The 72089-nt window shown below is 40.1% G+C and overlaps 1 long non-coding RNA gene across 1 annotated transcript; it reads left to right on the top strand.

Annotated features, from left to right (window-relative positions):
• The first annotated feature begins 40696 nt into the window (after nt 1–40696).
• Gm51784 lies at nt 40697–63906 on the top strand. Its single transcript, XR_003948952.1, has 3 exons — nt 40697–41032; nt 59176–59279; nt 62946–63906. It is a non-coding gene; the product is annotated as a predicted gene, 51784 (long non-coding RNA).
• The last annotated feature ends 8183 nt before the right edge of the window (nt 63907–72089 follow it).

The following is a 72089-nucleotide window of genomic DNA, read 5'->3' as shown; positions in this document are numbered from 1 at the left end:
AGCTTTTCTGACTTATTTTCGCCCTACCAAATGTCAATGTCTCAAATAGGTCAGACACTCTCCACCGTCTACCTTGCTGCCAGGCAACAGCCCATATATAAACTCTTTGCTTCTCTTATTGGTTCACACCCAAAATTACCAGCTCAGTAGTTTCTCTCTTCTGAGTGACTGCCACGAAGAAGTAATAACTATTACTAATTATTAAAATTAATACTAATAATAGCCAATGATATCTGAATATTTTCATACATTTTAAAGCTAGCTTTTATTTTAAAAATCAATAATGCTTATGGCAAGAAAAACCTGAAATGCTACAAAAGAAGATGAATTGTATTTTATATATGTATGTTTGTGTGTTTATGTGTTTGTATGTTTGTGTGTGTATGTGTGCTCTCTCTCTATATATATATGTATAGATATACATATACATATATATGTTTGTGTGTGTGTGTGTATGTGTGTATGTATATATGCACCTCAATCTCCAATTCTAAAATTTCAAGCTAAGATTAGTATAGCTTCCCTAATCTAGTTTGTGCATTTAAAAGCATATAACCCGTGTATTTTAAACATATTTAGAACCATTCCATAGAAACTCTCTTTCTCTCTGACTTTTTCTTTTAATGATGCATGTGAATGAGTTTGCATATTGAAATATACAGATTTATGTCTGCTTCTTAGCAGCTTCCCTGTCATCCCTCTGTGCAGAAGCACTGCAGTTGAGGAAGGTGGACATTTAGGCTATTTCCAATTTTAGCTGCCCTGACAGATGATTTTTAACATCCCAAGAGTAAAGAATCTTTTCGGTAAATGTTCTTACATGGACACTCTTTAGCTAAGGTAGGGAGAAAGTAATTCCTCTTATTAAAGCTCATGATTAGATATGGTGTAGCTCAGTGGCCTGACACTAGATTTAACACGTACAAGATTCTGGGTTTGTCCCCAACACTAAAAAACAAAACAAAAAGAAAATCTTCCCTAAATATAGAGATGCTGGTGGACTATAGGAAAATGTTTGGGGAAATCTCTGGGATCTGGAAAACTTATAATTATAATTGCTGGAATAATTTTTTGGCAGGTATTTCCTTGAGTTTTAAATAAAATTTACAAGAAAAAACTGCTAAGGGAAATTTTGAGAAACTGCATCAAGCCATTTTAAATTATTCATTTGTTCATTCATTTATTTATTCATCTTATATCCCAATCATTGCCCCTGTTCCTTGTACACCCTCATACAGTCCCTATATCTATCCTCCCCACTCCTCTTCTCCTCTAAGAGGATGCTCCCCACTCCCCAGGGAATCATCCTACCTTGGTACATCATGGCTCTTTAGAGTTAGGTATATCCTCTCCCATTGAGGCCAGACAAAACAACCCAGGTAGGGGAACAGATTCCACAGACAGGCAACAGCATTAGGGACAGCCCCAACTTCAGTTTCTGAAGGACCCACATGAAGACTGAGCTGCACATCTGCTACATATGCAACTAGGGCCTCCATCAAGCCTGTGTACGCTCTTTGGTTGATGGGCTCAATCTCTGAGAGCCCCCAAGGGTCCAGGTTAGTTGACTTCTGTTGGTGAATCAAGCCATTTTAAAAAATGATTTCAGTGATGAATTGAGTAATGTCATTGAACAACACTAACAGATGCAATTGAATGACATCATTTAATGATGCCATTGAATGATGTCAAGTGATGATGTTGGGTGATTATTCTTTATATGTTATTGCTAGTTAGTATCATTGAGCCATTAAGTAATGTCATTGACTGATGTTTAGTATTGGTATAGTATGGTCCTGAAGTGGTTTCATTGAGTGACTGAATTGAGTGACAGTGTTGAGTATTTTCAATAGCAATGCTATTGACCAAATACATTTAGTGATGATATTGGGTGATATTATGAGTGTTGAGTGATGCCATTAAGTACTGCCACCGAGTCTTATCCTTGATGATGTTGGGTGATGCCATTGTGCTGTATCTTGAATTGTATCACTGAATGACATTCTGGAAACCTGCACTGAGTGATGTCATTGAGTGATGACATTTAGGGAAGATGCTGGGTTATACCACTGATGCTGTTGAGTGACTTAACTTGCCAGTGACACTGTTGAGTGCTCTCATCAAGTGATGATGTTTAGTAGTGCCTTTGGGTGACAATGTTGAATTGCTCCATTGAGTGATATTGTTGAGTGATGATTAAAAATGATGATGATGAGTGGTATCATTGCAGACATTGGGTGGCACTCTGTAGTGATGCCACTCAGTGATGATGTGGAGTAATGATATTGAGTGATAGATTGAGTGATGGTGTTGAGTGATGATGCCATTGAGTAATTTTGTTGACTGATTGTTTTGAATGAGGATATTACTTAGGTTTTTTGAGTTAAATTATTCATTAGACAGTTTGGGTCATTACATGTGAGTCTCTCATCCCCATTTCTTAGTATTCTAGTCTCTGGCATGCACATAGAAGACATAATTCTCATATTATTTTTTATCTTTGGATATTATAAACAGAAGAAAAATTAATGTGGAAATGAAAAGACAAAATATAAATTAGACTTTATGTGTATGTATCAAATAGTTAGATGAGTCTTAGGTGTGGTTATGAGACTCAGGAATGAGATGATAGGTGAAGCAGAAGAAGGAGCAGCTATGATGTAATCGATGCATAAATGAGTGAAAGAATGCCAGGATGAGTGGGTGAGAGCCAAAGGCCAAGGGCATATGACCCCGGGGCCAACTGACCACTGTTTTTTTTGAATTTAGAGAAAAAAAATCATATACATTTGGCTTATTTTTAAGCCCAAATGACTATCCTCAAGCAGGGTTGAATATGCTGAAGGTCAAAGAGTAAAGGGACTTTTATCCTGTATTCCAAGGTTTTATAATTATATAATTATTATATATAATATATATTATATTTTCATTTCTTTCCTTTCCTATTTTTTGTTCATTTGTTTTGTTTTGTTTTGTTTTGTTTTGTTTTGAGAGGGTTTTGCTATGTAGCTCAGACTGACCTCCAACTTGAGACCCTCCTGCTTCAGACCCCTGAGTTTGACAGACTACGTGTCACTTCATTCTGCAGATTCAGAATTGTAAGAAAGACAGAGAACCATAATTAAATGGGATAAATGACAGGTATACCATTGTCTCACTTAATCATTATAAATATTGCTATTTTGCTATATTTTGACATATTTCAGAAAAGCTGAATATAACTTCTTATTGGTCACAAGCATGTGTCACAGTAATCTCTCTGGAAGACATACCTTACAGATGGTCACATGAGTCCTGTCCATTCAATTGTATTGGAAAATTCGCCTTGAAGATGTTTTTTAAATAGGTCCTTGAAAAATGCTTTGAAAAATCTATTATAGATAGATATCTAGAGCTGGTTCAGGCAAGAGGTTGCCATCTGTATAGTTTGAAATGGACATTTTATTAATGAGGAGGCCTAAAGTCAATGTGTCTAGAAAATTCAAGCTTTAATATTTACAGGTAGATGGTTAGCTTCAGAGAAGTTTCTGGGTTATAGGACTCTGAGCCTTACAGAAGAATTAATTAAATTCATCCTTGCACTTGGGAATGGCTGAAAATCAACAGATAAACAATCTAGAGGACTCAGGCCAGTCATAGGTCACTTGGGTGAACCCAGAAATATAGTTGCCAGAGGGGCAGCGAGAATGGAGCATCAGAGGTGGGAATCAGAGTGATCAGAACTCAGGGTCAAGGAGAGAGCAGAGGGGAGGCTAAGTGCACAGCTGCTGCACCTGGCCTGGGCTCTTAATCTCTGTAAAGCCTGCATGTGATGTGGAGGAGGAGTATGGAAACAGAATCCCTATGCTTATGGAGGATCATAAAGAAACTGCAGAAATAAGAGCTCAAGAGAACCAGGTCATGTGCTTTTCAGTAGCTGCAAAGCAAAGTCCTTTTTACTGGGTGATAGTGGTGGTGTGGGGGGGCACAGCAATTTCTTGACTTGCTTGGATTTAAAACCAAAATCAATTTGTATTAGATTAGCTGTATGTCAATGTGGGCCAGGCTTTCAGGCTCCACCAGTTTTAGGTAAATTGAATTGGCAATTCAGTATCCTTTTCAGGTCTAAGGGTCAGGCAGTTGACTCCAGGAAAAACAAGAAAAAAACACAAATAAAAATACACATACCAGACAAGCAGGAAATGAGGCAGAGGGCCATGACTTCAGTGGGGCAGACAGATGGCTCTTTCAGATGGAGTCTCCCAAAGGTTGTCTAATCTGGCTATCAACTTTCCCAAAGGACAGATTCAAAAGGATCCATACTGCTAGGAAGCTAAAGATTCTGGCTGCCCTCTGATGCTACTGCTTAGATGCCCCAAGCACTTTCCTTCCAGGGAGCCCTGTGACCGGGGTTACCTCATGTGAGCATCATCACACATGTGGCAGGTGCTTATCGCTATGGACAGTAGGGAAGCACACATTACATATGAGTGTGTGTGTGTTTGTCCTGAAAATGTTTTATTTGATTTGAGATAATTTAACCTTGACTACTAAATATTCCCTAACTAGAATCTACTCTTAGAAGATTGCTGTACCAGTCCCAGCTCTAGGGAAAACCAATTCAGCTAATTGGAGGCCTCTGAGTAGACTCTTTACTGATCTTGTAATTCAGCCTTCTTCTCCTCTCTTTCATACCATCCCAAGTGTATGCAGGCCAGGAATATAGCTCCTATGAATCTGCAGGCTTCTCCCTACTGCTGCTCAGATGAGCCCAGCACCCTTACACAGGAGAATCTCTGTCACTGTCATGAATTATTATTTCTCATGACCCACTGGGTGCCTGGCACATCAGAGAAGAAACGATTGACTTAACTGTCAACAGCCACCCTGAAAACAGCCAAGTAATTTTGATGTTCTTCAAACATATTATAATTAAAAAATTACATGCTGGGAGAGAAATTATAAGCGTTTAATCAGAAGATAGGGTCAAGCTGATGCAATTAGGGAGGGAAACTCAGTAGCTTTCATCAACAGAGCGGCTTTCATTGCTATCCTAGTGAAAGCAGGATTGAAGCTAAGATGTTTCCCGCCTGTTCCTTTTTGAAGCATTGCATCTAGACCAGTGGTTCTTAACCTTCCTAATGCTGTGACCCTTTAATATGATTCTTCATGTTGTGGTGACCCACAACCATAAAATTATTTTCATTGCTACTTCATAACTGTAATTTTGCTTCTGTTATGAATCATAATGTAAATATCTGATATTTGGATACTTTTAGGCAACCTGTGAGAAAGTGTTATTCAACTCCCTAAGAGGTCATGACCCACAGGTTGAAATCTGCTGATCTAGACTGGATAGAGTGGTGCCTAACCTTGGTGACATGCTCAGGGAGGTCACCCTCCTATCTCAGTATACAGCTTGCTTCTCAATGCAGATCCAACTTGTGGCAACTTTGGACACAAGTATGTTTAAACACCATTTAGCCCCAGTGACAAAATTACTAACCCAAGGTAAGAGAGTGCTCCTGGGGGGAGACTACACTGGTTTTCCAGGAAAAAAATGTCTGTTGGGAAATGACCATACTGCTGAGAATGTCAAACCATTCAGTGAGTTGGGAAGCCCCCAGTCTTAGACAGTAGAGACTCTGGTGGAAAACAAAAGAAAACAAGTGAGACTTGTCATGTCTCCAACAGAATCTAGACCTAGCCACCCAGTGACTGGGTACTTTACAAGTAACCAGAAAGATGTATGTGTTGTTTTCTCTCTGGCTGATACCAACATCCTGTTCTATGTATGTGAGTATATGTGTTAGGCGTATGTATGTATGTATGTATGTATGTATGTATGTGTATCTATGTGTGTGTATATATATATAGGTGTGTGTGTGTGTGTGTGTATGTGTATGTATGTTGTATGTATGTGTATATGTGAGTGTATGTGATATAATAGTTATCTGTGTATATGTATATGAATATATAGGAAGTTATATATGCAAGTATATATGTGTGATTTGTATGTGTAGATGATATGTCAGTATATGTACTATGTGAGTGATGTGGGATGTGCTATTTGAGGTGTGTGTTGTGTGTATGACATATATGTGCATAATATATGTAACATGTGTGTTGTGTGATATGTGTGAGTCTATGTGATGTATATGTATAATATGTTTTATGTATAAGATATGTGACTGATATATTATGTGATATGTATGTATGTGATGTGAGGATGTGTGTTGTGTGTATCTGTGTGTGTTGTATAAAAACGTGGTATGTATTTAGATTTATTTGGGTATAATGTATGTGGCATGTATGTGTATTGCATATATGTGTGTAGTATGTGTGAGTTGCATGTTTGATGTGTACTTGCATGTGCTAATATTATATGTTGTGTGTTGTGTATACATATGGTATTCATGTAGCATATGGGATATATTTGTGATATGCATGTGTATGTGTTGTATACACAATGTGGTATTCATGTGGTGTGTGTGTGTGTGTGTGTGTGTGTGTGTGTGTGTGTGTGTGTGTGTTTCATTGCTATCACTTGAGATGACTGGGACCTGGTCAGTCACAGCACAGGTTACATTATGGGAATAGATGGCAGGTAGGAGGTTTTGAGTTCTAAAGAATTGCTATTCTTTTGGGAGAGGGAGACACATTTTCTTCACAGTGTATCTGCTGGCAAACTGTCTATATTTTTGTAAATAACCACTCTTCTTTCTTTCCCTCCCCCTCCCTTCCTTCCTTTCTTCCTTCTGCTATTTCACAATAAGTGATAGAGAGTAGCAGCCCTTTGGGATCAGTCCTGACCACACATTTATTATATTTCATTATTATACTGTTTTGTGTGGACTTTGTAGCCATCTGAGATAGTTAGAGGTACTGTCACAAATTCTTTCCAATTCTATAGGTGGAATATAGGTGTCATTTATTACTGTTTAATGAATGGGAGGCAAAGGATTTGAGCAGTAAACGACCTGTCCAATCTAGGAAGTGCTCACCTATAAACCAAGTTTCCATAATGATTCTATTCTACACAACCCTATTACCATCAAAGGAAATGATGCTTTGAAAGCCCCTTAGAGGTCTAAGTTCCTGCAAAGACTAAAGAATGTAGGAATGTTCAGGGTTCAAACCAATCACATAAATTCCTGGTTTCACTGAGTATGCCATTCTCCTTAGCATATGCTAAGGAGAGCATAGCATATCCATAGTAAACACAACCTTACCTAAAAATTCAGATTAAAACACAATAAAATGGAAAATAGTTCTGGGCCAAAGGCATACAGTAAGCATAGCAAGAGAGCAACTGCAGCTGTCCTCCTTTTAACAGAAAGAAAGTGCTGTACACCAACCAGGGAAGAGAGGCAGGAGGACAGACAGATGCCCAAGGTGGGGGTGGACCCTCAACAAAGCTCCAGATCCACACAACTGATATTAAATATGACAGTCTGAGTGACAATGAGCTGAAACTGCTGACAGCTGAGGACAGAAGATGGAACCAGAAGGTCACATCACCTAGTATTACATTCAACAGCAGAGGAAGGCACAGCCCAGCAGCCAGCCTCAGGGGTTACAGAGGGATTGTTTCTCTCTCTCTCTCTCTCTTTCTCTCTCTCTCTCTCTCTCTCTCTCTCTCTCTCTCTCTCTCTCTCTCTCTCTCTCTCTCCTCTCTCCTCTCTCCTCTCTGTGTATGTGTGTTTATGCACATGTGCAGGAAAAAGAGAAAGAAAGAGAGATCGCTATACAAGTAACTATCCTTCAAGTCTCTCATCTATTTAATGACCTACTACTGAGCACTTGGGTAAGTACTGTGAATACATGGATGAAAGGCAGGGAGGGGTCTTTGCTCTCCAAAAACTCATTCTTAGTGAAGGAGACTCAGAAGTGAGAAAATGATCTTTCCATAGACATATGCTGCACAATAGACAAAGTCAGATGAAGAAAATCAGACAAGGGTGAAGATAGAAAAGGAGCTGGAGACAAGAGCAGTTCTTGGAAACTCCATACCAGGTCTGCAGTATCAAGGGGCCTGATTAACTAAAGCCGTTACAGGGGTGCACATAGGGAGTACTCTTGAACTCAGGGTGCTCTCATCTTCAGTGGGAACTTCTTCTACACTGGTAACTTGTCCCTACCACTTGCCAGTGAGAATTTTCCCAAGTGTCCTTCCTAGACATACTTATTGGCTGTAACAGCTGATAAGGGTTTTGGGACCTCTGATCTGCCACCCTGAGCCAAGCGTTCAGCTACTGAAAGAAAATAAAACTTGGGACCTGTGATTCATGTAATTTATGTCAAATAGCCCAAAGAGTTGTTTGTGAGCTTTGAAACCTGGGGCTGAGAACATAGTAGAACAGGCTAGGACATGTCCGGGCAGGCCCATCATTAAGACATTCATGAGACTGCTTGGCCATACCAGCCCCTCCCTATCTCCTGCCCTTCTGACCTAAGTTAAATGTTAACAGTCTGTTGATGTTTAAATGGACCAATCATGTGAAACCACACCAATTCCTCCCCCAGCCCCAGCCCCTTTTCTATAAAAACTCCTAGCTTACAAGCCTCATGGTCGAAACCACTGTCTCCTGCGTGAGAAACATTTCCACCCAGAGCTCTGCCATTAAACTACCTTGTGTTTTTACATTAAGGTGTTCTGTTCTGTTCGTGATTCTTGGGTCCACGCCAAATTGGGAATTGAGTGGGGGTTTCCCCACTAGTTTTTTTTTCACTACACCACTACCCTTCATTCTCTCATGACACCTCTTTTGGTGTCAAGGGAGAGAGGAGAACCCTGTGTTTATTTATGCTCTAGGCCACTCCCAGTTTAAAACTATATTTTCTGCTCATTTGTGCTTGACCTTTGGTGAGTATGCACTGTATTTGTTTCATTGTATGAATAGTAGTCTGGTTCTAGCTCTTTGTGAACAGCATTTACGGTCACTTTACCTTTGAAATGAAGGCTTTATTTAGGTTTCTAATTATCTTATTCTCTTGTTTTTTTTTTTTTTTCTCAAAACAAATATTTTCCAAGTTTAGATAACACTAAACATGTATGATTTACCAATAAAGATGTGCTAAGGAGCAGCGTTCATCTTTTCTTCGTTTTGAGGGACAAGTGTTACAGTAAATCTTCCAAACATGCCCTGGCAATGAGAACACAACACAGTTAATATGATTAGATTCTGTGTGCCTACTGTCTTCCACAGCTTATGAGACCCCGTAGAACTTGCAGTTTCTCCAGGCCATATGCTTCTGCTCTGCTTTTCTCCTTCTTCCTCTTCATCTCTTCCTCACCTTCTGCTTCACCTTACCTTTATCTGCCCAATCATCAGCTCTCCTTTATTTTACAAATTAATGTGGGAAGCAGGTTTACAGGAAATCAGCTGAGTGCTGACTCATTCCTTGTTCACCACCCCTCACTGGAGAACAGGTTTAACATCAAATATAGTTAGTCCCAGGGCTACCCACAACAGATGAGTATGATTTCTCCTAGGTTCTTGACTAGCTCTTGTTCCCAGGCATGTGTTTTGCCACACTCTATGCAACAGCCTGGAAGGAATTTACAGCAAAGACCTATCATTCCTGTGTGCTGGACTACTTTGAAATGTTGATTAGATATAGCCAGACTAAAAGTATAAATCATTTGAAACCGTGCAAAGCCATGAGATCTGTTGAACATTGGCTGCTCAAAAACAAACAAACAAACAAACAAACAAACACACCAAACAAACCAAAAGTCAAAAACCACATTTTCTCAATCAGAATGTTCTGTGGTAGATTTAGAAGCAAATTTCTAAATTTTTAAAGTTGACATATCTCCATAGTACTTTTAAATGAAGGTATTTGTGTTCTACTTGTTAAAAAATCAGGAAAAACTAAAGATTCTTTTAACAAAAAGCTCTCTTCCATTGTGGTATTCCTTCAATCAATTCTTGATTTCCCCTTAAACTTTTTCCAGATGTAACCAGTCCCCTGTGGCTGTTCATGGAGGAGCCAGCTTCCCACAGCTCCCTGAATCCATGAGCAAATAATGAAACAGAAGGGCCAGTAAAACTGCAGTGGCAGGTACAGATGTTGATTATAGAAATAAATGTTTTTACATTATGACAATGTTTAACTAATGGGCTTGAAGATACAACTAAGGAAGCAGACACAATAAGCCACTGGTTGCTAAAGAGAGAAAAAAGGTGGATGTGAAATGGAGGATTAACCAGACAGTCTAAAGTCATGTGAGAGAAATTTCAGAAGAAAAAAGAATGGTGCTGCAATAATCAAAGAGAAATATCAAGACATGAAGAGAAATGTGAGCCTATAGGTGAGGAAGAGACAGCACTCAGAGGAGTAAAATAAGAACCCATATTCAGGTACTTTGTGAATGAGTCTTAGAATAGCAGTGGAAGCTCTTAAAACCAGCAAGAAAAGAAAAATCAGATCAATAATGGACTGCTGAAGAGCAACCAGGACATGATACTGTGTCAGCAGCAGAAGCTGCCAAGAGAAAATAAAAGAGTATTTTCAAAATGCTAATCACTTATCTGACAGAATATTGCACATGTGTGGTAAAACACTGCCAAACTGAGGGGACGGCCTTTACCTGACAAAGATGAAAGAGGCGTCAATGTTGTGCTCCCTTCGGGATCTAGGATTCTTAGACAATTACTGTTCCAGCAGCCCTAACCTGTGTAGTGGAAAGAGAAAAGAAAATGTTTATGAGAAATTTGGAAGAAAGGGGGCCCACTGTCATATAGAAATAAGGCAATTGTTTATCACAGCAACAGAAAAGAAAAGTAGAATGCAAAGGAAAAATAATAAAATTAAATGTCACAGGAGATGAGCCATTATTAAACAGCCACACTGGGTGCAGGTGACACTGAGAGAAACAGTGACACAAGACATGTGAAGGAGCAGGGGCAACCCATAAAACAGCCCAGAGGGAGGACTCAGCAAAAGTGATTCCACTTATGAAAGATATGAATAGACACAGCTAGTGACTATGCCTCATAAGAACACATAAAAATCAAGTAGCTCACATCAAAAATCAAAGTGGTTGTGAATATACTGTTAACAATGCTATGTTGTGATGTGGATATGAGAAGGTCCTCAAAAACACAAGTGTTTTTGTGTTTTGTCACCAAAGCGACAGCCCTTGTTTGGAGAGTGGTCTTCAGGGGGTGATGGAATCATTTAGGGTCTTGACCCCATGACTAACATTGTACAGATTGAGTAGGTAATATTTAGAAACATTTATACATACAAATATACACATATTATATATATAGGTATATGTACTATAACTGCATATTGTGTGTATGTACATTTTACATATATATATATATATATATATATATATACATTTTATACATACGAATATTACATATATTGTATATATGTAATAACACTTAATGAAAGAAAGAGAACCGTGAATTGGAAAGAGAGCATGGAGGGGTAATGTGGAAGGGTTTGGAGGGGGCAACATGAAGGGAGAAATGATATAATTGTATTATAATCTAAAAAATAAAATTACAAAAATTAATATTATTACGTAAGGTTTTCTACTTCTAATTAAGAAAGAGTAAAAATGCTTAAGTTTATCTTCCTCCACAGAAGACAAACAAAAGTTCTTAACAATGTTCAAAACAGTAAACAACAAGTAATAAAGAATACCAACTTTAGAGAGATGGGAAGCTGTGAGCTTGGGCTCTTTTCTTGGGAGTTTCTAAGACTGCAGGAAAGAAGAGTCTAAAAGTCTGGCAGAGCAACAAGTCAGAAGAGAACAGGGTACCTATAGTAGTCCATGGGATAGACCAACAATGCAGAGGAAACTAACCAGAGAGATCTGGAATTCTGTAGTGATCCAAAGTCTGGCAGACATTGTTAAAATGTTCCCCCAAGAAATTAAAGGAAGAAAGAAAGGAATGAGGCAAAGTAAAGATATCAGAATTGAGGGGAAATGAGGGGCTCTCATGGCACAAGATCATGAGTGGATCCCAGATATGGACGGTTGGAGTTTGATTTTGAGTTTGATTGTGACTTTCCCATGATATTTTTCCCTCTTGAAGGAAGAAAATAATTTAGTGGAGCCCACAGTTAAGAGACTTTTAATTGTAAAAAGACGTTGGATATTTTAAAGGGATTGAAATTTTAATATGTGAGAATTTGCAAAGACTGTGGGACATTTAAAGTTATTTAGATCTTGGGGATGAATAAGAAAGTAAGGGTTGAGACTTAATAGCGATGTGTTTGTGTGTCAAGTTTACAAGGGGTCAATTGCACTGGCTGGTTTTGTGTGTCAACTTGACACAGGTTGGAGTTATTACAGAGAAAGAAGCCTCCCTTGAGGAAATGCCTCCATGAGATCCAGCTGTAAAGCATTTTCTCAATTAGTGATCAAGAGAGGGCCCATTGTGGCTGGTGCCATTCCTGGGCTGGTAGTCTTGGGTTCTATAAGAAAGCAAGCTGACGGTGTCTTTTGCCTTGCAGAAGCTTTGCAATTTTATGAGGTCCCATTTGTCAATTCTCGATCTTACAGCACAAGCCATTGCTGTTCTATTCAGGAATTTATCCCCTGTACCCATATCTTCGAGGCTTTTCCCTACTTTCTCCTCTATAAGTTTCAGTGTCTCTGGTTTTATGTGGAATTCCTTAATCCACTTAGATTTGACCTTAGTACAAAGAGATAGGAATGGATCAATTCGCATTCTTCTACATGATAACCACCAGTTGTGCCAGCACCATTTGTTGAAAAAGCTGTCATTTTTTTCCCTGGATGATTTTAGCTCCCTTGTCAAAGATCAAGTGACCATAGGTGTGTGGGTTCATTTCTGGGTCTTTAATTCTATTCCATTGGTCTACTTGTCTGTCACTATACCAGTACCATGCAGTTTTTATCACAATTGCTCTGTAGTACAAGAGGCATGGTGATTCCACCAGAGGTTCTTTTATCCTTGAGAAGAGTTTTTGCTATCCTAGGTTTTTTGTTATTCCAGATGAATCTGCAGATTGCCCTTTCTAATTCATTGAAGAATTGAGTTGGAATTTTGATGGGGATTGCATTGAATCTGTAGATTGCTTTTGGCAAGATAGTCATTTTTACTATATTGATCCTGCCAATCCATGAGCATGGGAGATCTTTTCATCTTCTAAGATCTTCTTTAATTTCTTTCTTCAGAGACTTGAAGTTCTTATCATACAGATCTTTCACTTTCTTAGTTAGAGTCACGCCAAGGTATTTTATATTATTTGTGACTATTGAGAAGGGTGTTGTTCCCCTAATGTCTTTCTCAGCCTGTTTATCCTTTGTGTACAGAAAGGCCATTGACTTGTTTGAGTTAATTTTATATCCAACTACTTCATTGACGCTGTTTATCAGGCTTAGGAGTTCTCTGGTGGAATTTTTAGGGTCACTTATATATACTATCATATCATCTGCAAAAAGTGATATTTTGACTTCATCTTTTCCAATTTGTATCCCCTTGATCTCCTTTTGTTTTTTGTTTTTTTTTTTTTTTTTTGTTTTTGAATTGCTCCAGCTAGGACTTCAAGTACTATGTTGAAGAGGTAGAGAGAAAGTGGGCAGCCTTGTCTAGGCCCTGATTTTAGTGGGATTGCTTCCAGCTTCTCACCATTTACTTTGATGTTGGCTACTGGTTTGCTGTAGATTGCTTTTATCATGTTTAGGTATGGGCCTTGAATTCCTGATCTTTCTAAGACTTTTATATTGAATGGGTGTTGGATTTTGTCAAATGCTTTCTCTGCATCTAACAAGATGATCATGTGGTTTTTGTCTTTGAGTTTGTCAAAAAAGACCACCAACAGATTGGGAAAGGATCTTTACCTATCCTAAATCAAATAGGGAACTAATATCCAATATATATAAAGAACTCAAGAAGGTGGAATCCAGAAAATCAAATAACTCCATTAAAAAATGGGGCTCAGAGCTAGACAAAGAATTCTCACCTAAGGAATACAGAATGGCTGAGAAGCACCTGAAAAAAGTGTTCAACATCCTTAATCATCAGGGAAATGCAAATCAAAACAACCCTGAGATTCCACCTCACACCAGTCAGAATGGCTAAGATCAAAAATTCAGGTGACAGTAGATGCTAGCGAGGATGTGGAGAAAGAGGAACACTCCTCCATTGTTGGTGGGATTGCAAGCTTTTACAACCACTCTGGAAATCAGTCTGGCGGTTCCTCAGAAAATTGGACATAGTACTACCGGAGAATCCCGCAATACCTCTCCTGGACATATATTCAGAAGATGTCCCAACCGGTAAGAAGGACACATGCTCCACTATGTTCATAGTAGCCTTATTTATAATAGCCAGAAGCTGGAAAAAACCCAGATGCCCCTCACCATAGGAATGGATACAGAAAATGTGGTACATTTACACAATGGAGTACTACTCAGCTATTAAAAAGAATGAATTTATGAAATTCCTAGCCAAATGGATGGACCTGGAGGGCATCATCCTGAGTGAGGTAACACAATCACAAAGGAACTCACACAATATGTACTCACTGATAAGTGGATATTAGCCCAGAAACTTAGGATACCCAAGATATAAGATACAATTTGCTAAACGCATGAAACTCAAGAAGAATGAAGACCAAAGTGTGGACACTTTGCCCCTTCTTAGAATTGGGAACAAAACACCCATGGAAGGAGTTACAGAGACAAAGTTTGGAGCTGAGATGAAAGGATGGACAATGGAGCCTGCCATATCCGGGGATCCATCCCATAATCAGCTTCCAAATGCTGACACCATTGCATACACTAGCAAGATTTTGCTGAAAGGACCCAGATATAGCTGTCTCTTGAGAGACTATGCCGGGGCCTAGCAAACACAGAAGTGGATGCTCACAGTCAGCTATTGGATGGATCACAGGGCCCCAATGGAGGAGCTAGAGAAAGTACCCAAGGAGCTAAATGTATCTGCAATCCTATAGGTGGAACAACAACATGAACTAACCAGTACCCCCACCCCCTGCCCCGAGCTCGTATCTCTAGCTGCATATGAATCAGAAGATGGCCTAGTCAGCCATCAGTGGAAAGAGAGGCCCATTGGTTGTACAAACTTTATATGCCTCAGTACAGAGAAATGCCAGGGCCAAGAAGTGGGAGTACGTGGGTGGGGGAGTGGGTGGGGGAGCGTGTGGGGGACTTTTGGGATAGCATTGGAAATGTAAATGAAATAAATACCCAATTAAAAAAAAAGAATCCAAAAAAAGGAAAGAAAGAAAGAGAGAGAGAGAGAGAGAGAGAGAGAGAGAAAGAAAGAAAAAGAAAGAAAGAAAGAAAGAAAGAAAGAAAGAAAGAAAGAAAGAAAGAAAAAGAAAGAAAGGAAGGAAGGAAGGAAGAAAGCTGAGCAAGCCAGGGGAAGCAAGCCAGTAAGGAACATCCCTCCATGGCCTCTGCATCAGCTCCTGCTTCCTGAGTTGATTGAGTTCCAATCCTGACTTCCTGTGGTGATGAACAGCAATCTGGAAGTATAAGCTGAATAAACCCTTTCCTCTCCAACTTGCTTCTTGGTCCTGATGTTTGTGCAGGAATAGAAACCCTGACGAAGACAATTAGTAAATTCCATTAAACACCTAAAGAAGAATATCATGACAAAATCTTGGCAGACAAATGAAGAAATGGAAGTATTCTCCACACAAATTCATGAGAGCAATGTAATTATGATACCAAAGTTAAACAAAAATATCACCAAGGAATTAGATTATAAAACAATGTTCCTTACAACATGTTCCTCATGTAAAACTTCTAAAAATTTCACTAAATGCAACCAAAAACAAATAAAAAAGAGAACATCATGACCCCATGGATGTTGTTTTAGGAATGCAAGATCAGCTTAACATTTGAACATCAGTATAATTTGTGATTTTATGAAGATACTTTGTAAAGGTTTAAAATCCATATGATCACTAGATATCATATGAATGATATCTAGTAAAAAGGTATTTGACAAAATTCACACACCATTCAAAAAGTAATTCTCATCAAAGTAGAAAGAAAAGAGATTTTTCTCAACACAAGAAAAAGCACTTGAAGAAACCAAATATGCCATATTTATTAGAAAAAGACTGTAGTATTTGAAAGGACCTCGGTCATCAATGCTTCTGTTCAACATTACACTTAAAGTTCCTACCAGGGTATGAAGGAAAATTACTCACAAACACATACACATATGCACAGGTGCATGCACGCATGCATGCAGAGAGAGAGAGAGAGAGAGAGAGAGAGAGAGAGAGAGAGAGAGAGGCCTAAGTATAAGCTACTCAGTCTGTACAGTGTTACTTGATGTATATTTTCAGGGCGAAGAATTTCCCCATTGCTATGCTTTTCCTTGGAGAAAACTATTTCTCACACTCAGCATGCCTTAGATGTCTATAGTTTTTTTTTTGTAATGTTGACACATCGTAGGCTATCCTCCATCCCCTTTGGCATCTCTATGGGTGTCATCCTGGTCTAATTTTCAAAATAAAAAATAAGTATTATAAAAAACTAAGCATAAAAATAAAGTTAGTTTTTCAAAAAATATCAAATGAAGTATGTATATCAAGAGTCAAGCAAGTGTCTGATTTTTTTCACCAAAATAGATAATTTTTTACAGAATAAGCAAAAAAAAAAAAAAGTTGTCCTTATTGAATCTTCCAAAATACTGAAACATGATATAAGAACTTGGAGACATATAGCACATATTTCTGTGTGAGGATGCAATGATTATTAAAAAGAATATGCAGGGACTTGCAGAAAATCGATCATAAAACCTAATATATAACAGCCTCAGAATTTAGTACCTGGCTGTCAAAGAAAACATTATCAAGAATAGGCTTTTAATTTCTTAGTGATCAGGACAATGCTAATTACCACAACTGTGATCCAGGGAGCATCAAATTTACCTGACACCCAGGTAATGACTGTTTAATTTCTTCTCCTTTACAACAAAAGCATGACAAGCTACAAGCATTAGACAAAGCTATGTACAATAATGAAGTCACAATGTATTGTGTGTTTTATGTTATCTTGAGCTTCTCCGGGCTAGTGTCATTTACTGTTGGTTGTCCACTTCAAAGTTTTCTACCAAACTCATAATATTTATGAGCCAAAGAAGCCATGGCTTTTTAAGTCCCTCCATATTCCTTTTAGAACAATGGAGCAGCCCAGCTATTTACTCAGTAATTTTATATCTATTTAAATAATAGCTTTAGCTTTGACCCTTTGATGATGGACTAATGTCCAAACATTTAATTTATATAACTCTCTAAATAATAAATGTATTTTCATAAAATATCTTTTTTCTTAATTCATAGCTTAGTTTTAGAATTAACAATTAGATGGCTGGGAGGATAACTCATTGGTAATGTGCCTGCTGCACAAGCATGAGGACCTAATTCTGTCCCAGAATTCTTATAAAAGCCAAGCATCATAGCACACAGAAAATCTACTGCTAGGGAGGCATAAAAAGGCAGACTTTGGGGGTTTACTGACAACACTCCTAGCTAACTTGAGTTGGTGAACCACAGATCTCAATGAAAGACCATGTCCCAAAAGAACAAGGTGGAGAGCTCCCAAACAATGACACACGGCCAGCCATGTGAACACACACCTGCAGACACAGGCACATGAGCACACACACACATACTATATGTATATGTATACACACACACACACACATATATATACATACAAGGTTAACAATTACAATAAATACATTTCAACTGTACGGATATTTTTCCAATTCAGCAAAAGAGTTCATGCAAGAATTAAATTTGCACTTCTAATAAAGCTAGACTTCAGAGCTTATACTCAGTTTCACTGCTTTAAATATTAAACACAAATAAATACTCAAGTGATCACATTGGATGACAAAACTGAAAAAACTCAAATTCTCTTTCTTTGCTTTTTTCACCACTGTGTTATCCGTGTTTGTTTCAAAGCTGCTATTTAAACATGAAGTACGCAGTGCCATGGGGCTGGAGATGTGGTCGATACAGAGACAGAGCAAACATTCAGGCCATGGTAAACTTGCTTTTGAAATGAAGGTAGGTAACCGAATCAATGTGTATTCAGGACTGACTGTGTAACTGGGCATTCTCCAACTTAACGTTCATGTAAAATATAATGGTGTCTTTTAAATTTGTCTTTGAAGTGCTGGATATTGAACCCAGAGTGTTGTACATGCTAAGCAAGTACCCTAGCACTGAGCTACCTAAGAGTCCTGTACTTTGTCTTTAAAGACAAGTCTCTGCTAATTTGAAGCTTCTAGAATGTAATATAAATTTAAACAATAAGTGTCAATGAGTAGATTTCCTAACCAAGAAAATGGGTTGGATATTAGTTGTCCATTGCAAAAAAAAAAAAAAAAAAAAGCCCAAAGCAGTGGCTTTAGAGTCTATGGAGACTGGGAACCAGGTAAACAGCTTGTCTGAGAAGAACAAAATGAGCAAGCACTGCAGGGCCAGCAGGCCAGCAGGCCATGGAGGACAGCAGCTGTTGACATTGTGGGAGGGGCAGCTTTGCACAGAAAGCTGGACTGCAATCAGTGCATCTGAAAATCCATTTAGGCATCTAGTTAAATGACATCTCCAGATGAGGGAGATCAGCATTCTATTCCGAGGGACACATATTTTAAGTGGATTAAGAAGGGAAATTATTTTAAATGTAGTAAGGTATATAATTAACCCCAGGACCCTAGTGGCAGTAAGATATCACTGAGAGAAGAACTAAAAGAGATTCAGAGCACATTAGGCATATGGTTGAATAAACAGAGCAGCCTGTCTCCATGGGAGTATTGTTCTGCAAATAAATGTCAGTCTAGGGGCCACAAAGCATTGTGGGCCTGTGCCCACAACCAGCTGTGTTCATTCAGATGAAGGCTTAATACAAGGACTGCTAGTATGTGTATGCACTGGAAATTACCATCCCTTTGATTTAGGATGTTTGGAGATAATGTTTCTTTTCCATTCAGACCCTTGAAATGGATGCTGGAGCAAGTATCATATAAACACCAGAAATGACCCTGGAGTTCCTAACATTGGGGTGTAGAACACAAGACACATGAAGGGAAATTCTTCTTGGGAGAGTCTGGAGACCAAAGTTGGGAGAGCTGAGAAGTAGAAAAACTAATGGGAAAAACAATACAGGACAGCTTCAAGGCTAGATCACAGTAAGAGATAGTGGAAGAGCATGAGGCTAAGCCCTAGAGAAGAAGGAGGGCATCAGGGAGCAGCTGGAGACATAGACCCAGGAATATAGACATTAATGAGTGCAGCATGTCCTCCGGAGATCAAGTCCCAGGGCTGAGAGGTAACTGACTAAAGCAAGGAAATAGAAGGACCAACATAGGGAGAAGAAAGAGCAGACAGGAGGGAGTTGAACTGGGCCCAGGGGTTGGTGGCTTCTTCTGCTGGTAATTGTCATTGTGGAGCTTCTGCATTATCTTTCATCCTGGTGCTTCTTATATCTATTCATCTCATAAGACAGGCAGAGACATTTATTGATTTTTGTCACAATTATATCCTTAACACCTAATAGAGTGGTGTTTCCCATTTGTTGATGGATAAATGAACAAATGCTGTGGTTAATCTGCTATCTCTCAGATGGGTGCCACTGGCCTAGTGGTGGATCAAAGGTCAGAGCTGGTGATTACAAAATCCTTGAACTCAAGGTCCATTTGCATTTGGGTGAACTCCCTCATAAGCACAGACAGATGAGCACTAGGTAGAGTTAGGTCTGGGGGGTGAAATGCCAGCACACCTGGCCTGTTCTTCTCCCTTCTCCAGATAGCTTCATTGTGAGAATGTGATCTGATTACAGACCTTTGAAATAACCTTTAGGGGACAGATTTTGTGATGAGATAAATCACCGGATGGTCATGGGAACCTCTAAACTGTACTCATCTAATTTGCTCATCTATAATTTATTTGTTTGCAGCTTTGTTCTAAAAAATAACATTATGGAAGAGAAGGCAACATTCCCTCTAATATACAAGCTTCCTTCTTACCTTTAGGTAGCAGCAGGCTTGGCCAGGGCCAGGAATGCTGCATTCTCACTGTTATCCCACCCTGCTTTGAGATGAGAAACTAGACCAAGTCATCTGAGATAAAATGAGACAGCAATAAATTACAGGAGGCAAGTTTAACCCAGATCCAACAAAGAAAAGCTCAGACTTGTATTTTGTATGTAAGTGTGGCCACTTTGTTGTTTTACTTTTTTAGTGTTTTCTAAATGAATAAATGATATTTATGAAAAGAATGTCAGAGTCAAAGCAGCACTTAATTTAAGCGGCAGTGGGAAAGCACTGTGCACACCCCATAGTTATGAGTAAAGTAAAAGCCAGTCTTGAGGGTGGACTTGGGAGACTGAGAAGGAATGAGAATTCCAGACCAACTTGGGCTACATGCAAGACCTTACTTTAAAATAAAATAAAAGGAGGACAGATAGAGCTATTACTTAGATCATGTAATACTTTTTGGAATGGAGATCAATTGTTCCAAGTCAAAGTATCTGGCTCTGGACTTGGCATAATGAAGAGGCTTAATAAATAGACAAATGCTGGTTGTCAGGGAGACAGTGTGCCCTCTGCACTAATCCTTGAGGAGAGTGAACACGTGTTGTTCCCAAACTAGGACTGCACCCAGCTTAGTTCAAAAAACCATGTGCCATGGCCTGAGGGAGGAGGTGACTCCAGAAAAGCTCTTCCAAGACTAACAACCAGTGATTGCCCAGCATGAATATACAACTCTCTAAATCATTGAAATTTTCTGAATTTTGAATAACTCCCCAACATAGAAAGTACTGGAAGGGTAGAAAAGGGAGTTGTGGGAATGGAGAAAAGTGAGGGAGACAAGAAAAGCATCTTTGAAATCATAATAAACAAGCATGAAATTCAAAGAGGGAAATTTCTATTAAACACACACACATGATGTGAATTAGTTGTGTCTTGTTTTCTTTCTTGTTCAATCAAAAAGTTGATCAGATCACTGCTTCTGTCTGATCAAAAACAAGATGTAAATATCCTGCTGATAAGAGAAATGTTTTAACATAGAAGGTTTATTTTCATTCATTTGTCTTATTGTTCTTCAGGGGAGCATCCACCTTCTTTCCACAATGTCCAGCACTCCTTTCTGTTCTCCAGATATGATTAATATTTAAGGTCATAGTCTTGCCTGTGGAAGTCTCATGCAACTTCACATTAGCATTTTAAGATGTCAAGGTAAAAGAATACTCATGTGGATATAGGAATTTTATCTCTATATGAGTCCTCCAGGAATGGAGGTAGCACAGGGAGTAAGATTGATGTTGCAACCTCAAAGTCAAGGGAATTCAAGACTAAGCCCTAAGGAGCTGTGAGGAGTCAACAGGGCTACAGAAGACACAAGGCAGGCTGTCCCTCCTTCCCTTCACCCAGGATGGTAAACATGTTTAACACAGACATGTGTTAAGAATTTATTCTGGAATAAGATTATTCTAGCTGATTCTTCCCAAGCACCCCTTACATAGGAGTCCCATCCACCCATGTCAAACTTGCCCAGAGAGTAGCAAAGTCCTGGACACAGACACTTGATAATGGAGACTGTTTTTTCAGGATATTGGCAAGAATAGGTACTGATTTCCCCCTTCTTTTTCAGAAAAGCATTCCCTTTTAAACAAAGCCTCTATTAATCAGAAGTTCAGATCACACATAGCAATCAATTGAGGCTGTTTAGGGCATTTACAGTAATTGATCTGAGACAAGTTCCTCACAAGTGCAGTGCACTATCCATACACATGTAGTTTTCAAAGAATTCAAAAGCCATTAGGATGTTCTCGACTTGTGTCTGATAGTCTGAGGGCCATTGACTGGATACAATCATCAGAGATGAGCTGGGCTAGCAGCAGGGGGCATCTTGATTAGATGGAAGGCAGCTCATCAGGAAAAGAGCTCTGTGAATCCTGGAGAGGAGGGTGTAGAAGGCTGAACCAACTCTGTCCTTGTAATTATGAAAGTTTTCACAGAGCAGCAGCTATTTCACATATAGTGATTATTTCATTCTAGTGCTTACACAACCAAGTAAAGATTTTAATATGCTTTACTTTGAGATTAGGAAAAGTAAGTGCTTTTCACAAGTGAGAACCAAAAGTGCCAGAATAATGGTTTGGACTTTTCTGAATCCCAAAGCAGTGTGTTCTGGAGACCCGCATCCTATCCCTCATCTAGATTTTAGAAGAGATTCATTTTTAAGTTGAGGGCATAATATCTTTGATCATACCTAGCTGTGGTTTTTAAGTATGAGGGTATGGAGTTCTTTGTAAGCTGACAGAAGCTCCTTGAAAACCAAAGTTAGAACACAGAAGAGATTGAGGAAAGGAAAGTTGTGGGAGAGGTGACCACCAAAGCAGAAGGCAGCATTGAGAGAAATATCCCAAGGGTTTGATACCAGTGAACTCAGGGAAAGGCTATCCTGGGAGCTCAGCCACCCCAGCTCAGGACATCATGGGCCAATTGCATGACCCAGCTACTATTCTAGCATGGAGTATAACCCACTATGGCTTCCTAGTTAAGACCCATGTTAGTTTCTCTCAAAGCCAGTTTGAATTTCCTGCCTCTGCTCTAAAGTCTAGAGCCAAGGTGGTAGCATCAATCTTTACTGATGTTGGTTCATTTGGCTGGAGATTAGCAAGTCTAGGTTATCTTGTATTAACATACGAGGCATGAGAAACAGATTCAAACTCTGGGCATTTGATACCAGTGTCCAACATGGATCCTCCCTCCTGAGACTTCTCTGGAGGTACTGAGTTAACTGTCACAAGACTGACTTAACAATGCCTTTCAGTCCTTTAAAAAAAAATCACCAATGAAAAGAACTCATGGAGCTGAAAATAGACCAGGACTAAAATTTCAAACTAAGAAACTTTTTTAGAGAAAACAGAAGAAAATCTTTGTAACCTTGGGCTAAGCAAAGATTCCTCAGATACAACATCAAAAGTGTGACCTATGAAAGAAAACATTGACAAACTGGAATTCAAAAAAAAAAATTGAAAACTGTTCAAGAGACACTATAAACAAGATGAAAAGACAAGCCACAAAGCAGAGAAAATATTTATAAAGCACAAAGGATTTGTATCCAGAATGTACAAAACCCTTGAAACTCAATGATAACAAGACAAACTATTCAATAAGCAATGGATAAATATTTTTATAGATGTTAGGATAAATGCCAATTAAAACTCACAACTAAGATCTCACTAGACAAGTCTTGTAATAATTTGAGTTTACAAGAGAGAAAACAAAGCAGGGTGCCTAACTGTGTGCAGGAGGTAGGGCATCCAGCACTCGGTACTGGCATGCATAGTTAGTAAAACCATTTCAGAAAACAGTTTTATGATTCTGATAGCATTCAGCATGTGTTTCCCTCATGACCCAGCAACTCCATTCTTGGGTACTTACATAGAAAAAATGAAAGATTATCTTAGCAGAAAATCTTGTATGCAAATGTTTATCACATCTGTACTCACTGACACCAGAAATTCAAAGTCACAGTGCACTTTTGTACAGAAGAATTGACATGGGTTGGCACATGCATACAAAAGAATGCTGTTTAGCAATCAAGAGAATCAAATTGGTCATGTATGTTCAACTAATTCTGGTAATAAAGAGGGAGCCTCACAGTCTCTTGATACTTGCTTAACAAGCCCCATGTGATGATATGGAAATATAAGTGCCCACAAGGTATTTGGTCTAATGGACTTTCTATAACTTACAGACACTGCTTCTCACCCATTCTTCATGTGGGGCCCTCGGTACTTTCTTTACGGCTTCAAGAGAATTGTGCTAAGAGAAAGAACCCAAATGTAAAGGCTAAATACATTTCAATTCCAATTATAAAAGTATTAGTTTATATAAGCTATAAATAATAGTTTGTAAAACTACAGCAGATCTGTAGGCAGAGATAAGGGTAGAAATTGACTACAAAGGAACATACCAAGATTTTTTGTTGTTGTAAGATTTCTGTTTGTTCACTATAGAAGTAGATGTATATGGCCCTCTGCCTATGTGAAACTATAGACTTGTAGAGATAAAGGAAAATATTCTTTCATGGGAACAAGAAGAATGATGCTCCTCTCCTTTTCACTTGCCTTCTGGGGTATGCTATTGATTGTATTTCTTCCATGTTTTCTCACAGGGCTTTCAAGATTAAGTGACTTTTAGTCAATCATGACCCTTTTCCCCAGTGGATTGATGTAAGGGTATTCCATATTCTTATCCAAGAAGAGACACTGGGGAAAGATCCAGGTAGGTCTATAAAGAGTGGCACCTGAGAGGACCACCTGAGTGGCACCACAGTCAAGGTAACTGTCCTTTGGATGTGGTTCTCTGAGAAAACAGCTTTCCTTGTCTTCAGGCTTCATATTTGATCTGGTTGGTTCAGTAACAAGCATGTATGTTGAAAATAATAATCTCTGTTTCACAAAAAGACACAAGTAAAACAAAAGTATCAGGCATTTTTCTTTTCAAAAAGGGTCTCCACAACCCAAATGGGCTAGGAAGGACACTGGGGTTAGAATTTCACTTTGCTTTTATTCTAAATTCTGATAGTGACTATACCTTATCTCATTGGTGAGAGGGAAACCTTGTCATCTGAATCAACTGGTTAATTCAAATTTTGTGCAAAAGAAATGAAGGAAAGATGAAGGGGTCCGCTTCTCTTGCCATCAGTGTCCTAAAATACAGCCAGGCCTATCTGCAAGTGAGATATCCACTTGGTAGGTTGATTAAAAGATTTGTATTCAAGTTTTACAAAGTAGAGGAACCTTAAGGAATATTGCCTAATGGCAGGCTAGCTACCTCGGGGGAGGAGAATTAGGAGGAGGAAGAGGAGGTAAAGGAGTCGGGGGAGAAGACCTTTTCTTCAAGTTGACAGTTTTGTTTTGTTGTGTGTTTGGTTTGTTTTTTTGTGTGTGTGTTTTGGTTTTTGGTTGTTTGTTTTTTAAACAAAGGTGGAAATTGGTTTGTGTTTTCATGTGTTTTGTTTTTTGATTGTTTGTTTCTTTTTTTAAACAAAAGCAGAGGAAGAATGCAATATAGCAATGACATGGGACAGGGCATGGTGCCAAGCAAAATGCTCTCTGTAAGGAAAGGGCCACTATTGCAAGTTAGAGTTGGAGATGAGCTTAATGATGGCTGAGACTGCATACCTGCTAAGTCTGAGGCAAGGTTTTGTTTGTCTTACACCCATATTCTTTAACATACCTGAGTTGTTGATAGGTAATACTGAGTTGCTTTATAGGTAGAACTGGGGTTGTTTCAAGATTGAAAATATATATACCCATGAGGTATTTGTTCTCATGAATTTTCTATAATTTAAAGGTCCTGTCTCTCATTCACCCATTCTCCATGTGAGCAAATGCTACTTTATAGTTTTCACTCTTCTGATTAAAGACTCTGCATATCCTTCCCTTCAGTTGCAGAGGAAGGGGAGTGCTAGGAAGAGTTTGTACTGATGATAGTAAAATGAACCATGCAAAGCAAACATCTTTGAAACCCACGGGAAGTGTCCAGCTTACTGGAAGTTGAGATCTTCAGAGATTGGTCAGGGAGAAAATGTGCTTTCTTTGGAGGTGGACACAAAGGTAGGCTTGGGTAAAGAAGGACAGTTGGAGATCACTGGTTTAAAATAGGCTCTGAGGTATTTCTGTGTTTTCCTGCAAAGGCATATTTGACATCCTTTGAGGAAAGACTCCCACATTCCTAATATCAATATGAGCCAGAAAACTTCAGTTCCTGGAGTCAGAAAGATGTAAATGAAAGTCTTGGCTTTGTTCTTACATGCAGACTATTACCTGAGCTCAGTCATCTTCAGTTGTAGGGATGAGATGCCAGTAGAATTTATGTATGTAAACAACACTTTACATAGCTCAACAGCTATTTTAAAATATCTTGTATGACCTAATTTTTTGGTTCTGACTATTCATTCACGAACATTCAGCATAATGTTAAAAAATTATCCAGAGAATGCAGATCCAAATAGCTTACCTGGTTAATAAATGTCTCCTTTTGCCTTTAGGCTTGGATTTATCTGTGTAGGTATATTTAGCAAACACTGTCAGACAATTAATCTGCATTGTCTGTGTATAAACTATCTTTTAACATTTTTCTAGCTTGGGCCTGAAATAAGACAAAATGTGCACAAACCTTCCAGTTTTTTAAGCCAGACTTTCTAGAAACTTCTCTAAAACCAGAATCAAGGTAGAGCAAGAAATGAGGAGAAAGTGTGTGGTCTGATTTTCATTTGAAAAAGCTTGCAGTACTATTGGCAAGTAATTATTATTCAAGAAGAAAATTGAAATAGTATTTCCCTTACAATTTATATGTATTTTCAAAATATACATAAATGCTCATTAAGTCCTTTGCACCTACCTGCTTAATAAGTAGAAGTGTTAGGTATCCTCATTTGGCTCATGGAACTATGAAAAAAAACCTATTAAAACATTAATGATGTGAGGAATGGAAGGAGGCTGTGAACCTCTGCCATCAAGTCATAAAAGAAGCTGCAAATGCCTTTGCTGATAGTGTCACTGGCCTTGTGCCTGTGCACAGGGAGTATGAGCCAGCCAGAAGAACATGGTGCAACATAAATAGAAAAGTTGTTTCAAATGGTCTAGGTTAGCTCTCTTACTTTGCAAGCATACATTCTGAGTCTTTGAAATGATTCCCAATCTTATTTCACTTGTGTCTGGGTTGTAAGAGTAAGGAGCAGGTGAAAATAGGTATATGTGGAGAGGCATGAGTAGAGAAAGTAAATCACTGACTCAATTCAGATTTACAAAGTTGCACAGCAGCCCCAGTGGGTAGAAGGCATTGGATGAAGTGTTATAGGAGGGCTTTACGATGTCAAACACAGAAAGAACTGAAATTTCCACAAAAGCGGGAGAAGGACAGAAGCAGGATTCTGCCCTGTGAGGACAGATGTCACTGTTACTCTTCTCCAGCTTCTGGCTCTCTAAGAGGCCCTTTTTTTGTTTGTTTGTTCCTCAAGGGTAGGCTGGGATATCCATATCTCCAAAAACCATCTCTATCTAAATTAAATCTCCCTGTCTCAAAAAGGCAGGGCTGGGTGCTGCAATGGGAGTGGTTTGGGCTGTGTGTCCTTGCGTGCTTAGCATCACAGCAGAGTCCACATCACTGAGCACAAATGATGGGGCTATCTGAAAAGGAGAGGTAGCTGGGAGGAGACACATGGAGGATTTATGGCAAGAAAAACAAAGGGTTCAGTGCCCTGGGGCAGGTTATACAGGTCAAGGGCAGCAGCTCTGCAATTTACCTAAATGTTAGAAGATGGGCTACCAGTCAGATAATGCAAACTCAATTATGTCTGAAGGGATTCTGGAGGTCAGCTGGGCTCAGGCTGGTTATCTGTTTGCAAGATACAAAGGAATGTAGAGATAAATTGCTAATGAAAGGGAGGCATGCAGAGCTCCACTTGGCTACCCAGAGACCTGTGCAAAGAAGAGAGTGTTTAAGAAAGAGCAGAGCATGAAGGAGGCAGCCTGTGTGGTAGACACAGCTGGATAGGGAGTTAGATGCATTGGCCTGAGTCTTGCCCAGCTGCTAATTAGCTGTGTGACCTCTGGTAACTCACTTTGCTTTTCTAGACATTAGTTCCCCATCTGCCCACACACAGGGCCACTAAGAGACCAGGGTGATATACAAATGGGGCCATTTATCAAGCTCTTCCCAAGTGCCAAGTGCCATTTTAAGCACTGCACACACTTTAGCTCATTTAACCCTCACAGTCCCTATCAGAGGTAGCTATATGTATTGTCTGTCACCAGAGGTACAGATATGATGCCCAACTTAGGTTTCTAGAACCTGTGTCTTCATCTCTCTGAGGTTAAGGTCAAAGCTTGGCATTCTGTGTATCAGGCAAGTTTGGGGACTTAAGTGCTGATAGGTTCTGATTTAGTAGATCTGGAGTGGGACCCACATGTTTGCAGGTTTGATAGGTACGTGGGCCAATTTGTGTGAATGGTCCTGTTTGAAAAATTATCAACCAATCTTTGAATTTAAGAATCATTAATTCAATTTGTTCTTATTTGGTATGCTGCCTTGTAGAGCAGAACTGGTATAAGGCAAGTTTTGGGAAGAACATCCAGAAACGTGTGATGTCCAGGTTTTCCAGAGGCTGGCCTCAGCCTTCAGTTGTTACACCAGTTGTCTAAAAATGTAAGATCAGGCCACAAGCACCTTAGTAGTTGAATAAATCTTCTGAACAGGTAGGACCTGTTGAGTGAAAACTGGCCCATCAAGCCACCCTTTGTTAATTACATCATTGCATGTATTCACAGAGTTCTAAAATTCTTCCTGTAGTTAACCTCCTTCCCAAGCACCTCATAGAATATGTAGATTTCTGAATATTGTAGACAAGAAAATTTTCAAGAGGCTAAATACTGCTAGGGTTTGAATACAGTTTGTTTCCATCATGACTGCTGTTGAGTGTTAGCCCCTAGGTAAGTGTTGAGAGATGTTTGGGGCTTTACGAGTGGTTGTGTTTTTCTTGCAGCAGTCAGTGTTCAGTCTTGTAAACAGGATTGAATACTTTTCAAAAGATTTGTCATAAAGTGAGTGTAGAACTTACATTCCATCTCTGGAGAATGTAATATCTTGAGTGTACGACTTCCTCTGTCTACCTTCCTCGATCAACTCTTAGAGAATCTCTTACCCATCTTTTAGGTCTCAGTTTATTCTTGTCTCTTTAAAGGATTCCTCTCCTGCTCCTTGCATTGTACCTTACTGTGCACATCCTGAGATTTTTATTTGGACACTTATTATTTAATACTTGCCTTATATACTGTGTTCTATAGTCCATGGGTGAGAACTGGTGCCTGCCTCTTTCATTACTATACTCCAGGTACCAGAGATTGGCCCATAATAGGAATTGATTGAAACATCTGTTACACAAATGAACAGACTAATACCATCAAGAATAGATGGTTTGCTTAAAGAGCAAGTGGAAGAAACAAGATCTGTGTTCTGAGGACCCTGGCTAATATACTATACTCATTCCAGTTCACTAGGTTTTTACTGGCATTGTGTAGGCAAAGCTAAACAAGACCTTGTCCCTTAAGTGATGCTTATAAATGGAGGAAGTACAGAGAAAAGATAGGAATATATAAAACTTACTTTTATAAGAATTAATATGTTTAGTTTTATCAATATCATAGCTTAGTGTTGGTCATGCCTACTTTTTCCTGTGGCTTCCTTTGGGTCACTTCAGGACATAAAGGGAAGAAAAAGATGGTCCTTTGAAATGAAAATTGGGCTGATGTGGCTTCCATAGCCAGAGGAAAGTCGTGAGGCTTTCATAATAACCCAGGTTGTACAACACTAATCTCTGAGTCAAACTGTCAACATCTTCAGGAATTCAGATGGATCTACTTCCCAATGCTGATCATAGCTAGGCTTGATGGCTATTGAAATTCTCTCTTGGAAAGAGGGAGTAGGGAGGACCATAGGTTCCTCCCCGAATGTTCAGCCACCCCTCCAAATCAGTTGTGGGTGTAACTCTACCTCAATTCCACATGGTCGTTGGGGGCCTTGGTAGGGGCTAAAGTATATGGACATGGACAGATGAGAAAAAGAGACTATATCTGCATAGCCACAAAGCAGTGATCATCTATTCTTGCTGCAGATCATTCAGTGTAGCTGCTTTAAAGTCATCTATGCTCCTGCCCATAACCCTTCATCCATTGCTCTGTAAATAAGCCTAATAATCTCATTGGTTCCTTACCAGGACAATTTAATGTCATTATACCTTTATTTGTAGTTGGGACCATAAGAGGATGTAGACATTGTTTATGTCTCCAAGGAGAATTTTAGTTACACTCCATCACTTATAATTTTAGGTAAATGACATCTATGCTGCCTGGGAATCTGGAGATAATGATTTTCAAGCTTTATCTACTTGGTAACTTGGGATGGGACCCCAAGCAGTGGAGCAAGAACAGGCTGGTATGAGCTCTTAAGAACAGACTGTGCCTAGTTCTTCTGGATTCCATGATCAGTGAAATCACACTGGTGGCTCCAGACTGGCTGATGTGGAAATATTTATGCCATTGAAATTGGCATATTAAATCAGATATTATACTCCTAAAAAAGACCATTGTTGAAAAATTAGAGGATACCATCTGGCCATAAATCTGTGGCTTAACCAGTACTCCCTCCTGACCCTCTGACAGGAGATCAGATAGCTTCCAGTATTCACCATCAGAATTGAAGGCATCTTAATTTCAGGTCTTGTGACTATTTCATTAGACCTAGCCTTGTTGCCTCCTGAGGGTTTGTCCCAGGTTCTGGCATGAGTATTACCAATGGAGTGAATTGCTCTTCTTCATGGAAGGAGGAGACCAAGGGGAACAACTGACTAGAGAAATAGCATTTTGGTTCCAACACCCAGTATCCTTAAAAAGAAGTCTGATTTGCAAACAAAGATTCCATCACTGTGAATTTATGCTAAAAACAGTCCCATTCTGTCTACAACAAATTAAGACTTTTTTTGACAGAATTCATAGCCACTGTAGATGACAGTGATATACTGAAATAGCCCAATCCTGATTTGTGCCTGTGTCAGCACAGTTCATATCACACACCTATGTGATCTCTTACAGAATGCACTGGTGGGTGGTAATGGGAAAGGAAGAATATCCGTAATAAACTCAAGTTTCTCCAAGCAGTTGCATCTCCCACTGATGTGGCGGTGGGTGGAAGGGATCTATCTCTAAAAAGAAATAATGCTTTACCTGCTTAATCAAGATTATTAGTTGCTGAACCAAGTATATTGGTTAATGAGGCAGGTAGTTTCCCTAATGAGTCAAGCAGATGACCTCCCGAAAACACAGCCAAGACTCAGACATTTTTCAGGTATGCTTCATCTTTTGAAGCTGGGCCTGGCTTCAAGTCCATCTGAGAATTTCCTATATGTGCCCCTTGATCAGAAACAAGTGCTTCATGTGTGATGGGGAGGGATTTGGACTTTAGTTGACCGTCTGTGAAAAACTGTTTGTGTATCTGCTACTTAGAATACAAATTTGTTGCCAAGACAGAGGAAAGAGTGTCAGAGTCATTGATTTTTTTTTTTTTTTGATACCTGGCACATAGCTGATCTCTGATAAAGCTTAAATATATGGACAGTATAAATGAATAAATAAAAATCCCACATGTCCAGCCAGTGACCTGTGGTGTAATGTGGCCTAGCATAAACATTATAATGTACAGGGTCCCCAAAGAAGGAGCTAGAGAAAGGACCCAAGGAGCTGAAGCCCCATAGGAGGAACAACAATATGAATTAACCAGTACCCCCAGAGCTCCCAGGGACTAAACCACCAACCAAAGAGTACACATGGGGAGACTCATGGCTCTAGCTGCATATCTAGACATCACAAGTGTTTGCTCCTAACATCTGCAGTCACTACCATTCACCTATCAAGCTGAGTGTCTGAAATACAAAAGAATGTGTTTCCCAGTTATGCTCCAGCTGGAGAAGGTGAATGTGCCACTCATCTAGCCGTTAAGACCACACTGCTTCCTCACAAAGGAGATCCACAGTTTCCCCTACCCTATGCCTACTGTCAATATATATCCAAGAAATGCTTATCTCATGGGAAGTTGAAACAACATGGGCCATCCTGAGCTTATATCCTATGCTACATACCACATTTCCCACAAATGAGCTCATTTAATCCTCTCAACAGTCTTGAGGGTAGTAATTCCTCATCCATTCACAGGGGAGTTTGTGTGTTTGCAGGGAAGGCTGAGTAATTTGCTCAAGACCCCATAGTTCAATAACAGTAGAACTGAGATTTACATATACTCAAACCTCACATTCTTTTTTACTTTTCAAATGGCTCTTTGGACCATGAGAATTCCAATTATAAAAGGACAAAATAACCCTAGGTCTTTATATGTGAGCCAGAAAACATGTGCATAGGTTTAGCTTTAAGTGATAGTGGTAAGCAAGAAATAAAGCTGCTGCCCAAATGCCCTAATAAGGTGCAAGTAAGTGCTTTGCAATAAAGTGGGGATAACTGCAAGTTTAGGGAAGGACCTGCTGAGATATGTGGGGTCCACCTACCAGGTTGCTTTCTTCCTCAGCAACTGAAAGCCTTCTTTTTGTGAATCCTATTGTAACCCCTGCTCCACACTCAGCATTTATCACCTCCTTACTCTCAGGCTTCTTTTGGTTATTTTTCTTGTATATCTTCTCCCTCCTTGCCTTTGCTTTTGTCTTTACTTTTGTGTTAGATGTGAATTATTGGTGAGTAGCAGGATCTTTCTTTCCACCCAATAGAACAATTTTCACCTTCTAGTTGAGATATGAGACATTTTAGATTCCCTATATAAATACTGACATGGTATACTTAAGTCAGAAGTCTTGCTGGTCACTTTCTGTTTGCCATTCTGGTAATTGTCACCTTTATTCTCTTTTTTTCTGCTTTATTTTGAACTAACTATTGTATTTCCATTGTATTGCCACCACTAATTTTTTAGTTATGCTGTTTTAAAAGTGGTTGCTTCATGGTTTACAACATTTAGTTTATCTCAGTTTGTCATTTATCTGCATTTGTCAGGGTCCTCTAGAGGAACAGAACCAATACAATATATATTAAAAGAGGATTTATTCAATTGGCTGATGCTATACATGCTGGATCGTCCAACCATGAATGCCTAACACCAGGGTGGCCGAGAGCCTAGAAGCTTCTTAGTCCCTGAGGCTAGATGCCTCATAATGTGTCTCTTTCTGAATATAACTTAGTCACAACTGCTGTCAAACAGAAGGCCTAGAGGACTTTTAAATGACAGCTGGACTTCAGTCCACTTGGAAGCCCAAAGAAGCTGGGTTCTTATCTCAGCAAAGGAGTAAAGCTACAGTATCAGCAGTGCATGTTTTTGTCTGAGTCCAATGGACCAGGACTCTATTCCAGATAGAAGACAGAAGTAGTTCCCGCCTACTCAGTGCTCTGAGTTTATTCGGGTCTTTAATCAGCTGAGTGAAGGGTATTCAGGTTAGAGAGAACAATCTGCCCTACTCAACCTCCTGATTAAAATATTAATCTCACCCAATCAAGAAACACCTTAAAATATACACCCAGAATAAAGTTTGGTCAAATGACCCAGTCAAGTTGACATGTAAAGTTAAATATAATATCTCTTCCCTGCCGTGCTCTGGTGGGGAGAATCAGCTGGGATGGAGTAAGACTCTGATGGTTTAAGTAAATATAAAGGGCTTGATGGCCAAGTTTCTGGACCACTTCTTTCCAGCCTCCTGTTCTTCAGGTTTTAGTTGACTCCAAAGGTCTATGCTGCAAAAGGATTCTCACAGCAACTCTGACATTTCATACAGTATTCTGCATGAGCACCTAATGAAGGCCAGAGGCAAAAGGATAAATCAGTTTGGCTTCTTTGTATTTTCTAGTGCTTCCAGAGAGTCTCCATCATAAGTCAAACCTGAGTTTTGACCTTTTAAAGTGCCATTGAGATTTGGGCTGTTTCTTCTTATACATGTGTGTGCTGCCAACCTCTCTTCCCTAATTTGTAATGGTACAAACCATAATGTATTTCTTTCTGAATATAACTTTATGAAATTTAGTTTTAATTCTAGGTTTTCTTTGTGCATGTTAAGCTCTTTGTTGGGTTTAAAATTTTTCTAAATTTAAAAAATTTTATAGGTTATTTTATTTTACTATAAGAGTAAAGCTAACATTCTCTTGTGATTTTCTATACTTTACAAAGAAGCTGAAGTTAACACTTGTTGTATTAAGCCTCTGAATAAGTAATAGCAAAATTATATATAAAAATTCAGACCCACTGATTGTGAATTTTATACTTTTTGGTCTCTTCTACCTTAACTCTGTTACCTATGAGACTTCTTCCTTCTCACCCTTTCAACTGTGATTTCTATGATAGATCAACTCATACCAAACTTTTGTTGGGACTTAGTGTGTGATTTTCTTTCCTGAGGAGACAAGAACCAATGTCCATTTACTTGACTGGACATCAACCCTAGTCCACTTAAATCTAGCTTAGTGACTGGTGTCCTTATTGGGACTACCTAAAATATCATGAGTGACTTAGAGCAACTGTATTACTGAAAAGTCCATCACAGCATCACAAAAGATGAATTGTTTGAGCTCCCTGCCCAATTTTCAGTCAGTTCCACTTGTCAGTCGCCTCTTACCAGCTATTATTCCCCATGTTTATAACTTTAGGGAGGGTCCTTGTAAACCTTGTGAGCCATGCACATTCTATTATCTTCCTGTGTCTCTCATCTCACAGTAGGAAATGTTTCAGTTAAAAGTAAACAGCTAAACAACAGGACTTCACTAATGCTTTAAGGGATCCATGGGTAGAAAGTCCTGTTACAAAATTTTGTCCCTCTGTATTCTTTAACATTCTTCCCTTTGTTCTGCTCTCCGTTCTTCATCCTGGTGGGCTTTGCTTTTACAATACTTTTACCTTTCTTTTGACTCTCAATTCTAGGTTCATATTGTTATAGTGAAAATAGATGTTATGGCTAAAGGGAATTCTACAGTTAAAATGACTGTGTTATGATCACTAAGAAATGTTAATAAGAGAGCTTGCAGCTGGGCTTGAGATAGTCAAGCTGATAAGGACAACTCTCTGAGAAAGACCTCAAGGCCTGTCTTGACACATTCTGGTTAGTTGCATGAGCTCTCCACCCATTGAGGAACAAAACAATGTTTCCCTTTTACATATTCTTCCATCTTGCACGTGCCCGACTCTCCAGCAAGAACGACGCTGCAACAGGATCCCTCTGCACACGTTTATTGGGAGAGCATGGACTGCGTAGGCGAAAGACCCCAAGCCCAGAACTGGTGCTGCTTATATAGGCCTAGGAGAGGCGTGTCTCACACCCGGATTGGTTATGCATGGATTATGCTTACCACCTCATTTGCATGTCTACATCTGATTGGTTAACTTGTCTCTCATCTGATTGGTTAATTCTCAAAACCTCATCTTGGCAAAAAAACTTTACTGCCTATGTATGCGTGGTGGCCAGCGGTAGCCAGCGGTAGCCAGCGCCACCCTGCAACGGCACATGTGGCTTCCCACACTTCCACTTAATTACAATACCAAATTGTGGTTCAGGATGGCTTCTAAAAGGCCTCCACCTATTCTTGGAAGGAGGCCCTCTAACTGTGCCATAGACAGGAAGCTAGATAATGATATGACCATGAGAGCTGAAGCCTCATCTTGGAGGTATGAGAGGAGTCAACTCCCCATAAGCAGTAAAGAGAAGTGTTCATGATGAGCACCAAGCAAGCAAATCACATAATTGAGAGCAAAGAAAACATGGATTAATTAATCACTAGCATATCATCCAAGGTTGGCAGCTAGTGAACCCACAAGGTTGGAGGCTAGCATATCTAACTATAGTGAATGGGTAGCAAACTAAGCCAAGGTAAAAAGAGAATGAATAGGGGTAATAATGATGTGCTGTCACTCCTCTGTTTGAGCAAGCAGTTCAAGATCTTCTCCAAGGTTGAGCCAAGAGGGCATGTACAAAGCATGTGTTCCTCTCTATTAGCTCTGCCCATGATATACCCAGAAAATGCACCAAACTCAGTGTAAGTTACCTTAGACTTTGTCCAGTTCATGCCACAGGTGCCTAAAGCAACTGAGATACTCTTCTGTTGAACTGTATAATCAGCTCTGCTTCCACTTAATTATGATTTTTAATGCCCTTTTCTGCGGCATTCTGTGGACTATACACAAACATAGTAAAGGGTCAAGAAAATAAGAAAGTTGAGAACAAAACAGATATTTGACCAGTCCATGATGTTGAAAAAAATCCAAAATATTCATTTAATGATTGTCATTTTCCAGGAAAACTACCACATACTTCCACAAATTATATGGTTTACAAATGTTACCTGTGAGATAGATCCTATTATACACTTAACATCACAGACAAGGAAACCAAGGCTTGGAAGGCCCATTACTCGCTCAAAGCTGATCAGGGCACATAGGACAGGTCAAGTCTAACTCAAGAAGTTTAATGTTCATCACAGCACACAGAATCAGGCTCTCTTGACATGCTCAGTCCCAAATTTCACAACCCTGAAAGGTTGATATTTTATCTCCTAATTGGATAACTAAGAAAGCTCAGAAGTGGTAAATCTGGTTTTCTCTGGTTACATATCCAGTCAAGGAAGGGAGCCAGGATAAGACCAATTTTGTGTAACTGGTAAGGTTTTGCTCTTTCTGTAATCCATGGGCATTCTGGCTGGGTAGCATTTACATAATTGGTGGTGATACTGCATAGCAGGGAGAGGGAGGCAGTGGACCACAAATTTGTGCCATGACAGGGAAAGCCAGTAATTCTGGGATGAAATCCAGACCTGTGGCTTTCAATTCCTATAGCTTGTATTTTTCTCTGTGGTACTAGGGCTCAAAATCCCTACAATTCTTATTGCCCCCAAAACAATAGTCTTCCTCCTTATCTCAAAGTCAGTGAGTGATAAGTCCTTCCCTAGTGACTCTCTGTAAACACATCATCAGCTGCCAAGGCCCATACAAAATGTCACAAGGAACAGGCAACCAAGCAGCCTGTTTAAACTAAAGTGACCCTGAACCAGACCAGAATCAGAGGCCGAGAGACAGATGTGCCTGTCGGGGATCAGCAAAACATCTGGTGAACCTGGCCCATTGCTTCACAATTAATCTTGGTGTTGCATCTAAATACACGATGGGATTGAGAAATTGAAAGACTTGATTGGACACATTTTGATAGTTTAATTTTCAATAACACATGGTCAGAGCTTGTTCACATAATTACTAAATAGATTAATATGCCAATATCTCTGACCAGCTGGAAGGGAAAGATTTAAGCTCCAAAAGCCTTTGACAGGCCTTTAAATTAAAGTTGATATTCTGAAGAGAATGGGGGTGCAGGCCTCTAGAGAATGTAAAGTCAAGTGAGGGTTTGTGATCAAAGGCCAGAAACCCCAGATTTTTCTTATCCTAAAAAACAAACAAACAAAAACCCAATAACAAAACCTCACTTTTGAAGTGGCTATCTATGTCAGCTGCTCTGTGGGGCTGCTACATTGAGAGACTGGGCTACTGAGAAAACTGCTACCCTTTCCCAGGGCATCATTGGAAACTCCTAAAGTATGATCACATGAGGTATCAAAAGGCACCACACAACTGAGCTGACAGTGCCACCCAACATTGTTTGGTATAGACGACCACTTTGGACTTGATGTATCATCTACCAAGCTGTTTATATGACAATCTACTTGTGGTTACCTGAGGAACAGAGGGAGGAAACTGAGGGCAGAGATTATTCATACCTGTCATCTTCTAATATAACCAGCATTATTTAGGAGCCAGGGATATGGTAGTGTTCCATTTCCTGGGAAGAACAGGACCAAAGTTTGTCACTGAGTAGGGTTAGGATGATCACTGCAGGGCCAAGGAGAGAGTAAAGCCAGAAGATACACTTTGCAATGGGACATATGCTTTGAGACTCAGGGAAAAGACAGTGAACAAGGATGAATCTCAATTTTCTTATCTATAAAGTCAAGTGTTTTAATAACCAAGTTTAATGATAATTCACTTAGAGAACAACTGAAACCAGTATGCCCTAATAAACAGGCAACCAGGGCTAGGTATCACCTGTATTTAAAGAACTTCACTTGCAAGCACTTGATCTGAGTCAATAACCACGTTTAAAAGCTGAGGGAAGTGGTCTGACAAGCACTGGGGGTGGAGAGACAGTAAGATCCCCGGGGGTCCTTACTCATCAAGCTCAGGCAGACCAGTGAGACCTTGTCTTAAAAACAAAAACAAAACCCAAAACAAAACAGAATACACTAGAAAAACAAGCCAAACAATAGATTAAAAACAAACAAACAAGTCAACCAACCAACCAACAAAAAAAACCACAAGATAGATAGTTCCTGAAGAACTACAGCCAAGGATGACCTCTGGCCTCCACAATGGTGCACACACACACAGACATGCACTCACAAAATGTATAACTAATTCATATGGTCCAAAAAAATAAATGTTGGTATTATGGGTTGGGATTGTACAAAAGTAAGTCAATAATGTGGAAGATAATATTAGGGATATGAAGTGCTGTCGTTGACATAGATGAACAGGGAACTATTTCAAAGAATGAAATTCCAATTTGGGGGAAAATGTTCAGGAAGTGTGAGTGAGAGATATACAGACACACAGTTACAAACACACAGATACATATGCACATAGATAGATAGATAGATAGATAGATAGATAGATAGATAGATAGAAATACACAGACATACATATAGATAGGTAGATAGATCATAAATACATAGATGATTATACAGAAATACATACATACATACACAGACAAACACACACACACACACAGATATATACATACACATGTACACAAAGACACACACTCCCACAGATAGATGCATACATACACAGACACACACAGATGATAGGTAGGTAGGTAGGTAGGTAGATAGATAGATAGGTAGATAGATAGATAGATAGATAGATAGATAGATAGATTATAGATGATAGACAGATAGATAGATACATGATACACACATACTCAGATTCAGATACATACATACAGACACACCAAAATAGATACATACACACACTCAGTCACACACACATACATATATACATACATACACAGAAAAAGAGATATATACAGACAGACACATGCAAACAGATACATACACATTCATACAGACACAATAGGTACATACACAGATACATACATACATATGTACATACATACATACATGGACACACATGCAGAGACACACAGACATACACAAATAGATACCTACAGACAGACAAACATAGACACACACACACACACACACACAGAAACAAAATTAGAGCAAGGCTAACCAAAGGATTACCTTCCCCACTGCTCACCTGCCCCCTGCTGACCCTGCCCCAGCCTCCCTTTTGTCTTGCTGTCTCAGATATATTCAGAAATCAGGGTGCTGCTAGGGTCATTAATGGTGACTATTCCGAGGGGGTGCTTACAGAGCTTAAACCTGGTATTTTCGAGGACTGGAGACAGGTGGAACGTTTTAGCTGTCTGGGTGGGGATCCATCAGAGGGCTGATGAAAGTCTGTGCCTGTTCTTCCATTTGATAATTTAAAAGAATGTTTTAAGTGAATTTTGTGGTTGGGGAAAAAGGTATATGATTGGCAGCCCCTAGGGGACTCCCCTTGAAAGAGAAGGCGCTGAAGTGGGGCTGTCACTGAAGAGCCACTTACTGTCCCAGGCTTTTCACTTCTATATCAGCCACTCCAGGCCTGGCAGCCTGGTGACAGTAGCAGTGATAATAGGCAGGGTGGTGCTGCCCTGTCTTCCCAGGAGGTTAGGCAGCATGGCTTTCTGTCCCTGGGGGAATGATTTGTCTCATGGATTCCCACCTACCTGGGAGAGGCCAAAGCTATTTTCTTCTCCTGGCAGGAAACTCAATCTGATTCAACTATTTATTGATTTATTGAACACCTACTATGTGTGAAGCAGGGAGCCTTGTGCCAAGTCAATGGAGGGTCTATATCCAGCTATGAAAATGTGGCCTGATCCTCAGAAAATAACATGGGAGAAACAGGAGTACCAGGATTTGAGTCCGGAGTTGAGGGTTTGACTCCTAACTCTGCAATTTACCACATATACAGTGAGTGTCTCACTTACTTTCATTTTGAAAACTTGATTAGCATATATTAATTATACATAATAACAATTTTAGTACAACATTTTCATACATGTGTAGTCTGATTATATTTACCCCATTATCTTCTTTTGGTCCTTTCCCACTTCTTGACCTTCCTCTTTCTGATATAATAAAGTCCCCTTATACTTTCATCATTTTCTTCCACCTCAATACCTTCAGGAGAGAGGGGAGTGTATATACTAATAGTTGCTTGGTAGAGATGACTCAGACACTATGCACCATTGCTCAGAAAATTGAGTCTTGTTACTATACACAACATACTAGCTCACTAGTTTGCTAAAAAACTTAGCCTCCTGTTCAAAGAATGTTCCTCCCCCACAGCCTAGCAGATTTTCAGGTGCTGCCCCTGCACACAGAGGTGAATGACCCTGGCTCTCAGGTCCACCACCACTGCTCCATGAAATATTCAAGGCGATGTTATCTGTTGACAGTCATTAGCTCTGCCTCACACTCCTCTCACCACAGAGCAGATTCATTAATATTTATTCATCTTGATTTGCTTTGTTTTTCTCGATTTTTTTTCAAAGCCCATTTCAGGATTTATGGAATAATTTTGTGGAATGTGTAACTCGTGCTCTGCAGATTTGGGCAGCTCGAGTTGCCTGCAGCAAAATCCTTCCAGGGATGGAGAGGGTCAGAGCTATTACACGTCCAGCCAGCCTGTTTAATCAAAAGCCCATACAAAGGCTTTTAGAAAAGTCCCTGTGAACCACTGTGTAAGCTCACAGTGGCTATGAGAACCACCCTGTAAATGTCCAATATTCTCAGAGGAGTCCTTCCTTGGCGCCAGAGTCCCCTGCCTGTCACAGCAAGCCCTACTGTCAGCTTATATACAACTTGATGAGGCTTCCTTGGTTTTGTTTGTAGCCAAAACCCCTAACTGGGCAGGTGCAGGAAGAGACTGGCACCGGATGCAATAACAGACCTTTGTTTTTCCTTCTAACCTACTCAGAATCTAGCAGCTCTGAACTACAACAGAAGCCTTCTGTTAGGTCAGTCTCCTGGAGGCCAGATTGTCACCTTAGGAGTCTGTCTGAGAGCTGCCCACCTGTGTCCTGACTGAGCTGCTACTTCCTAACAGCCAGCTCTGCTACCCATCACCAAGTGGTGCCCTGCCTGACTTCCAACACACTGTGGGTCACTAGAGTTGAATGGGAAAGAGCAGAGACTGGGGAAGAGGGCACAGCTAGCAACAAGACATGTCATCACCCTGTTCTTGCTCATCTCTGGGTACTGTGTGCTTCAGGAAGCCCAAACAAGGGTGAAGTTCAGCTGAAGGTAAGTCAAAATGAGGTCTGTTGGTACACATCAAAGGAAGCAGTGCTGTTCTTCCAGCAGTTATGAGAGATTATTGCTGACAAAAACAAAACCTGAAGATGTATGTCTGGTATGTGATTGTTTTGTTCTCTACTCTCACATAGGAAAGGGAAATAATTTACTCTGTGTTTTAGTCAGTTTGGTTTTGCTTGTGTTGTGTTGTGTTGTGTTGTGTTGTGTTTTGGAGACAGTCAAACTGACAGGAAGTTTCAGACACAGGCCTCCTTGGCTTTGTTTGCAGCCTAAAACACTTGAACCTCAAGGATGGAGAAGGAGTACAAGTGATCAGAAATCCAGGAAGCTGCGGGTATTTGCACTGGAGAGTTGGAAGCCCAGTGTGCACCTTCCCCAGTCAGTGGAGGTGAGGGTGGGAAACAGGGTTGGCTGCTGCTCAATTCATGTTCGTGCAAGGCTTGCTCTGGTAAAACAGTAGTCACTGCAGCATTCTAAAAGGCAGGAGATCAGTTAGTAAGCACTTGTCTTATAAGCATGAGTCCGATCTACAGAACTCACACACAAAACCTGGGCAACATGGTGAACACTTGAGCTTCTAGTACCAGGGAGGTAAACACAGAAGGACTCCTAGGGATGATTGACAAGAGAAAAGGATATTCCTGGGAATCATTAGTTACCCTTGAAGAATCAGAGAGTTCCAGACCAGTGACAAACCATCTCTCTCTTCTCTCTCTCTCTCTCTCTCTCTCTCTCTCTCAAAAAAAAGTAGATAGCACAAAAGGGACAACACCTAAGGTTGACTTCAGATTTCCATGGGCAGGTGTGCACGCACAGGAGCATACATACCCACAATGCATGAGTGAGCACACACACACACCAGCACAAACACACCCATTTCATGAGTGAGCATATACACACACACACACAAGGTATGCATGAATGAGCATGCACTTATCTGCACACACACAATGCATGCATAACCACACACAAACATGCACAAAACCCAAAAGATTCCTGAGCCAGACATGCCTGAAGACATTTCTTGGAGCAGAATATTGTAACCCAAGGCAGAGAAACAAGTCCAAAATGAGAACCAGGACTATTTTTCCACCCATCTTGCATTTTTGGGCCTGGCAGGCAGGCACACAGAAGGGAAGCCCCAATTTCTGTCTCATAAGCAAGTTTTCACTTAGTTTTAATAAGAAAAATAGTTGGGCCTCTGTGTCTGTGGGTTTTAAACCCAAGGATCCCACCAAACACAGCTTGTCAGTGTTGAACAAAAGCAGCTGCATTTTCAGCAGGCATTTATAGGTGCTTTTTTTGTCATTATTCCCTGAACAATAAGTGTGACAAGTATTTCATGGCATTTATATGGTATTAGGAGTTAATAGTAAAGTAGAGATGATTTAAGTGTGTGGGAGGCTGTGTGGAAGCTGCAGGCAAACAATTGCACTATTTTGTACCAGGGACTTGAGTACCTACAAGATTTTTTATTATCCCAGGTCTCAGAACCCACTTCCTCACAGACACCAAGGGCTGACTGTGTTTCATATTTAGTGTAAGAATCCCATGAAGGGTCAGAAGCATGCCACAGGCTTCTTGTTTTAAGAGAATTCCATAGCTCATTGAGACTTCAAGGCCACTGTCAGTGAATCAATGAGTAGTGATAGCATCTTATCACATAATACCTGAGTAAGATCTCAAATGAGATGGGGTTAGACAGAGCAGACCACAGAGAGCCCTGCACTATGCAACAGAGGCATTGTGGTGGGGCGAGGCTTGACTTAGGTCATGAAGGGCTGACCAAGCCTGGAAGGAAAGGAGAAATATATATCATTTCTATGAACATGTTAGGACTCTGAAACACTGCAAATTGAGGAGACTTTCATTTAATGTAGAATTTCCCAAGCTTGTGTGATGATTTTCCTCTCCTTCAAGATGTTTCATTGTTTATTTTTAAAATATTAATAAATTTTTAGTATGTGCAAGCCCTGAGTTCCATCACAGGACTACATAAACCATACATAGGCCTGTGATCCTCTACCTGGAAGGTAAAGGCAGAAAGAGGTCATGCTTGACCATAAAGCAAGTCTAACTTCAGGTGACATTCCTCATGGCCTCTATGTCCTATGAGAATAGGTTTCTCATTGACCTGGAGTTCGTCAATTAGTCTAAACTGGCTACCCAGCAAGCTTTTAGACGCCTGTCTGCCTCTGTGTCCCCAGATCTGGGATTTTAAGCATGTACTAACTATGGCAAATTTTTTCAGGATCAAAATGTGATCTTCATGCTTGCGTGATAAGCACTTTGCTAACTAGCCATCTCTCTGGCACAACCTCCCCTCACACTACTTCTAATTTTCGCAATATCTATTACCAAACATTGGGAGTAGTAGTCTGTCTCATGACCCAAATCTTAATCTGTAAACTCAGATCAGCTGCTTCCAAATCAGCAGCTCATTAGGTGATGGCAATAGTTAAATCAAATCACTTGACCCTGTTGAGCTACCCATTTGAGCTGATGTGACAAGAGAAGACAAAGCAAGATAAGATGCACCACATCAGTAGCCTACAGCCTGAACACTAGCAAGCTCTGAAAAGGAAGCAGCTGCTCCCCCACCCTACGCAAGTGCTTCAAGAAGCTCTGCACTATGGTTTCAACTTGAACCGGTGAGAAATAGGATCCACTGACATATCTCAATACAATGAAAAGGTGCTATTGACACATGTGTCTGCTGGGGATGGTAAAGTGGGCCAGGTTGGGGACAAGTGAGATTCGAGGCACAGGAAGATACTATCAGTAGACAGTGTAGGATCTCTTAAGCCTGTGTACCTGACTTTTTAGAGATGAGGCAGAAGTTAAGGATGAAGTTGGAATTGCCTCTCTGCCTCTGCTACTAGACAGCAATTTTGCCATGAGTGACCCAGAAAGTATGGCTCCTTCTTCTCTTCTGACATGACGAGTCAGACTCCTGCCCCAGGAATATTACAATTCCATAAAAATTATGCTGCCTCACAGATGTCAGCAATGTTTCCAGTGATTCATGGCTTCTAGGTTGTGTATCTTGTCCTGCCCTACAACACCTCCTGAGACCTTGCCTTCCTATCTCACTACTCATGGGCCCACTTTAGAAGGCTAGAGCCCAGCTTTCTCAACTTCAGCCACCAAAGTAGAGAACAAGCAGGCATGTGTGTCTACTTTGGGTCTCTTCTTCTCCCCTCCTCCCTCTCCTCTCTTCTTCAACTTGCTTTTATCATACCTACTTTCAAGTGTAAAAGCTACAAACCTTCACTGGTTATTTGCTTTTGACTCATTGCTTTGCTGGGTGCTTTGTTTTTATTTGTATACCAAACGCTTATGTTATGCTCACAATATGCTGGAAATTTTTGCTATGCACTTTTCAAATATTAACTTGAGGTTCTCCAGTGACATTTATTTCCATTTTACAGATCAATACGGAAACACAAAAGGACAAAGAAACTCACTGGCTCTCACTAGGGACTGTCAGGGCCCCAGCTTTGCTGCTAATGCGCCGGCTCACTTTTTTTTCACACTCTCTTTGTGCTTTAGGTGTTGCATCGATCACACAGCATGCATGTTTTATGATAGGAAAATCAAGGTGCAGAGGACTGATGACTTGCCCAAGGTCACTCAGCAAGAAGGAAACATAGCCAAATCATACATTTAAACCTATTTCTGCCTGCTCTGACCTTTTGGCTGGTCCTGAATACAGAAGAGAGGTTGTGCAGAATAGCTGGCCTATGGAAGTTGAGGCCCAGACTCTCCTTCCAGAGTTAAACTCTCCTCTTGGTGCCAGTGAGATGGCTGCCAGAACAAATACTGAAGTCATGGATAGGATGAAGGCACCTGCAGGTCCTGCAGGATATGTTTTCTGTTGGCTTCTAAAAATGCCTGTCCAGGTCTGACTGCAGACAGCTGTCTACGCTCTGATGAGGGAGAGAGCAAAAATCTTGCCTAGGGGTAGGGGAAGCAGTCTGTGGTCCTGTTCTATGTTCAGAGTTGAATATGCATGCAAATCCTGGGGCTCTGTTAAATGCAGGTTCTGATGCAGTGTGTTTGAATCAGGCATTTCTTATAGGCTGCCAGATGATACCCTGAGGCCAGGTCATGAGGCCACAATTACTGGGTCTCCTAGGATTCTGCCCTTTGGGTCTTGGGCCTTCCATAGATCAGTGGTCATGGTCTTCAGAAATCTCTTCTGCAGCCACATGATTGCAGTGAAATTCCAGAGGGTAGGACACAGGATAATGATGAAAGCCACAGGCCTTTATCCTGTTTATTTTCTTTGCCTCCCCCATCCCTTTGCTTTAGTCAAGGCTCTGATATCCTGCAAGGTTACCAAAGATACTCTCTTCCAAGCCCTTCTGGACAAAGTCAAGCCCCTAAGCATTAATTTCCATAGCAACACTTTTCAGTTTGTCTTCTTACCACCCTGTTTTACCTCACATTAGGTTTCTTCTTCAGTAACCTCATGAACATATGCTTGCCCTCTCCCGTGAAATAGCAGGAGCACCTTGCTCTTTCATCTATATCCCTACAGTGTACCTGGGATACAGAGTACTCCAAACTTACAAATGAAATCATGAGTGAAGACCTCTTTCACATGTTTACTTCTTCGGAGACTCCTTTAGACAGATGTTTGGCAATGGCTTCAAGTGCTAGATAAATACTAAATTTACTTAGCTTGGCAGTCAACTCCAGTGGTCAAAATTTGGAAGAGAGCACATGGGAAGGACTAGTTGGACCATGCTTCTGAGGTAGAGGAAGAAGCTGGGGAGACCCATGAATTAACTTGAGGAGCAGGGATTTGAAGCCTGTAGCCAGGAAGGACTCCTTGGCTGTGATTGGCTTTCTCTCAGCTTCTCACAGGTCATGTGTCTAGCTCAGCAACTTAAGTAATGGGCTGCTCTCCCACCTCTTTTACTCTGAGCCTGTGAATAAAAGATTCCCAATAGCATTTATCAAATCCATGGAAACGTCCCCTTCTGTCCCTACAGGGGAGGTTTCACTAGGGGAGCTGGGCAGGGGTGGGAGGAAGCTTAATAAGTTTTCTTGCTGGCTAATCAGTTGCCTGAGGCAAATACCAGCAACTGTGGGCTTTCTTTCGAGGAATAGGTAGTAAATGATGCTGGAACCTGGGTGCTCAGCAAGGGACTGCCCAGAATGAACGTGGCAAATTGCATGCCCTGACACTGGTCATTGTTTCTTTAGGACTCCTGGGAACTTATATGTATCAAGTTCTGAACCTTAAAGGACTGAGGTTTCCTCCATTTCTTTATTCCTTAAACACAACCAGTTTAGGGAATATACTGCCCAGACATCATGGCTTCTCTCTGCCTATCTCTTTGTAAGGGGTCAGCATCTACAACAAAGTGGGACTGTGCACCCACTGATCAGACTTACAGCTCCAGCTTTGGGAACATTCTGTACTGTAATGGACACTGGGAAAATCCAGTGTCTCGTAGTGGTGATGGGGCTTGGGAAACTCTCTCTCAGAGCTGACATTTCATAGCATGCAATGCTTGAGACTTTTAGGCCACATTAAAAGAAGAGACCTTTGCCAGCTGTGCTGCATCACCAGCCCTTGCTCTATTTCCTAGGCCCCTGGTGCTATTCCTCTGGGCTCCACAGCCAGCCGCCTCCCCACCACTAGCCCACGTTGGATCCTTTTTGCAGGTACACTGAAGCTCATGTGTGGCTTCTGAAGATCCTTCTGTATTCATCTCCTTCCAGATTTCCACTCTGATGAAGCCTGTGTTGAAGAGTTCTAGAGAACAGATGGGAGGCTGTCATTACACGTTACTGATATGCAGAGCAGCTTTGGCTCCATGCACATCAGAGCTCTCAGCCACACTCGTAATTCTTCCTCTGTTCCCCAGCCCCAGCCAGGAGCACAGCCAGTTTTGGCAAGAAGGAAAAGTATGTGCTTTCTAGGGCATTTATATAAAACATGCTAGGATTGATGAGGGGCTGGGGAACAAATCTTTTCTTCTTTTATTAGCAGAGAAAATACTGTGCTTCTCCTAGTCCCTCATAGGATCTAAAATTAGAAGTCAGTAATCTGTTGGCCTAGCTTATGCACCACTGTGGGCTAATCCAGAGACCTTCTGGAGATACTCTCTTTGCTAGTCTCAGAGCTCCCCAACAGCCAAGCTTTACAAAGAACATCCTAGTAGCCAAGGTCATAGCACTATGGAATCTACATTAGAAGATCTGGCATCAACTTCCTTTGTTTGTGGACACAAATACTGGCCAAAGGAGAGAATAACCAGCCAAGGATTATTTAGCAGGATACTGGGAGTCCAGCTCAGGTCTAGTTAGTGTTCTTTCAGGAAAGCAGAGTAAGGTTGTGCAAGGAAAGAGAGATTTTCTTTCCTAGCAGAAGGAGGTGAATGGCGACTTTCCACTTTTAATAAGATAGCCTGGAACTTTCCTTCACCCCTGAGATAGCCTGGAACCCTGCCCCCTAAGATGCTCACTGACCTCACATTTGGGAGGGATATTGAATATGCTCACAACTTATCTTCTTGAGAGACCCCCAGATTTTTCTTTGAACTTGGTATCTTCATTAAATTGGTCCAAAGGTGTTTAAACTTTTAATTTCATTAAACAAACAAACAAACAAACAAACAAACAAACAAACAAATAATAGAGCTGGGACACCTCAGAAGAACATTGTCATACATGTGGGTTTTCTTTTCTCCGACCATGTGGTAGAGATGTAGACACACTTTTGATACAAAGACTTCCTTTGACCCAGAAAATCCATGGAAAGTTCAGACTGCAGTGCCAGGCTCTCCTTGAAGTGACACAGAAGGTGTGTTTGAAAGAGCTGAACTGCATTCCCTGACCTAGAGCAGAGCTCCCTGTGCAGTTAGTAGAAACCAACTCTTCCTGCCTTTTCTTCAGAGGCTGTTTTTGAAATCTGAATTTAGACTAAACTGTGCATGGCTTGCTCTTCTGCAGATGTCTCTCCTCTAGTCTGCAGTGATGCTCACAGGATAGCTGTGGCCTCTGAGATAGTGAAAGGGCAGAGGGAGCTTCAGGCTGGAGAGGAACCATGAGAAGGGAGTGATTGCAGTGGAAAGAGCTCAGTCTGAACTGTCCTGTGGTTTGTCCACTGTGGCATGAAAAGAAACTGAACAAATTCAACTTTAGGGAACATGGATAATACAGGGTAGTAGGAAGAACAGATCAAGGCTGAGTCATAATTATCAGGGAAGAAGAGCTTGGATTTAGTGGCTGATAACATCTAGGGGATTAACAGAGGTAAGTAATTGTTATGTCCAAGAGCTACAGTCTGCACACAGAGCATCTGTAGTGGCAAAAGCTGAAAAGGGAATTCTGAGAAGGGAATCATCTCAGGTTGGTTCTGTTATCAGAGTTGGCAGAGACTTCCTCCCAAACACAGCATCTACCACCTGTGGACCACCCAGTTCATCACAGCTTAGGAAGAGGCATCTGGCTACTTAGTACCATGGCGTCTTTATGCATGTTTCCACGGGTTCATCTTTGGCTTCCTAGAAACAATGTACATGGAGTATATAAAGTGGTTTGCATTGTTGGGGGCAGTACCTTGTGGGATAAGGGAACAAGAAGCAGCCAAGAGCTGACAGTTGCTGTGTAAAGTATAGGAGGAGACTGATCTCTCATTAGATATCTTGATGGATTTGCATAAATGGATTTCTTAAAGTTTGAAACCTTTCTCCTCATTATTCGTATTTTCTTCTCAAATCAATGAATGTATGGGAGTTTGATTTTCTATAATCAGTGTCTTGCCATAAGCATTTCTATTCTACAATTTAAATAATTGTAAATAAACCCATTAGCTTACCCAGGGGGCAGGTGTCTAAAAGCATCTTTGGGATAAAGTTCACTGCTGATACTTAATGCATCTCTGTATAAGATTCAACTTACTGAAGAGTTATCCTGATAAAGAGGGCTTCATTTAATTCTAGTCTAGGATAGGCCAGGCTTTGTCTTCTTAGCTCCTTGAAAACAATGAGTTCTCTCCTCAGTAATGTCTGCCAACAGAAAATTTGCAGGCCCTCTGCTTGCTTCAGGAGACACTTAGTCCTCCTTTTGACCTTGCCTTTCAAAAACTGGTCCTTATTAGTCATCAATGCTGAGTGTAGAGTAACTGAGACAGTCTCACAGCAGGGTGACCCCCAAGTTGTTGTGTCTGCTTCTAGGCAATAACCCCAGAGCTCCAGCCCCCTAAGGGTGGTGATTTAGCAAATCATATGTTTAAACAATGTGATGGCACACTGCTGCTTGAGGGGCCTTTGAAGCACATTTCTAAATAATGGGGCAAACTAATGAATACCCTCACAGTGAATTTAAGTGACACATGCATGGGGGAGGGCTCTTATAATCCTGCATAATGAACTTTCCTCCTCTTCCTTTATCCTGCCTTTACTTTATGCTTGCAAATGGTCACTGGGAGAAGATCCCTGGGCTCTGTATAAACAGAGGTGAAAGTAGGATTGGTTATCAGCAGCCTTTTCAAGATTCTGGAAATGAGGCAGCTGAAGTCCTTCTCCAAACCTCCCAGCTCACTAGAAACTAAAAGTTTGAACAGCTGCCTCTATATAAGAAATAGTATGCCAGTCTGTTCAGCCCATAGTGGTTCTCTAGACTAAGGAAATACTCCACAAGAGGGAAATCTTTGCCTATAAGGGTAAGGTCTGGAGATGCCCTTATGGGATGAATTTCATGTTCTCAACAAAGCAGACACAACTCCATCACAGCCTACCCACTTCCTCACCCAACACTTCACTGCTTCCAGACACCTAACTTTTCCCTTGCACCCCTGAGTTTAGAATATATATGCTTCAGCAAGCATATATGCACAGGAGGGTCTCTGCTTCTTCTACTAGCACAAAGATCTACCCAAAGCTGTCTCCCCTATCTAGGACTACTGTAACTTCACTGGCCTCAGCCATATTGCTTTTATGGAGGTTTTTTTTTTTTTGTTCCAAACAAAAACAAACAAACAAATAAATGAAAAAACCAAAGTATAGATTTTTATAACTGTGTTGGTATAAAGACTCCTGAAACACAGACTAAATTCATTGTTGGGTATTTAGTTGTATGATACTCATCTATTCTTCTGAGTGAAAATAAATTTTCATGGGCTTCTAAAAATGCTTTGGGCTTGGCCTGAGTGCTGGGCTCCTAGATTATCATACCTAGACAAGTCTACCCCGTGTCTGAGAGGCTTTCCCTTCCTTGACAGCACCTAAGACCTTCCCTATCCCTTATATTTCATGATCTCCTTTCTAATACTCTACCCCTGCTTTGCTATCTGTTTATCCTGTTTCCCACTAACCTGAATACTGCTTGAAAGAAAGAACTGCTTTGTCCACTGTAGAATTACACGTAAGGACCCAAGGATCCAACCTGCAGACAACATGGAACAGGTTCACACTGAGCTGTACCAAGGAGAGGGAAGCTAGTAGGAGCTAGTCTTTCAGGTGAAAAAGTCCTGCAAAAAAGGCTGAGGTCAGCACAATGATAACTATGGCAGTGTGGTGGGAGTGGAATGAGGTTCTGTCTTGGCTGTTTCTCTTGTTAGCAGGGGTTTGACCCACCCACGGGCAGCAATAGACCTGCTACTGTGGTCAAAGTGACCTGTAGATCTGGGAGGACAAAAGGCTAAGTTACTTTTTGGCCAGTGAGGCTTCTATGCCCCAAGGTAAATGCTGTCCGGAACCCAGCAAAGCAACCTGCATGAGAGGGTCCTGTGTGACTACAGCAAACAGAGAAATAAAAACAAGGCAATCAATAAACCTGAGAAATTTCATAACTATGATTTGGGGTCAGTTTGGCTGGAGGGGAGAATTTAATTGCAAGGCTCCTATGTCTCAACTGCCTAAGGCTAGCAATTGGAGTGGGAAGATGGAGAGCCAATGCTGATTATGAGCAGAAACTGAGGGCTGAGGGTACAGGGAAGCCTGACAACCATCTGTGGTTAGAAGACTGCAGATGAAGGTACTGGAAAGTAGGTGCTTTGAATCTGGCATTTCTGCTTTGAATGGCATTGAACTCAAGCAAAGTGATAATCTGTTTTACATTCTGGGATTTGTTTCTATAAAAGTAAAAACCCAGTAGATACTATACCTATACTAACTAGAATATCATTTGGCACAGAGGGATAAGAAGCTTACGATTCAGTCCCTAACTTCCAACAGCTAGATAGGTTGTATGTGAATCTCCTCTATACAATGACAGTGTGAAGTTAAAGCCCTCATAGACCTCCGGGCTATGAGGAAAAGCAAAGAGCAAGAGAGAAGTGGGTGTTTGGGCTGGAGCATTGACTCAACTGTTAAAGGATAGGCTCACAACCAATAATCTAAGAGAAGTGGGTGTTCATGAGTGGGCTGCAGTGCTGAGCTAGTTCCACCTGCTAATTTCACTGTTAGGCTGTATTGAGATTCTCATCATCCTGTGGCAGTAATGGGAAGACTTACAGTTTGAACATGTATTGTTCCTCTGTGGGGCTTGTTACTAAAGGCATGAAGGCATGGTTCCTAGCCAATGGCAATATATAGACACACACACACACACACATATGCATACATGACACACTACCTTTTAAGAGCATAATATAATTACATCATTTCCCCATTCTCTCCCTTCCATATACCCTTCCTGATTGGTGAAACCTGTAGATGTACCTTTAAAAAATGTTCTGGGAACTAAGTGGGGCCTAGATAGATGTATGGCACTGGGTGTGTCACTGGGAGTTGTATCTTATTCTAGAACTCTCCTCTTCTCTCTTCATATAAAGTGTTGCCTTTTCTATGTGCTTCTCCTACCATGACTACCTGTGTCATCATCAGTCCAGAATAAACATGACTAAGGACTCAAAACTCTGGAGCCATGAGCTAAAATAAACAATTAGCTCTTAAAGTGGATTTCTCAGGGTTCCTAATAGCAACAAAATGTTCTAATAGGAGCCACAAGGAAGATATTAGGAAGGCAATATAACACCCAACCCCTTCCCTCTTTTCTCTTTCCCTGCATCCTATCTGCTACAAGGCTATCTGATTTGGTCCATCAGGAACTCTCTGTCATGATACTTTGCCTCACCATAATTCCAAAGTGACAAAGCCAAGTGATCCTGGACTCACACTATAAGCTAAAGTATCTTTCATTCTTATACATTGACTATCTCAGATATTTTTGTCACAGTGATGGAAAGATGTTTCAGATTTGATCTCATCTGAACCACATTTTAATTAGTCTTTGTGGGTGTGCTTTTTAGATAAGATAATGGTTATCTACAGTGATGATGTCTCTTCCTCAAGCTCCTGCTGCCTTCTTTCTATTATTGTCATGTCATTATTCAATCAAAACCAGTCTTAATTCTCCCTCACTCTGCATTTAGGGGTCTGCTTCAATGCTTTTCTGGTCTTGGAAGTTCTTTCCTTGTAGCCTCACTTGGGTTGAGTCACAACTCAGTTTATCCTTTTCACTCATAGTATCATGGTGGGATGGTATACACACAGTGCCTTGTTTGTCATTCCACCTGTCTCATTCTATGTTATACTCTTCCTGGAATATCTTCAACATTAAAGTGGCTTTTCGTCACCTCTTTAAGGAGTCTTCACTCAGGCATTCAACGGAAGCTTTATTTTCAAATGACACAAACTTGTTTTGAGCCCTCATTCTTGATTTCATAACTGCACTGACTGAACTGTCTAACAACTATTAATGGACAGTCATATTTATCCATGGCTGGGAAGATAACAGATGAAGAGAATTCTGTCCAGCTCCTGCCCTGGTGGCACTGAGTTAGGGGATATTACCAACCCAACTATATTTCTAAAGAGCTATCTGGCAGGAGTTACCCCACAAGCCTACATTCCTAGCAAGTGGAACTCTTTACTAACCTCCTGAAGGGTGGGCTCTTAAGTTCATCTGTAGACTTGGGGATGGTATGTATTATTACTGAGGAAGCAGTAGCCTACTTCAAGCTTCTTCAGTCATTGGTGATCAATGGCTTTTTCTTTAACAGGAAGATGCTCCCCTGAATCACAAATCAGATGGGATGGCATGTACACAGTGCCTTGCTTCTTCCTGCAAATCTGATGAAGTTTCATTTGGAGTGTAGAAGAAGGGTCATCCACACATTAGATGCTCTCACCTATTCAATTCTGAGCATTGGGAAGCATAGTAGAGTTGTTACCATCATGATGGAAACATCTGAGTTTAGGTCCATTTTTTTTCCACTTTATTATGACCATGTACAGCCAGCCCATTTAACCTATTTTTCTTATATATAAATGGAATAATCACAACATCATAGCCTATATCTACTTTATAATTTGCCTAAGAAACATAGCATGAAATCATTGAGAAAAGTGATCAGACAGAAGAATACAAGGTGAATACATGAAGTTAGGCAGAGACATGCCCAATGGGGGAAGAAATTAAGAAGCATAAGGATGTGTAACATCCCCACCAAGATCTCAAAGAACATTAGGAATATAAATTAAAAGCATTTATTAATTACCTTCTGTTATCAGTTGGTCAAAAAAGACTATGACCAAGTATATATATATATATACAAACAACAATCTAGGAGTCAAGAGAAGCTCTGAGGCTATACATGAGAGGTGCATGATGAAAACAAGAGGAGAGTTTGTGGGTCATGTCTGAGCAAGGCAAGGGTAGACCACTATAAACTGACCCTGTAGAGTGAAAGAAGAAATGGAGAACAGACAACTTGGACACATATTTGTTTTACTGAGGTGTAACTTTTCATGAAGTTATATTTGTAAAAGGCTATGTTCCATCAAACATATAATAATCACATCATTGAAACCCTTCCACACTTCCCATTAAGTTGGACTCAAAGTCACAGTCCCTGCTTATGATCTTCTAGCTTTCTCGGGGTCTTTTACTCTTTCCTGCTCATTCCTTCTATAACACTTACTACTAAAACTGAAAATATTCAGAGCTTGTTTGTCTGTAGAATGTTTGTTTGCATGTTCTGTTATTAATACTTAGGACATTCTTTCCCCTAGTAGTGCATGGATCCCCAACCACACCCTTTATTCAAAAATCTGTGCAAATGGAAGCTCTTCAAAATGGCTTTTCATGACTAATTCACTTAAAATGGAGTATACTACAGCATTGTGGGTACATCCTGTTTACTTATCAAGCCTGGATGTTATGCCATTCCTGGCATTATATAATATAGAACATTTGTGTATTTTCCATATCTTTTTTTAGAATAGTCTCTAAGAAAGAATTATTTTGCCAGTCTTGTTTACTATTGTATTTTAAAATCTCCACAGCAACATGTATCAATATATAGTAAATACCCAATTAATGTTTGAGGCATGAATTTGTAGTCCTATCACCCACCACCTGTACTTCTGTTCCTGTACAGAAGATGGTACTTCTGTATCCCCCTTACTATTTGGAAAAATGGACAGATGACTGTGCTGTCTTAGTCCTCCTGGGTGGCCCTCTGCAGATACTTAGCCCAAATCTCCTTCCACCTACCCTGCTCAAATCTGCCCTTTCCTGACTACCTGTCTTCTGGAAGTCCCATTCTACCTTCTCAGTTTGCTTGAATTGTAATAGGGACTGAAGATAGAATCTCCCCTTTGCTATGCCATGCAGATGTGTTTTCTTTTAGACACGAGCCTCTTATGGTGCTGGGCAAAAGTGACTTATTCAATTTGTGTTTGAAAATATGTGACAGTCTAAGCATAATTGAATAGCACTACTGGCATGCTAAAATTCTGTAGTTCTCACATAGAAACACAAGTATACTCACCCTGTTCTCTCGTCTGCCCTTGTGTCTCCCCTTTCTATTCTCCATGGCTGACACTGGGATGTCATTTGTTTAAAGCAAACACTGAGTGATATAATGCTAGATTCAGTCATCTCCTGACTCTTAAAGATTATATATGAACTTTTGACTCCTTGAGCAAAATGCATACCAAGGTCAAATGCACAAAGTTCTTCAGCTTAGGAAGCATTGAGAGTTTCCCTCTCTTTTTCTGACTACATGCTGCCAACCCCCACTAACTATGAACCAATGTGGGCATATTTCAAAAGCTCTGTTTATTTTTTAACATTTTTAGTATAGTACCTTTGGAGTATATAATGATTTCCCATATTCTCATCTCACATCCAATTTACCCTGAGGCAGTGGTTCTCAACTTTCCTAGTCCTGTGACCCTTTAACATAGTTCCTCATATTGTGGTGACCCCTAACTATAAAATTATTTTTGTTGCTACTTCATAACTGTAATTTTGCTACTGTTATGAATTATAATATAAATATATGTGTTTTCCAGTGGTCTTAGGTGACCCCTGTGAAAGGGTTGTCAAAAACCACTGCCCTCAGGACTTATCTTTGCTTGTAGGTTGGTAATGTGGAGGTGACAGGAAGTCTGGATGGTAGAGACAGAAAAGGGGGCTGAAGTGATGGTATTGGGGATTGTACTGGATAGCTTTAACTGTCAACTTGACACAGTCTTGAGTCATCTAAGACCCACAGTTGAGGAACTGTCCAGATTAGATTGACCTATGGGTATATCTTTGGAGGATTGCCTTGATTGTTAGTTGACACAAAAAAGTCCAGGCTATTGTGAACTGCACCACTGCTCAGGCAGGCAGTAATCCTGGTCTTTAGAAGAAATCTAGCTGAATATAAGCCTGCCAGACAGCATCTGCATCTCTGTGGTTCCAGTCACACTTTAGCAGTGAATTGAGTTCCTTAGTTGAAGGTGACACTACATGGAATAGCTCACAGGCCAGTCTTCAAGCTCCTTCAGTGATGGACTGCAACCTGCAATTGTAAGCCAAATAAATCCTCTCACTTCTAAAGTTCATGGTCAGGGAATCTGTCACCACCACAGAAATGGAATTACAACAGGGATATAGTTGATAGTGGGACTTGGGCTTGAGTAGCTACTGGCATTGGAACAGAGCTGATGATGAAAGCATTATTTTGGTGTGCCCAGACACCATGACTTTCTCACTGACAAAGGGATGGCATCAAAATGGAAAATCAGAGATTTTCTTCTACCTGGTAGGTGACAGGTTGCTACCACTAAACATTTCTCTGCTAAAGATTTTCTGAATGGCAAGTGTTTGTTGTTTGTGTTTGTTTCAGACAATGGTTTTTCTACCCTACCATGTATCTACTGTTTCTTCTGAAGTGCTAATTTTAAAAACAGTGTTTAAAAATATGACTTTTGTTAAGTAATATTAGTCTCTCTATGTGGTGTATGACTTCATATGCAGTGGGTAAGGGGCAGGAATACCCATATGCAGGCATGTGGAGGCCAGAGGAAAATGTCAAATGTCTTTCTCTATTGTGATCTGCTTTATAGCTTTGAGGCAGGGTCTCTCACTGCATAATCAACCCACTGATTAGGCTAGGATGCTAGCAAGTTCCAGATATGTCTGCTTTTAACCCTGGAATGCTGGGGTTGTAAAACACCATGTGCAGCTATGCTTTGCTTTCTACCTGAATACTGGGGATAAAAACTCAAGTTTTCACACATAGTAAGCACTGTACCCACTAAGTATCTATTGCCTGATCTTCGTTTTAATATGTATTGTGCTTGATGTTTATGCTCATGAGCAATGCAAGATTTCAGAAGATCTGAAGATAGAAAATCTTTTTAAAAAAGTAAGAAAGTGAACCCAAAAAATAACAGGGAGCTACTCAGAGACCACCTAGTTTATGTTTGTTTCATCTTATGTTAGTTCCTGAACCCCAACTTCCTTCCCTTCCCTTCCCTTCCCTTCCCTTCCCTTCCCTTCCCTTCCCTTCCCTTCCCTTCCCTTCCCTTCCCTTCCCTTCCCTTCCCTTCCCTTCCCTCCCCTCCCCTCCCCTCCCCTCCCCTCCCCTCCCCTCCCCCTTCCTTTCCTTCCTTTCCTGACTCTCCCTCTTTCTCATTCTCCCTCTCTCCCTCCCTCCCTTCCTTCCTTCTGTCTTTCCTTTGTCCCTTCCTTTTCTCCTTTTCTCTTTTCCCTAATTCTATCCTTACCCTTGTACTTCCTCTCTGACTTCCCCCATCTTCCTTCCTTGTTTCTATTTCACATTTATATTGAATTTTCGAGTTATGTTTGTATCAAATTTGATATAAATCTAGTTTATTTAGTGAGATTTTTTCATGTCATTTGACAATCATTCAAAAATGTTTACAGCCTGAATATCCTTATATAGTAAGGATATTCCATAATGTATTTATAAGGTTGACTACTGAGGTTATTTCCTATTTATTTTTCTGATAGAAAGGTCAGTTTTCCTGGGGCCATGTAAGCATTAGACTATATGTTCTGCATGCCGGCTGTATATGCTGTTATGCATATATGATCAGAGCAGCTGCAAATAGGAACTAGAGTTACTGCCTAAGGAAATTTTTATCCAGAGAGAGGTTGAAAGGAAGCCACAATATTTATAAACTAACACATCACCAAGTGAGAACTATTGTGCCATGAAGCTGTATTTCACAGCTGGTACCATGTAAAGATCAAGATCAAACTCAGCAGTAAATTCTTGGGCACCATGAAAGGATTTGAGACTCATGGTTTATCCCACACATATCCAGGCTAAACATGAGTAAGTTCTGTTTCAGTAGAGGCATACAGAAGGGTGCTACTTTAAGCTAATGCTTGAAGAACAATCAAAAGCATGGATGAACAGAAGAAGGGAGAAACTTTCAGATCAAGGGAATGAAAAGACAATGCTTGGTGTGGAGGAAGGTTGTTTTGAAGAGAAACAAGGAGTGGGTCTGTGGAGATAGGAGAATCTAGATCCACCTGGGATAGGGATACAGGAATAGAAATTTTGCCTTCTGAAGATTTTCCTGGAAGTTCTGCTGGATGTATTAGACTACACAGATTCTGGAGACAGGGACATCTATATGGAAGGTGCTGAATTAAATCAGGCATGTCAGAAAGGGACTAAATTGAGATAGCAGGGGAACCAGAATAGAAAGCAAAGCAAAAGAAGCATCTTAGCAGGAAAGACTATTCCCCATGTAAAGTACGTACTAGGTGATATGAAATGAAAGAAGGAAAACCTGGAGCCAGCTCTACTGACTTGGGCCAAGTAGAGAGGGTCTCTGTTGTTGGAAGCTACAGGGATATACAGCTTGGTTCTGTATGGCTTCTATTCATCTCATGGTCCCAGGACCCCAAGAAGGGGAAAGTGGAATGGATATGTATCCAATGTGAGATCCTTCCCAGAGAAGCTGCATGCATGCTCACATATAGACACAGACACACACAGACACACACATACTCAGCTGCTCTGATTTGCCTCTACATTCTTCTAGGCCGAAGGCTGAAGTTCATTTTTAAAATCTTGTTATAAATTTCTTCAACTCCTTATAATCCTAACCTTAAATTAATCTGGGCTGTTGGATCCTGGACTCACTTCTGATTGCTCTTGTTGTCAGCAGGCCTGATGTTTCTGACTGAGCACCTTGGAGGGGTGGTGGTGGTGTGTGTGTGTGTGTATGACCTGAGGACCTTTAATCCACTTTGGATTCCTCAAACCTCTCTATGATGCTGATGATCACATTAATGACTGTGATGGTGGCAAATATTGTAGTCTTTATCTTACAACATTTTTTGACAACATATTCTATATATTAACTTCTGTTTTCAGTATAAAATACAGCTCTATTTTGCTAAAGAAAATAATGGTTTAAAGGAAATGTGTTAAGCCCAAATTTTCACAACTGACAGGGACTCGAGCTGGGATTTTTTAGTCTAGTAAATTAATCCAATAAATATTTTTAAGTTGCATTACAATTTGACTTTTAAAACTGGCATAGTCTAAACAAAGAAGAGTTCCAGGGCTCCCAGGATATAAATTTAGTGAAGTTGCTGTGACCAGTTCATTCCACAAGTACTTTTTACCCTGTTCCTGGTTACTGACATTGAATGATTTGTGAAGACAGTCTACAAAATCTTTCTGTCTGTCTCTTCCCTTTCCTCTGTGTCAAAGCTAAGGGTCACATGTGGATCTTCACATTTGAGTGGTTTAGTATTTTTATAGTGGCTTTCATTTCTTAAATGGGTTGAGCCAGCTAATTGCTCTAGGAAATTCTGTCTAAATCATGTATTTTCACCACCTACAGTGTCTAACCAGCCTCCTCTCTGATATGCAAAATTATGATGACTTGGAAAGCTCAAAGAGAAGTGTCTGGAATCAGAATTGCTTGGTGGAAAGGCAAAGCAGGAGGTGAGTCCTGGGAGAGGTCTACCCCCATCTTTAAAGTCTCCATTATTAATGAAATGAGTGTTGTCATGGTGATGATCAGAGAGGGAGTGGAACTAGAGGAAGACTTGAGAAAATGCTACAGCACTGGGAGCTATAAAATCTTTGTGACAGTGTGTCTCTGTGAGGACTTTAGGACACCACATTGCTTTCTACTGTGATCTGTCTCAGACAGTATGAGGTCAGCATAATACCCTAGGATGATAGGATGAATCGAACCAGATGCATCTCTGTCTTCACTCAACTTGACTCCTCAGAGGTCAGTGATAGGACAAAGAATCCTAATATCTAATATTGATTATAGCCAACACTCAGTCAATCATTCCCAAAACACACTGAAAAAATTTTGGTGAAATAACCAGTTTGACATAGGTTTACCCTTTGTTTCAGTGTCTTACACAGTGTTATAATGTACTAATTGTCAGCCTGACAGAATCAAGAATCACATAGAAGACAAAATTCTAGGAAAGTGTATGAGGGGGTTACCAGATTGAGTTAATGGAGATGAAAGGATCAACCCTAAATATGGATGACGCCATCTCATGAGCTCAGTTCTCAGACTGCATAAAAAAGAGAGAGAGAGAGAGAGAGAGAGAGAGAGAGAGAGAGAGAGAGAGAAAGCTAGCTAACTATGAGCATTCACCTTTGTTTGCTTTCCAAATGTGAATGCAGTGTGACCAGCTGCTTCAAGCTCCCACTGCCTTTACTATTGGGTCATATTTGACTGTACCTTTCCACTGCCAACCAAATAAATAAGCCTCCTGTTTTCACTTGATTTTGTCAAAATGCTTTTTGAGCATTTTGTTAGCAATGAAAAAAAGTGTTAGCATGGAGGTGCTTCTGAGAGCAGGGCAGGGAGAAGGGCATTCCCAGTAGAAGGACAAGACATGGCAAGTGTGTGGTAGTCAAAATACCTGGGAAAAAACAGTATCCAGCTTTCCTCTAAACACATAGAAAATAGTAGGAGTTGGCCAGAATGTAAAATGATCTTAAATAAACCATCAAGAGCTCTCTTGCCCTCTTGATCCCCCCCTTCCCCCGAATTCCCTTCCCCACCTCTGTCCACGTGGCCATGGCTAGCCTCTACTTCTCTACTCCCTTTCTCTGCCTTTCTCTTTTCTCTGCCTCTACTACCCTCTTAACTCCCCTCCCTATGCCCTGAATAAACTCTATTCTATACAAAAAAAACCCAAAAAACAAAAAAACAAAACAAACAAACAAAAAAACCAAGGGCAAAGAGTATGCCAAGCCATTGACATAATAAAATAGAAATGAACCCAAGAGGAAAAAAATGACCATAAATAAAATAAAAGTAAATTTATAATATATACACTCATTTATTTAAGAATGATAAACTTTTAAATTTTTTGGAATCTGAAAATTCTAATTTCTAAGTAAAAGTACCCAATGTCTGGAAGAATAAGAAGAAAGCAAAATCAGCCAGTACAGAGAGCATCTTACAACTCAAACTATTCACACCTGTGGTGATGAATTTTAAGTTCTTAGCTGACTTACTGCATATTGTATATATACTAAATGTGGCTCAAAAAGAAAAGGAAAGAAAGAAGACACAGTAACTAGATGTAAAGATTATTCTCTATCCAAAAATCAGTTATAAGTTATGCTGCAGTTGTTTCCTGCCAGTTGTTCCAGTATTTTCCACAATGTATAATCAATCTGTAGTGTTCCCAGAAGAAAGAAGAAATCTTCTGGGTTCATAAGAATGAGCATTACCAGAATACTCAGGCTTGACAGAGCATCACTCCACTAAACAAAACAAACTAGCCCAGCAGAACCCTGATGGCATCTGACTTGTAAATATTGACTAGAAAATCTAAAGTAAACGCCAGCAAATCCCATTCAGACTTATATTAAAAGAACTGTGGTATCACACAAGGAAGCACAGATCATCGGAGATGGACACACAATGAGTGTGACAAGTGGTAGGCCTTAGCAGAGCTCCTCTGAATTCATAAGAAAGTCCAAAAGTCCCAATAGCAAATAGGCATCACATGAATGGACAATTCACATTAAAAAAAGCCTAATAAGCATATGAAAAGTATTAACCCTATTAGTTATCAAAGAAATGCAAACGAAGCATCACTTTCTGTAAATCAAATTAGTAAAGCTTAAAAGTAAATAATGGTAATGTTGAATGATAATAAACATGAAAATATGCCCAACCTCATTAATTCAGGAAAATGCAAATTAAAATCACAATGAACAGCCATTTCACACCCACTAGCTTGGCAACAATGAAAACCTCCAGCATTCCCAAATATTTGAGGGGAATGCACAGCCAATGGGGTTGTGGTTGTGGTATGGCTCACAGTTGACAGACCACTTTTAAGCATTATTTAGAAATAAGCATAACAGGTACTTTTAATACAAAGTCCTTCCTGACTATGTGTTCTTCAGAAATAGTGGTTGACAAATATTTATACCTGTGTGTACCCCAATTCTGAAATTCTTTCCATAGTCATCTAAACTTTTCATTGAAATTTTACTGTAAGTAAGGAATATCTGAATATCTTTACCTGTGGTTGACTTGAGATTTAAAAAACAAAAAAGGCAAACTCACATTCAAGCTCTTTTTAACAATTTAAGGTTTTAGTTACCCTTTTATTCTTCAAATCTGTAGTTTTAATTCCATGACTTCATAGGTAATTTCAATAGTTTTCTGCTTCAAGTCTTTAATTGGTTACTCTATCATACATCTTTAGAGAAAAATTATGTGCATAAATCGAATTCTTCAAAGATTTTCTGTATGACCTTTTGCTTCTAAGGATGAACAATTTCTTCCTTGGGGAATGTGTCATTCAGGGTTCTTTAAATCTATGTTCCAGGGTCATGGTTGTTCATATTTGACTCTTAATATATTTATAAAATCCTTCTAGACTGAGTTACTACTATAGCTATTAATCATATGTAAAAGATCAAAACAAGATGAGAAAGTTATATGTTTTGTTAGCTTATTACTAACTTGGAAAACTTAAATACTACTGAAAAATGTATAACTTGTAGATATGAATAAAGAGTTATTTTCAATTTATTTATATACCTATTACTATTACTATTATTAAATACCTAGGCTAGAAGAAAGCACAAAAAGCATCAACTGTATTCCAATTTATTGTTTTAATAATTATTTAATAATAATTTAATCAATTTTTAATTAAAAATCCTGTTTCTCTAAATTACACAGAGGTCAAAAGCAGCTTTAACAAGAACCTTTAATTCTTTAAATTCAGTCCCAGTTATACACCAGAATATCACTTAGTGATTGATGGTTTCATCATCATAAATTATTTTTAATAATCTAACCACTGAGAACTTGGGTGTGTGCATAACAACTAGAAAGCATCTGACTTGAAAAATTATTTCTTTTTCACCTGTTGAGGCCATTTGCTTCCTTAACAGGATCTTAAGATTTGAAGCATCCTTTTGATTGCTGTCTTGGGGGATTTACATACTAGATTCATAGTGCTAGTGGAGTTGGAATCAAGACACTTGAGATGATAGAAGGGTTCACTTTGGGAAATGCATATGGATAAATCAATGACTTCTAAACCTATTTTTTGGACCCTGACTATTTCCTGGAAACTACTGGATAACTTTGTGTCTCCCCAGGACCCACATTGGATTATAAACCTCTCTGGAAGAAAATCTTACTCAGGAGGCAAACAGACTTCTTCCCATGAACACTAGGCTAGAAACAACCCATTAAACCCATCAAGTGGAGAATAGGTAAGCTGAAATACATTAATACATAATATATTACACAAGAGTGAAATAAACGAGTTAAAAAATGCAAGTTTGACAGGTTGTGATGGCATATGCCTTTAATCCCAGTACTCGGAAGGCAGACACAGGTGGATTTCAAAATTCTAAGACAGCTTGGTCAAAGTTTCAAGATAGCCAGGATTACGCAGAAAGACTCTGTCTCAAACAAAACAAAACAAGCAAAACAAATAAAACCCTTCTAGTTGCCTTAAAAACATAGTTTGATAATATTTATAGACAAAGCAGCCTACTGAAATTATAGATTAGATTCAACTACATATAAAATTAATCAAGTGTGTAGCAAAGTTATAAAAGCAATAGCTCACATAAACCAAGTGTTGTGTTTACTTTTGGAAGAAGTAATTTGGGAGGCCTTGGCCTACCTTGTGTACTTTGGACAGAAGCTCTGAAGGTACTTAGCACTTTAGAATCTCTCTGTTTACTTTGCAAGTTGACAGCATGAACATGGGAGAACAGGGCCTACAAATGAGGCAGAGAAAAGTCTCATGACACAGCCAACTTTATTCAGTGCAACAGACAATTTATACTCTTAGGGTTAAGAAGAGTCACCTGAGTAAAGTGTACAGTCACAAGCACAGGCTGCTCTCAGCAAAATCATGTTTCTCCATAGAGACATATAAACAAATACTAGCCAGTTGTAATGATAATATGATGTAAACTTGCTATACCTGGGAGGGGCATGAAAGCACATTCCAGGGACAACCCATGTTATAGAGAAACAGAAATTATAAGACTCTTGTCTTGCTTACTTGGAGTTTCCTCACAAAATCTCAGAAATCTTCCCATGCAGCTTCATATAATTTAAGAGTGTTCCAACACTCTTTTAAACTTGTACCATGTGTTTTAACATGCTTCTTCATGCTTTAAAATTTTAATAAATTATCATAAGGTTTTTTATACATATTTGATATGTAGAAAAAATAATATATTCCTTTTAAAGTGTAAAATATAAATGAAATTACAAATAAAATTGAGTAATGTAGTTTTAATGAGATCAACTTTTTAAAAACTACTTCTGGAAATAAGAATGGGTATATTATTTCTGAAAAGTAATTAAGAATTGTATATACAAAGTCTTAAAGTGTTGACTTTATAATTCTATTTCTAGGATTATGTCTTAAAATTAATAGAATGTTATTACAGATTAATAGTAAAGGATATTTATCACAGTAGTGTTTGTAGGGAAGAGTAATTGGAAATTATATAAATAGGATAAATAATTGAGAGTCTTTAAGTACAGTGTGGCAAAACAATATGATAGATTGTTCAAGCATTAAATTTGTTTTAAAATATTGTTTATTTATCAAAGTAGCCTCCCAATTCCCCAAAAAACTACTTCATGGCTTACAAATAAAATGGGGCTAGAAGGCTGTATGCATGTAGCACATCCGTATACTTTTAAGCATGTATTTCTTTGAGTATGTGCTGGATGAGTTTATGTTATGCAAATGTTAATGTGCCCAAGATATCCCAGTCTGTGCTACCTTCTCTTGCTTAGCTGCAGCATCAGTTTTCCATGGGAGGCATGAACAAATATCTATTTAATATTAGTAGTGCTCCAAAGACAGACCAAAAAAAAAAAAAAAAAAAAAGACTCCACATAAGTCAAGCTTGGTGAGCCAGTGGATTTACTGGGATCCCTTATAGGAGTGCAGGGGAGAAAGGTTAAGTACAGGAGCATGGACAACTCAATGACAGCTGCATCACCAAAATGTCCCAGGCCAGTCTGGGGGATGATTCATGAAAGCTGCTTCCCTGAAGCTCCTTGTATAACATATGGGAAAGTCCACTCAACAGTTTCTTCTCCCAGCATAGTTTACTGTGTGTAATTCCTTGAGGAGAGCCTCATGGATATTGTAAGTTTCATGAACTTCCTGAGCCTTCTGAACTTCCTGACCACATCCATGGAGGAGTATTTCAATTTGGACAAAATAAAGCCTCCGTTTCTTCTCCTGTTCCTCTATGATCTTACTTCCCCAGGCTACTATCCCTGATTTAATTGCAATCGGGAAGCCTCAGGGAGTCACCTAAAGGCTGTGCATACCAGTAAGTGACAAGATCATTGGAAAACATGTATCTAAGTATACAATCATTAGAAATAAACAACCCTCCTCTCTTCTAGAAAAAATTTTCCTTGCCTAACCTCAGGTAAATTTTACCCAGCTTCCAGGCCACTACCTGCCCCTCCTCTTCTGTAAACTTATCTTACTTTGTGGGCCCTATGATATTGTTTAATACTTGCTATATTGTTGTGACATAATACCTAACAGAAATCACTTATTGAAGGAAAGGGTTAATGGTTCACATTTCTAGATCTACACTCTGAAGGCTGCCAGAGCAGGACCCCAGCCTATGGTATGGTAACACCCCCATTTAGGTTGAGTTTTCTCACATCAGTTAACCTAAAATACATAATCCCTCACAGATATGCCTGGGGATTTGTTTCCATGGTGATTCTAAATTTCATCAAGTACACGACTGTTCACAAATCACTTTTACTTTATCTGTACCAGTACATTTTCCTTAAAATTTATTTTTAGTTTCATGGTTATCAAAGTCCTTGATAGAAGACAGAAAGGAAGACTGTGATATCTGCTAAGTGCTGCTGGTTAATTGATTAATAGACTGAATTATGAAAGGGTAATTCCAGCCTTCACATGTCTTTTGGTATAGGTTCAAAATCCAGATTCTCACACATTATCTTCTTCTTCCCACCCAGTGTCGTTTCAGTGGGCATCTGGGAGGAAAGAGTTCAGGTGCTGAGAAGAAAGATACAGAGGCAGGGCATCAGACCCTTTGATGTGCTTTCTACACTGAGAGCTGCTGAAAAATGCAAATGGGATCTTCAGCTAGTAGAAGCATATCAATATTAGGAGGTACATAGAAAAGAGGGAGGAAAGAATATGGAACACTTAACAGGAAGATAATGCCACTGGCTGGCAGGCACTTAGGAGTCTGGCTCATAAAAAAATTACTCCTACAATTACATACCAAGTTTTGCTTAGCATTTGTGTGTGAATCATGGTATTGATTTCATGCAAAAAGAAAACACCGCCACATTTTGTTGCATGTTAGGATATAGAAGATGTAGTGGAGAGGGAGGGGTAGTTGAGAGAAAACCCAAAAAGGATGGATAAAGATGTCTGTTTCATTCCAGTTCTTACTGCAAGAACCAGCAGCTGAGCAGTAAGCAGGTTGCTAATTAAAAATGACTCCACTTCCTTCTGCCTCTTTTTCTCAAGGGCAGTGCCAGAGAGACACTTGCCAGATAAATTTTTATTCTTCTGTTTTAGTTGGGATTTAATCATTGGAAAGGGGAAGAGAGGAAGATTTCAGTTATACCTACGGGTGAAAACAAACTTGATTCTCACTGAAAAACAACCCATATCTCCAGACCCAGAAGAATGTGATAGGGACATTTTTTGGCTGAGAAAACCCACTGAGTTCCTTGTGCCAGTTGGACTGTCATGGTGCTTATCTGTAACTGTTGAAGCCTGTCCTGCAATTTTCTTTTGAAAAAAAGATTTGGTTTACTTAATTTGTATTTGAGCTAACAGAAGCACCCGGAAGAACTTGGGTTGGTAAATTAATAGGGTCCATCACATGGCCATCAAAGAGTGAAGCTGTGTACTCACCTTTGGGACCATCACAGGGCCATCACCATCAAAGAATGAAGTTGTGTACTCACCTTTGGGTAGGGACTAGTCTACTCCTTTAATTCACTGCCAATCCCATAAGGGAATTCACAGGGGAGGATGTGCTAGTGTTTGTGTTTTCTTTATCATAGGAGTTCCAGAGCTCATTTTTGTTCAAATTTATATCCTGGCTCTGGAGTATTGGTCTGACAAGAGTAGAAATGGGAGGAAGCAATTATGAAAGAGAATAGAGCTGGTGAAGAGAGGCTTTAGCTACTACCTAAAGTATGAGCCCCAGTGAAAGAACAGGTAGACTGAAAATGAAATAAATGCCTTACCTAAAAGTGTGGCTCCATCCTTGCAGGAGATACTTCACTTTGGTCAGGGCCAGAAGGTACTTAGCAGATGCTGGCAGGGATAAGAATAGTGGCCACTCTTACTGAGGGTGGAGACATTGCCCACCATAATTGAATTCTAGGCTGATCTCAGAATGGAACATCTTTCTGCCCAAGAACCATTGCTATGTGGCTGAATGTACTTGTATTTTATTGGGAGATAATCTGATGATATCAAGAACAAACCCTTCTCCCATTTTCCAGGCCTTTACCAAGGCTTTCCCTCCCATTGGGCCCCCAAGAAAGTTATTTCCTTGTTGTTCTTTAATCACCAGTATTTCTAGGTAGGTTAAGTATATGGTTAATGTGAAAGATACACTTGGTCTCCTTGCCCAAAACCGTTAGGCCAGGAAAGGAAGAGCAGCTTGATGAAGTTGCTGTGGAGTTCCTTCGGGCTTTGAACAAATTGCTCTAATATGAGAAGCCACCAGTCTGCTTCCCAGTGTCATTAAGGAGCCCCATGTGAAGGAAGGATATTAGTTTTCACTTAGAGAGCGAAGGGCACCAACAACTGAGGAGAGAAAGACTGCAATATGGTTAATGGGGCAATTTGGTGACCCAATTGGGAGCCCAGACACTTCGCCTCCTGCCAAGCTCTAGCAAATTTGTATGATACAGAAACAGAGCAGGATGAATAGATCAATGCATTTGTTCATTCTATTAAGGAGGAAAGGGAAAGGCATAGTTTGGGTTTCTTTCTATCAAAACCAATTTCTTCACCTTACAGGCATGAGGGTTGCATCGCACCATCTTTTGTTCAGAGAGCTGGAAAGGTTCCCAGCTGGGAAAGGTCGAGTTTTATGTAACGAAATTTGAACCAATAATCAGCCTTTCACCTCAGAGACGTCTGTTGTATTAAAAACTTAATAAATATTAATTACATGTTAAGGCTAGTCTCGTTTCATTTTACAGATTGCTCTCTCTCTCTCTTTTTTTAAAGTCTGCAAAAAGAGAACCATTTTTTTTTCTTTTCTAAGAAGTCCTGTAGTATGACTTAGCTTTCAATATATTGTGTGTTTTCTTTTTAGTTCTGAGGTTACAACAAAATTCAACTATATTTTATTTTGAACTGAATTGGCTTCTTTTTACTATGGAGAATGAATGAAGGCAGGCTGAAGGAAAAGCAGAGAATGGAATTCAGCCTAGAGTCAGTATCTTCTTTCATTGCCTGAGGGGCATAGCCCTACATCCTAATTACTGTTGCATCTTTCACCTCCAATCATCTACCAGTTGTTCTTTCTAGACTGTTACAGGTGGGGATGACTTCCTGTTGTAGAAGCTGTTGCTTTTCATCCATCTATTCTGTTAACGACAAAACTATGATTTAGCTGGGCAGTGGTGGCGCACGCCTTTAATCCCAGCACTTGGGAGGCAGAGGCAGGCAGATTTCTGAGTTCAAGGCCAGCCTGGTCTACAGAGTGAGTTTCAGGACAGCCATGGCTACAAAGAAAAACCCTGTCTTGAAAAACCAAGCAAACAAACAAACCCCATTATTTACTTAGAAATCCAACTTCTTCATATTTAGTTCCTGTTTAGGACAAGGAGGCTTCAATTGTGGGTCATTGGCTCTGGGCTGCCTGACCAATCCCAGCACTAAGTACTTTTGTCTTCTGGTGAACTCACCTAGACATATGAAGCCGCTGATGCTGACAGCTAGCACAGTTCCCACTTCAGAGAATATGATGAACACAGCTCAGATGAATACAGCAAAAATTAGTTCCAGGTAATCATCTTAAAACAACTTGACTTCCCTTCCTGGGAGAATTAGAGCTGGAAGGGCAGAAGCATGGAGCTGTGGAGGTCATTCACAGCAAAGCCAGTAAGTATGCAAAGAGCAGAGTCTAGGATGGGCAGGTACATGGTTCAACCACCCTAACCCTGGGACCCTCACAAACACTCACATAGCTGTTTTCCAACACACATGGGCTATGTGCATATCTCAGTCTTAAAGTGCCAGACCAGGCAGTGATTTTTAAAAAGTCTGACATGCTGGATTGTTTCATACTCGTTGATAGGAAATGAGAAAGAAGACAATGGACTCTACATAGAAAACATCTATCTACAAACATGAGTAAGTGTTTCAATAATTGCTGAAGAACAACAAGCCAATGAATGCTGCAGGCGAACTGACCTGGGAAAGCTTCCTCTTGGCCAACATGGAAATAGGAGGTTCAGATTGGTGGAGGAAAAGAGGGACACCTCACACTTGCCCAGCATGATCAGCAGTAAAAAACACCATATGGAGAAGTTCATGATCAGGGGAGAGGAAGGTAAAGTAGTGACTGATAGGAAGTTTTTTTACCTAGTGGGTGACAAAGTTGCTAGGCCCTAAGGAAGAATAAGAGGCTGAAAGATGGAGCATCTCTCCTTAGAAATTCTAGAGACTGGCATGGAGGTTGGGAAGTACTTGTGCAGAGGATAAAACAAAGATCCTATTGCATGAACCTGAGACTGCTGATTAGCCATTTAGCTGATGGACTCATGATCTCCGGAATGTGTGAGTCAGGAGCAAACCTAGCAGTCCTCAGAGGCTGACAAGATATGGGAGCAGGGGGTAAGGAGGAGTAAAATAGCCATGTCCTGGTTTAATGAATTCGAAATCTAAGGAATACGGGATGAAAAATCAATTTGGAAGGAAAATATATTAGACTTGATTTTAGAAAGTAATGTGGCGACAGAATATTTCAGTTATGTAATCATGAGTTGAGCTGGCGCTATGGAAACAACCCACAGGTGAGGACTGAAACATGGTCTGAGGGTATTACGGTCACAATGTCTTTGGCCAAACCTCGTAGAAGTGAAAATTCTCTAAGAAAATGATTCTGAGTAGGAGGGATGCAGACTGAGTCTAAATCTCAGGGCCACAGGTAGGAAAGAAAGATGGGAAGATGAGGACCCCACCTGGGTCTCTGGAAGGAGGATTAAGGGTGTCGTGTTTGTCAAAGTTGCTCAGAAAGTTTTTCTCAAGACAGGCGATCCAGGTGAAATGACACTCCTGACATAGGCAAGGAAGGGCCAAATGAGATGGCGTCAATTTACTTTGAAAGTGCTTTTCCTTCGGAAAAGGGTCACATGTGTTCAGTAAAGGATTGTGTATGGGGATTAACAAAAGAATACAAATAATCAGCCTGTTGTAAATACTATTCCACACATACATTTCTCCCAGTGTGTATGTGTACATAAAAATATAATTTTATAGTTAGTAAATGTGTACAGATATGCAGACACAAATGTGTTAGGAGGTTGTCTGGACAGGCACTGTGAGGCTAAGATGCTATAAAGCAAAGCAGACAGGATACATTATTCTGCAAAAGGTGGCACTTGCCATCAGCTCATTGCCATTGGCAGTACAATGTGTGCTGAGAAGTCAATCAGATTTTTGCTTCCATTTTCTTATCTGACATCACCAGAGAGGAACCTGAGAAACCAGTCATGATCCTCAGCCACACTCTGAGATGGCCACTCAGACATCTAAGGACAAGCCATCTGTCTATGCTTAGCTTCTTAGTCGGTGCAGTGGAGTCTAAGGAGGGCGGGTTGAAGCTTCCAGGCCAATCCTCTATATGATTTGAGGGTTGACTTCACAGATTTGAGTTGTATAAAAACACCTGGCCGTGTTCTCACCCATAGCTGACTCACACATGGTGAGTGTCAGACTTAATAGGATCCAGACTGAGGAGATTTTTAAAATATCTCTATGCTTTTAAAACAATCCATACTGGTTTCAGTTCAGCCTCCTAATTAGAATGAAACCTCTTCTACACATCTGTTTTGCAACCCTGAATAACATCCTTTGGTCTTCTACAATAGAGGAGTCAGTGAGCTCTGAGGTATGTTGTCCTATGCTTTGGGTAAAAGTATTGTTAGAAAGAGACTGGGTGGCCCAGCCTCATTAGTGTGGCTGTCCCAGAAGCTCCAAGTCCAGGCTAAGAAAAGTGGTCCCTTTGCTTGGTTTAGGTAATTCCCTGGCTATTACCAGAGGCTATGTGATCCTGAGACCCACGGATGTGCTAAGAGGACTTTTGGATTCCAGCCCAGTGTTTTTTAAAAAAATATATGTTTTAATGCTTTATATGGCCCCTACTGCCAAGTCCAAACAAAATAAAAGCAAGCACAGAAAATAGAGCCAGAGAAAGAAGAAAAGGGGAGTAAACAAGAAGAGGGAGAAAAGAGATAAGAGAAAGAACTGAGGGATAGAAAAAAGGAAAAGTGGGAGGAAAGGGGAAGAAGGGGGAGGAAGGAAGAGATGGAGAGGAAAGGAAGAAGAAAGGGAGGGAGGAGACTAGGGAGGAGGATGGGAGGTGAAGGAGGGCAGGATGCGAGGAGTCCAGGAGGGTAAAGGATTTGATTCAAGAGAAACAGATGGCTGATCTGGAGGGGGAGGGGAGGCTGTCTGCAGGCACTCATCTGAACAAAATCCAACTTCCTACAGGCAGCTGCCTGGAGCCCTATCCATCATCCACATTCAGGTTCCCACGATCAATGCCACAGTCAGTCATTGGCCATCCTTGAAACACCAGAATCATTATGAACAAACACCAGAGACTCACAGATTGAATTCCTCTTACTGCTCCAGAGGCCAGCAATGCCAAACATACAGGATGCACAAAAATTGCTTTATGAGGTGGGTACTTGAACATGGATCAGGTCACTTACTGTTGCCCTAAATAAGTCCTAAGACAAATGAAATAGCTCTTATTTAGCTGTTTCCCTGTTGAAGGGGCCTCCCCTGCACATAATGTTAGGTTTATAAGCTGACCAGCTTGTCCAGAAATTAGGAATTTCAAACCCCTACAAATCTGGTGGTATGATGGAACTGTCCAGGGACTCTGGGTCCCCTCAGACCTTATCAATCTTTTTGGGCTAGCCCATGGTAGCCCTTCTTCACTACCCATCCTTTTAAAGAGGGCTCTAGTGTTCTCTTCCCAATGTTGCTTCCC

The sequence above is a fragment of the Mus musculus genome, chromosome 1 (assembly GCF_000001635.26).
Source record: "Mus musculus strain C57BL/6J chromosome 1, GRCm38.p6 C57BL/6J".
Taxonomy (NCBI): Eukaryota; Metazoa; Chordata; class Mammalia; order Rodentia; family Muridae; genus Mus; species Mus musculus.
Note: the sequence above shows the minus strand (reverse complement) of the source record. Positions and strands in the feature narration are given on the sequence as shown.